Raw genomic sequence first — 72,089 nt, 5'->3', positions numbered from 1 at the left:
CTGTATGTCGTCTGTGGAAGAGACAATACGTGTTCACTTATCTGACTGATTACATGTAGCTGTCTTTTATTAAAACTGTTACATGTCATCATGGGGGCACGGGTGGCCCAGTCGTCTAAAGCTGTGCAGAGTTGTGTTCCTTGGGCACGCCAGAAATCTATGATTGTGGGTTCGAATCCCGGTTTACCACGATTATGTTTCTAGGTTTGTCAGCATCCTACCCATCCTCGTGGGTTTCACAAAAGTGGTAAACGTGTGAGACCTGCATCACCTTGGGCTTTCCTCCCACATTAAGGTGACATGTTGTGATATGACTGGAATACTGTTAAATGCGGGGTTAAACCCAACTCACGAACTCACGAACTCACTACATGTCATCATATTCCTCGTCATATTAGGTTGTTCCGATATTTTAAAACCTGCTTAATCAAGGAAGGAAATGGGCACCGATGTTTGAGATTTTGCTGACTCAAGTTCTGGGGTCAATGACTCCAGCATCCTTGGTTCACATACTGGCTCCCTTTTAAATGTTCGGTTGCAAACGTAGATCCTTTTCATATATTCGTTTCCGATTCGCCCTGAAGCTGTCGAGGATTCAAAGTGGTAAAACTATCTCTTCAGATATTAAAGACATATATATATTAAGACGTCCAATGGAGTTGGCTGTGATCATCACCTTTAACTAATGTATGTGTCCACCTCTTGATCTTAATTCTTACTGTTGTAAATAGTGATCTTCTAAAATACGTTTGGAAAGTTTGCTTATACATGTGACTTTTATGTATTTATGATATAAAGTGCCTATAGCTATTGAAACTTGTTCTTGTAGCTATATGGGTGAAATAATTCTGATGCGATGTTAAATTGTATCTCACTCATTGTCTATCTTAACCGACAGTTATACGTAACATGAACTTTGAGAAACCCTAAACAATATGCCGGATGTCATCTTTTGACGTAATTGCCGTTCCACTGCATGCGTATATTATAGAAACACTAAAATCGCACTCTTTTTGGTAATATCATGAATATAAATGGATATATGTTCCTTCAATTTCGTTTCTAAAACTATGTAAGTGACAATGTAGTTGTGACAATTCGAGGGTGCTTGACCTTCTAAAACTGAGGCTTAAAGGTTAACCAGTTCAATGTTCCCAATTTCATGCTTTTGTCGTAATAACTACTTAAACACATCAATTTTGGTCTTATTTATACTCCATGCAATGAAAGCTGTTTGAAGTTTTTTTGCGCTGTTCAGAGAGTTCATTTTGTTCTACCACAGTGCCACTTGCATTATTTTTTCGGAATAATGCTTTCATTGTGTGCACTATAAATAAGACCAAATGTCATATTCATGTCTATCAACTATTATTCAATTGATCGAGCATAAAATGTAACGCAATATGACCAATTGCTTGTTATTTTGTGTATTGGTACCAATATTTGTCTAAATGAAAATATTGTACTCAAGGCATGCGCAATTTCAAAAACATTTCGTGATTCATTTTACCTATGTATTGTTAGACATGATTAGCTACAATAAAAAACACACAACTGTTGCTGTCTTGTCGTAAAATTGCATCGTGATACGGAAATTGGATTAAGGAAGTCTGTTTTCAGAGAAGTTAATTCTGTCTAGTGTAGGTATTCTTATACTGCTGGTTAGTTGGTTTGTTGTTTAACGCCACACTCAGCAAGATTGAAGCTATATGACGGCGGTCTGTAAATAATCTATTCTGGACCAGACAATCCAGTTATTGATATCATGAGCATCGATCCGCGCAATTGCGATGATAACATGCTTCAAACAAGTCAGCAAGCCTGACCACCCGATCCCGTTTGTCGCCTCTTACAACAAGCATAGTCGCCTTTTATGGCAAGCATAGGTTGCTGAAGACCTGAAGAGTGTCTATGCTTATGTTGTGTTGGGCGCACTTGTAAAGTGTCACGGCAAACTCTGTTGACAATTTAAATAGAAGTATATTTGATAGCATTTAACTTTCAACCATAATTAAGCCACATATGGATACATCGTCGTTACTTTGATGTGCTAGTGTTTATTATTTTTAGCAAATGGATCAAATGTTCGCATTTACGGGTTTCACTTAATTTCAGTAAATATTGTTTACATGAATATTTTTGAGAAACATAAATATCAAGGACATTCACATTTCTGTGTGACTTTGTTGATCAGTTATGACATGCTTCATCAACAATATGCATCGCAAAATGTTCCGAGAACTATAATAAAAACATATATTGAGGCGTATCTTTTCAGTGTGGTCTTGATACACATTACATTATCTTCCATGCATGTGGTAATCCTTTGTATCTTTGTTGTCTTTTTAGTAATAAACAAAACCCTCGACATCTCGTCACAGAAGTTGCATAATCACCAATGGAACTAATCCTTCGACATCTCGTCAAGAAACGTAACAAGAAATACAACTTCTATCCATATGTAAATGATATACATTGTCACCTCGTCACAACAATGTACAACGGTAACCATTCGTGAAGGTCACATCAACAGTTTAAAATGATTTTGAACAAAACTATTGTTGTGATACACCGCATGAAATAGTGTATTTCCATATGTGCCCTCTTGTTGGGAATAAGGTGTGGAGTTGTTGGATTCTATGCACATAGGCGATATCACCTTCAAATACGCCTGCAGGCGAGACAAGCGTCACATGGCATTGTGAGGAAGAAACAAAAGCACGATATTCTAATTGACAAAGCTCGATACAGTTCGTTATTTTTATTGATTTAAAGACCCCAATCAGCCATAATTCCATTCTTATATCACTGGCTTCATCCTTTGTTTATGTCACTGACTTCACCGAGTGTCATCGCTACCCTTGTGTGTACATAACAGGCTTCTCTACTCCAGTATAACAGTATCTACCCTACTGAATAAACATTGCCTCCTACTTGTATATAAACTTGCCAACCACACTCTGTATATCACATGCGTGATAACGGTGTTAGAACCTACACTGAAACGTCGCTCTTAATTGTAATAAAGAAGTTGTTCATCCATAGATTCTTATCCTTACTTAGTACTCCAACTTCTAAATGCCTATCAAAGAAGTTAGAGTTGCATATGTTTGTATTCTTAAGTGTTTGTATTTTGTCTTAAAGGATTCATTAAGTTTGCACCTGAAACATTTAAATATGTACATACTGCTGAATATCCATATGCATATTGCTTTGTATATTTATTTAGAATATCCTAAATGTGAGAGGAATATTCTATTAATTGAATAGGCTTTTAGTGATTTTTATGAAAACGCCCTTAGTTGAACAAATCATCCACTATAGAAACTTGAATATATGAGCTTCTATGTGTATTATATCATACAAATATTCATGAATGTTTCATGCTGGAATGTGTATGCATGCATTATATACAGTAAATGTTCAGATTTATTGAGGAGGTAGTGTTAACAGGTAAAGTTAAGGGAAAGAGTTTTCCTTCTGAGAATTATAATATCAATGTTTGTCAAAATGAACCTATAATGTAAAGTACGCAGGTTTGAGTATGAGATAAGACGACAGTTGTGTATATCATGATCAAACAACAGATACCTGGTGTTCGTTTAGGGTAAGCATAATTTGAAAGTTTTTTTTCCATGATTTGATTATAGAATCTATTTACATATTATTTTTTCTATTTACTATTTAAAAAAAAGAAAATATACAATTTGGTGTTTCAAATACGAAATCAAAACATACATAAGTTTCATCTGTAGTGTAATAATAATAGTCTTGCCCTGAAATGTTACAGTCAAAGCACGAGGACGCTTGTCCGAGTGCTCTTACTCTACAATAGTTTAGGGCAAAACTATACTTTATTACAGTGGCTAGAATAATCTTGTTTTGGCTATCCTTGAAACAAGAGAGACGGTTGACATCACGTCGCGTTATTTCTTCCCAGAGAATATTGTTCAATTATACGACAAGTTTAAAGAAACTATTGCACGAATCGATTGATGTCCATCTTGCATCATTTTGATCAGTAACCATGATATATGGTAGATCACAGAGAAGGTAATTTGCGCAGCATCAGGACGTGAGCCTATTATGACGTGATGTTTAACTCGTTCTGATACATGCATTTATAAAACCAAGATGATTTAATATAAATTTCAACTTGAAAAAAAACCCACTGTTTGTGTTTATAATTTTGCGCTGGGTGAACTTTTTAAGTGCCGCGCCAAATTCATGCTTTTCTTGAAAGATTATGAGGAAGTCTCTCACTGTGTTAACAATTTTGTATTTATCGATTATTTTAAGTCAAGGACAACAACACTAGTTTCTAGTTTAAACAAAATCAGCAGATGTTCTATTATATCACTGAATCATCCGGTCCATTGTTCACTTGATTGTCCGGTTTGTCCCATAACATGAAATATAATCCATTGAACTGTGAACTTTCGATGTTTCGTCATAACACTTGCTTTATTATCCATGAATCAGTGAACCTTCGATGTTTCATCCCATAACATGGTTTATAATCTACGGAACAGTGAACCTGTGATGTCTCATCACATAACATGGTTTATAATCTACGGAACAGCGAACCTTTCTATGTCTCATCACATAACATGGTTTTATATCCATGGAATAGTGACCTTTCGATGTCTCATCACATAAGCTGCTTTATAATCAACGGGACAGTGAAACTTTCGTTATCTCATCACATAACAAGAAATATTACTTATGAACTGCGAACCTTTGATTTTTCATCATAACAACTGCTTTATTACCCATGGAACAGCGAACCTTTCAATGTTTCATCCCATAATGTTATTTATAATCTACGAAACAGTGAACATTCGATGTCTCATCACATAACATGGTTTATAATATACGGAACAGTGAACCTTCGATGTCTCATCACATAACATGGTTTATAATCTACGGAAGAGTGAACATTCGATGTTTCATCCCATAACATGGTTTATAATCTACGGAACAGTGAACATTCGATGTCTCATCACATAACATGGTTTATAATCTACGGAACAGTGAACATTCGATGTTTCATCCCATAACCTGATTTATATAATTAATGGAACAGTGAACATTCGATGTTTCATCCCATAACCTGATTTATATAATTAATGGAACAGTGAACATTCGATGTTTCATCCCATAACATGGTTTATAATCTACAGAACAGTGAACCTTTGATGTTTCATCACAACAGCTGCTTTATTACCCATGGAACAGCGAACCTTTCGATGTCTCATCACATAACATGGTTTATAATCCCTGGAATATTGACCTTTCGATGTCTCATCACATAACATGCTTTATAATGAAAGGGACAGTGAAACTTTCGATATCTCATCACATAACAAAAAATATTATTTTTTTAACTGTGAACCGTCGATTTTTTATGATAACACCTGCTTTATTATCCATAGAACATTGAACCTTCGAAGTTTCGTCACATAACATGGTGTATATAATACAAGGATGTCTTTTGATGTCTCATCACATAGCATGCTATATTACTCATGGAACAGTGAACCTTCCCAGTCTCATCTCATAACATGCTTTATAATCTATAGGACAGTGAAACTTTGACTTTTCAACAAAAATCTGCTTTATAATCCATGGAATACAGAACCCTCGACATCTCTTCACATAACATGCATGAGCAATGGAGCTCAGAGGCGTGATCCAATGGAGTTTTTACGTCGCGTTCAGGATTATTAAACTTATACTGCCACATACATGCACTTGTGTGTGTGGCAGCTTGTATCAGTCCGGAATTATGCTAGTTTTAGGGTGCTAAGCCAACTGAGATACCTTGGCGCTGTTGACAACTAAGACACAGTATACTCCCAAACGATCAATCGATGTTTATCCCCTTCACGCCGAACGCTATGCAAGGAGCTCATAATAGGGGTGGCCAAAAGTCTAGATCTAGGTGCAACAATTCTTTGTGCTAATTTCTTTATTTAGATGTGCCAGAGATATGTCATCAAGGGTTCGAATCCCAAATTCACCGTCTAGTTGCATTCACCAAAGAGGCATACTCCTAAGACCTGATTGAGTTTGGGGTTTCAATCTGACATGCCATGAAATGCCTAAACTGTTTTTCACCAAGCCATTAAACATCACTCACTCAGATCCCTCGTGCGATGCCTCGTCAAACGGCACAAGTTATTGTTTACCGATCATTGAAAACACTGGTTATTCTGTTGAGAGAATATTCATTGGCACACCAGAACCTAAGTATGATAACAACGCATGAGTAATAAGTGATTTTAGGACCTGGTATGTGTCATTAATTGTCACTGTTTGTACTAAAATGAAAGACCAGCATAAGATCTTGTAATGAAATTTGATGATGATAGTGTTTAGAAAGGCTGTCGGATTTGTAGCGTTATAACATTGTCTTAGGTACACCAAAACTTGCAAAGTTGCTTCACAGCTAATCTGCAAAGTAAGTTAAATACAATTACCACTATACCTTATCGTGGCCTCTTCAAGGCAGTGAATCAAACAAATGTAGATTAGAAATGGGCAGGAAAACAATTCATTCAAAGATGTCTTTTCTGGGATACTCACCTCTTACAACTGATTTCAATGAATTCATTTGTATCCTATTCAAAACTATTTATCTACTGAGATACATTCGTAATTTGAATGAGGCACTTCTCAGCCTACTAACATTGCATAATATGTATTTGGTTGGAAAGTAAAGATTCATAAAGTATGCAAATTAGACATTATACGGCATCTGAAATAATAAGACAAATGATTAGTAACTTTGTTACATCTAATCAATACCACTGATGTCATTTCTGTATACATGAATAATACTTTTTCAAATACTTTTTCTTACCTCATATCAGAGGCAAAGTTGTGACATCGTCGATACTGCATCACATAAGAGCGTGCTTTATGCAAGTCCAAGAAAAGAAAAAAAGCTTTGGAATCATGAACTTGATTTCGAACAAGGTTAGGTATGTAAAGTTTAAAAATGATGACACGATATTTTATAATGTGGTCTTCTGCCTCATTATATGACATTGTATACAACAAAGGGAAAGTGCTCAACAAGATGTCCATGTTTCAGAATACAACTAACAAATAGGGTCCTTATCTTTCGTCCCGGATAAGCTTGCTCGCCTTGTGAGCAGGATAAATGCGAGTACAGGTTTGGAATCATAGAACTTAACTCGAACAAGGTTATGTATGTGAAGTTTTCAAATAAAACAATACTTTAAGCATGGTCCTCTGTCGCATCACATGAATGACGACTATAAAGAAATGTATCGTATCAGTGTTCAGCGTATTCTTAAGTACTGGTACATGTTGATTGCAATAGTAGTGTATCATATTTGTAATTTCATAGATGCTGGAGCATATTCTATTTGTGTGTAAAACATGAGCGTACCATATATGCGCATCGGTTTGTAAAGCATGCACTAAACTGTATCGGTTCATGTTTGCTCATAAAAAAACTGTCAGAGGAATATTAAATATCATTTTAAGCATATCTGTATGTAAATCATGTTTTGGACAAATGTGTCAAACCAAAACTTGTAGAAAAGACTTAAAGGGACCACCTTTTATCCTCGTGCTGATTCAGGGAGTCTGACCACCCGATCCCATTACTCGCCGCTCAAGGCAAGCATAGTCACCTTTAACGGCAAGCATGGGTTGCTGAAGGCTTATTCTACACCGGATCTTCACAGGTCTTATTCTCAAGTAATTTATAGTAGTACAAGATGGAGCAAGGACTAAATATTCATTGCCATTGCAGACATATTATGGTTAAGTTGCTCGTTCCTGTTATTGTGTTATCTTTATACCATCTTAAATACGTTGACTAAAGTCTGTATGCATATGCATAAGTGAACTATATTTCCGTTTTTCTTATATATGCTGTTTTCTGTAATGACGTTTCACATGGTTAAGAGGAGTTAAAATCGCGTTCCTGATTATTAAAATAGCAACTAATAAACATTGCAGCAGTTAAATACGGATAGCTAGCTCTGACACAGTATACTGTTTCTGAGCTGACTGGAATGCTGATCGCAAGGCACCATCTTTTATGATTTTGTGGAATGACGTATCTGGTGTCGAACCATCGACCTTTCGCACTCCAAGCAGAAGCTCTCTCCATTTCAGCCTTGATTACCACCTGGACTCTTGAAATATAAAGAACCTAAGTTTTGATTTACGTAACTTATCACCTCTTATCCGTGTAGCAGGTAAAAATTAGTAGATAACAGTATGTGTTATTCACATTTTAGGGTGTCATGAAATTTCATTGGTAAAACCACAAGTAGATTTAAATAAAGCAACAAAACCCTTTCATATTCAGTGGAAATGTCTGCATAAAGCAGACTCAATTGTGCGATTCAGACTGTATCATTAGCACGTGCTTATGTATCACTATCAAACAGTAATGACATCACGTGTTCACGAAAAGGTCGGCGTGTCCTGCCCCACCGGTGGCACATGTTTATCTGCTCCTTAAATACAAAGGTCATCAGTACTATGTCAAGAAACGTATCAATATGCAGTGAAAACTCCATAACTCGTGAACTTTTCAATTGTCAGCCCTCCCTTTATATGGAGCAATATTTAAGCAGCGAAAGCCTTTGATGTCTACATGTAAAGAAGTACAATTGTCACATATTTTATCAATATTGTAATTCACCAGAAGTCCATTTCAAATTCATATATATTAGTGGTTTGGACGTAAATAGCATCTTCGGTGCCATGTGCGCTTGACGCATGCGCAGTTGATGTTACTCCATTCTGTTGAAAACATTAAATGTTTAACATCTCCACTAATGTTGTCTTTATTTGGCTTCAGGTGAGTTGTCAATGCACAAAATACACACCTTCCATCTCATAAGCATATAAACATTTAATTGTTAGCAATATCATGTTAATTAACACTATTAAATAGTTTGTATTTCATGATTATTGTCGGCCCAATGCATAGAAGATTTTCGTCTGCTCGAACGGCATGGTCAGAAAAGTTGTTATTGCATAAATAGCATAGAAATATTGAAGTTGTCCATTAGCTTATGGTAGAAATGTATGGAAATGAATATTTCTGTAGTTCAGATAAGTTTAGATAGGAATTAGTTTAATTTGATGAGAATTTATGTCATTTCGTCAAGTCAAATTTCTTAGCGGTATTGCCTGTATGTGTGAGAGAGTTATTTCCCTTTGCTGCTGAGCGGAAGTAAACAAATTTGTAGTGTGCAAATGTTTTCGTTCAAAGTTTGTTGTATCTTGAGACAAGTGTTGAGCAAGTCATGTGTTTGCAAAATAGAGTAAGTTTCCATATTATCCTTATGCTTTGTGATTGTCTCTCAAGAAAATATTGTTATTGAATTGTGTCAGTCTGAAGTTATCGTTCAATAGTGTCAGGACTCAGAAGTGGTTATGACGTATGATGTATTGAAAGGTTGATTTCCTTGAGTATGTTGTCAAAGTATTACTAGATCATGTAGATAGGTTTGTCAATTAGTTATCAGTTTAATCAGAAGTATGTGTAGATATTTCAAGGTTTGCTGTGATAGTTTCTTTGAAATAAGTTTTGTTTTATTAAAGGCTTGTTTGTCACATTTTGAATAAAATTCATTGTAAGTGTTTCATCATCCTTTTTCCAAATGTATCAATTAAATTCTTTTCATTATCATCGTCATATATATATATTTTTTAACTTAAATATTATCAATATTCTAAATATTTTGGAACTTTGTTTATAACATTGTTTTTCATCAATAATTCATAAATATCTTCATTAATATTTCATCAGGAGCTTTTAAGAATTGTTTATCTCTTTCTCTTCATTATTCTTTTCACTTGCAAACATGGTGAAGTTTTATGTACTAATTTCAAGTGATGTATATGTTGTTTATATTGTCAGTAGATTTGATGAATGTATGCCTTTGATATAAGCATCTGAATGTTTCCATGAAGGTGATTTAGTAATTCAAGGGAGATAATTTAGAATGAATGTCTTTGTTATCTTATCAATGGGTGATGTTTCAGATGACTGAGTCCAAGTTATATGCTACAAGTTTCAAGTGTTATTACTGTTTGGAATATTGTCAATGATAGAATGTACAGTATTTCTTTATCTAGTTTTATGGGTGTTGCCAGGACAACTTGAGAGTGTAAATTCATATCTCCAGTATATACTTTTAGTAAGTTGGATATAAATTCAGTCAATAGTTTCAAGGTTGTATTTCAAGTTATTTCCAGTTCATGTTCATATGTTTAATGAAAGTTTATCAATGTTTATGAAGTTGCATAATGGGTCAGAGCTCTGGTCAATATTTGAATGTTGGCAAGTGATAGTTGTTCAAGAAAATAAGCCTATACATGATATTCTTACTTTGTCTTAACACTGAAGAAGCTTGTGAAGGTCAAGTCTAAGTTAAGGGTTAAGCTTAAGTACTAAGAATGCAATGTTAAAGATACCCTTAAGTCAAGATGTAAGATTGAAGATATAAGAAGTATTCCAAGTTTTATTCCAAGTTTCATGTATCATATATGTATATATAAGATTTATGATTACAGATTGTATATGAAAGCACTGCTATTTCACTGTACAAGTGTGTAAGAAATGTTGCCATGTGCGCTTGATGCATGCGCAGTTGATGTTACTCCATTCTGTTAAAAACATTAAATGTTTTACATCTCCACTAATATTGTCTTTATTAGGCTTCAGGAAAAACTTTGGGTAAACATGACACCTCCTTGGGCTGGGGAGCATTATACCGACTACATACATTCCACAATTACGATGAAAATTATGTGCCATGAATTTGATAAGTTCAGGTTATTAAGTTTGCGCTAGTCTTCAGTATGAACGTCGGCGTTGTTCACACAGTTTTTGACCCTCACTCTATGAAGGTTCATACTCCAATCAAGTCAATTCTTAATTTTTTTCATCACAATTTCTTACCTCAAAGGATGTAGGCCAAGATCTAAACACAATTTTATTTAGTACATGTAACTTCATGTTAACAACGACAGCCATACAACAACCAGCTTTATCTCAGAATAAAATAGTTCCCAAAAACGAGAGGACAATAGCGTATGGATGCACAACTTGCTATTCAGAAACAACTTACACAACACATGTATTCAAATAATATCCCCATTAGATGACAAAGGTCCGTTAAGAACTACCCCAGTAAGTCAAGTCACAATGACAGTGTTTCGTAATACATTTACATTAAGTACAAGACATCACTCTGGCTGACACGATAAACGTGACGGGACAGATTTCGGGAGTTGCTAATGAACCCATGGCGATTACATGTTTTCGTCATCATTGATCAATTGGCCGATCATTGAAAGGTGTTTAAAGATGTGTCAAATAAACACTAAGGCAAAGTATGAATTGTGTCGTTCATACACTTAAGAACGTCCATCCATCCATCTATCTTGCATCAGGCAAAATTGTTTGACCTGTACAGAAAGACCCATAGAAAAAAAGTGCTAAATAACTATTTTAATTATGAACGTTCATCTTTTCGTGAATACCTAGTATCGTCGCTATTTGATAATAATTCATCAATAAATGTTGATGACATAGTCGGGATCGTACAATGGACTATGCTTTTAGCATCGATTTCTTATGATGAAAATGGTTATGTCTCTCTTATTTACATTATATTAACATACGCTGAAATCAACTTACAGTAAAAAGAAATACTGAAATAAAGCAAAATAATATATTCTGCGAAATAGTAAATATGTTAACGTCTACCTCACGTCAGCAGCATTTCAGGCATACAGTAACAATGACAGCTAAACGGATCATAAAACATGTAAAGGAAGGACATTTAAACACATGGATATCAACGTTGACCTTACGTCATTTGGACCCGCGGCCCAACGTTTGGCCAACGTTGGCTGAACATCGTTGGCGAAACGTTGGGTCAAAGTTTGGCCAACCTTTCTTTGCCAACGTTGGCCCAACGTTGGGACAACGTTGGGACAACAATGTTCAGTCAACGTTGGACCAACGTTGGGCCGCTGTTTAAAATGTATTTGGGCCAACGTTGATAGACAATGTAGACCCAACGTTGATGGCAAACATCAGATTACGGCTGTTTTATTCCACACTACCTCCAAGGCAGCCTTAAATGTTTGTACCCATCATGTTAAGACATCAGGTAACAGGCAATACGTTCTGCAAGCTATATTCTGAACACTATCCATGAAAGATCATGCCAATGAAATGTGCTCTCTTCTGGCAGGGTACCTCGGCATACATAGTTTGAAATATGGCCAAGAAAAAAACCAAAATGTTTTAAATTACATGTACAATTTAGTGATATAATATTTACTTTCCAAAATTATTTTCAAGACATTGTACAAATTGTTCACAAATGTTTCAACACTATATAAAGATATATGATTTTCACGTGAGTATCCTAATTATAAACCATCAGACAATAAGCCCGACTGAGACAAGCATCGGATGTCCTATTGTCCACATCCTTGATCCATCAAAAAATATGATACAGCAACAAAATGACAATAGAATTCTGGTTTCGGTGATCTTTTTTTATCTGAAAAATGGCAAGTCAGAACTAGGGCTGAGTGGTTGAGGAGCCTTTTCAATCATCAGATGTAGAGTCAGAAGAACTTATCACAGATGATCTTCAACTGTATCCATGGTCTCTCCTTGTGCCTGCTAACTGAATAAAACAATGCCGCGAATACAATAAAAATGACAAGGCAAGGGACATTTTTTACATAAAAAAATGGTTGCCTTCCCGCAAATAATAATTTGATGTCTGAAAAAAAGTATCAGCAGTGCTACCTCCACCCCTCCAAGTCATGAAACTGTTAAAAACTGCTACAACTGGGAAGGTAGCATGGACAGTAACACCATAATGCTCTGGGATCATAGATAGGCAGAAAGGTTATTGGCACTAAAATGGACAAGGGTAACGACTCTTTCATTTTTCAAAGTTCAAAACATGGAAACAGCATAATTATCAAAATCAAACTTGGCACTGCATTTCTCCTATTGTTATAGAAACTACTCCAAATTGGAAAAGAATCCATGTATTTGTTTTCAAGTTATAGGTTGCACAAATGTTGAAGAAAATTATTATGAGTTCAAAACATGTAAAAAAAAGCTATATTGTCTTAGAAAATACACTAGTCAAAACCAAACTTCGCACTGCACCTCTCCTATGGGTATAGAAACTGTACTCCTAATTGGAAAAGAATCCATGAAGTAGTGTTTAAATGATAGGTCGCACAAAGGTTGACATAAAAAGAAATATTCATAGTTAAAAACATTTAAAGAATCATGAAAAAAAAATGTCTTTGGAAGGAAGGACGGGTGGATAAACTTTATCAACCCGCCCTTTTAGATTGGGGCATAATAAAATAAGAATCATCTAAATTTTTATTATTGAAGATGTTTATATATATTATTGCATCATGCATACCTTTCTGGCTGTAAACTCCACCCGAAAGAAAAATAGAAACCTGAAAGTATCACATTCTCAAATAAAACAGTAGAGCTAAATCTCATTTACTAACAGTATGATGTCAGTGCTGTTAATTTAGCAAATAGTTTTATCAGCCAATAGAAATCAACTGTAATTATTCAAAAGCAGTAACGTTGCCTTTCCGCAATGCAAATGCAAAATAGCATATGTTGGCAACGTTTCTAAAATCTGATGTGAAAAATAAACAAATAAATGAAAAATATATATTGCCAAATCAAATAAATAGTTTCCATGTTACAAGCATGAATGTTGAATATGATTATGAATTGACCTTCCAAACAGTAATAGAAGTGTTAACACTTTGGGGTATTGAATTAAAATCGTGATTATAGATCCTATTTTTAATTTTTTTTAAATAACATAAATATTTTCCATATTAATATTAATATTTACGTATGTTCTAACATTTACAAAGCTAGTAACGTTGGGAAAATTAACAAAATGTGATATCTGAGACAATATCAGACAAAGTAAACATCTCTGTAAATATTAATTGTAATATATTATTCTCAATCGGAAATGATTTAATGACTATTTCGTACCCACTCTAATCCAATATGTTCCCTTAGTTTTAACCGTAACTCCCGGTGGTAGTTAATCATTTCTAAATATACACAAATAAATAAAAATCAATCCCTTTCAAAGAACAAGAAACACGATCCCAAGGTCACTGATTGGTGATCGAAAACTGAACTCGCGATGTTGCCGACAACAAGGAAAAGCTCCATACATGAATCAGCAGGTGTCTGCATGGTATTATTATATCATGTACACGGAATGCTTTGAGTTTTAAAAGCCTTATTCTCAGTTGTTCAGTTTAATTTTTAACGTAAAGTTAATTGTCACAAGAGAGAACAAACTTGACCTTTTCAGTTGAGTTTGCTTGTTATTTTTTACATACGCGGGGATAGAAACAACCAATATTCATTTACAAATACCATAGCCAGCAATCATGTGGTCGCTCGCTGTCTGGTTGGCCTCAAACTGTTAGCTGAGAACCAGCTCAGATCGACACTGCAACTTACGAGACATGGTGCACATTTCTTTGCACTAACTCGATCAGGACAAAATTTATAATACGAACAAGCTCGATTTTTTGGGAATGCTAGTAATAGCAGCGTCTGATTGCTTTTAGGGAATACTTAAAGACATACATATTTAAAGCTTAATATTAGATCTTCACAGAGATTCACTTGATCCTTTTGCTACGAGAGTATTCCTGTCTAATGTATCAGTCTATCTGTAGATATATATCTACCTAGTCAATTATTTGAAGAAAAAACTTTAAGTGGTTCAGCATTCATGTTCTAAAAATGAATATTTAGAAGCATTTTTAGAAGGAACCTTTAGTTTCACGTGGCACCTACTTGCTGTGGGACACTTTTTTTCTGTGAAATTATTGATATTCATTCGTGGGAACAAACTAAGAAAAAACACTACGTCGAAAACAGTAGGTATTTTCTTTTGAATTTGTGTAAAACGGAAAGTAGGAATGTGCAGAAAATTGAGTCAAATGACGTATTTCCTTCCCTCGGGCTTCAATAATCCGCTATTCTTCTAGAAATGTATTGGACTGCAGGAACATTCTTTCTTCCTGGGCCTGATGCCGTGGTAATTCCATCATCGCCCTATTCAAGAGATACTGTGGTTACAAGTGTTCTTGATTTAAGGCACATTCTTATTCAGATATTTCGAAATTAAAATTATTTGTTGGCCAGTCTTTGGGACGTTTTAGGTATTCGTGGTGCAGAGGGCGACATGTGTATAATTATCATGCTTGTAATTCTGGTTATTAAGAAGGCTTTGGAGTGTAAATAGATTTGTTTTTGAATATCAGGACAGATAACGCCCAAATGGCTTAATATCGTGAATGCAGTAATGCTCTTTCACTCTAATAAGTATGGAAAAGATTGAACCTGCACTCGATGGGCAATACCACTCTCTGCTGTTCCTTTATTGATATATCTCAAGATAGTCTTCTGCTTGTAACCAGTGCATCAGGGAATAAGACCCATGATAACAAAACAGCTTTATGTATTCCAATTATATCACGGAGTGTCAGCTGAATGTGGGAGGAAAGCCCGAAATGAAGCAAGTCTCAGACGTTTACCACTTCGGTGAAACCTACGAGCACGGGTACGATGCAGACAAACCTAGAAACATAAGCGGGTCGAACCGGGATTCGAACCAACAATCATAGGTTTCTGGTGTGCCCCATTGACGCAACTCTGCACAGCAAATCGCTGCACCTTAGACGACTGGACCACCGGTGCCCCACCTTACAGTTATTTGAAAGGGATTCACATTATGAAAGCATAAATGTGAATCTAAATGTAAATCTCTTTTCCCGTGTCAGCCGACATCTGTTATCAGCTCTTTGAAAAAAATTGGTCTGTGAAATACATTTAAAAATTGTACGTGACAAATTAAATGTGTTTTTTTTAAATTTGGTGTGATTCTATTATCATCTGACATTACTGAAGGCTCTGTCCAGGGGGTTAAGATCGTAAAATTATTGCCCCTTTGTTTGACAGGTAATCCTATCTTATTACTCACCTAGTGAAGATACAGGTACTAAATCAGTACGTCATACGTGTGTCGTACAAGGTTGACCTAGTTTTATTCGTTTTGATTGGATCACCGTGACCTCTGTCACAACGGGACTACTTTTTCATTCATAAAACAACTCGAGACGTCATTCATTTTGCAACTTCAAGGCAGAACTGAAGCATGAGAGCGAGAGATATTAACAAACACTTTATTAAACCAAACAAGATAGTCACACGCATCACATGCGGTTTGTTTCCTATATCAATTATGCATTGAGCTTCTACAGACATTATATAATCGAGCTATATCCATTTACAATGTAGGACTACTGTTCAATAGATCGAGGGTCCCAATGAGGGTCAAATTTTCTTATAGGTGTCCTGCATACTAACAATATGAATTCTCATAAGTTGAAGAAATTCTTCCAAAAGGATCTTGAACGTCGGTGTTGTTATGTTTGCAAACACAACTGCAGGCGCAAGTTGTTAATACGTATGCATAGAAATGTCAACAATGTCCATATTTTGGCATATATCAATATTCATGCACAGACAGATTTTGCAACCGGTTTCAGTTTGGTCTGTCAACGAACAAAAAATGTTATGTATTTTCACTTACATATATATTTAACGTGGGTAATAAATTCGCTCAGTCAGATATCATAGAAAGTCCACTCGTTTCGTACAAATGGTATCTAACGAGAATGAGTGTAGTATTCTAAATATAGTCGATGTAAATATCATCAACCAGTGTTTTTAAGCCAACTCAATTCCGAGTATTTTTATAAAATTGGATTGGGGGGCACTGATGGCCCAGTCGTCTAAGGCGCTGCGATACGCTGTGCGGAGTTGCGTCCGAAACCTATGATTGTGGGTTCGAATCCTGATTCACCATGATTATATTTCTAGGTTTGTCAGCACCATTCTCGTGTTTGTGGGTTTCACCGAAGTGTTAAACGTCTGAGTCCGGCATCACTTCGGGCTTTCCTCCCACAATAAGCTGACACGTCGTGATATAACTGGAATACTGTTATAAGCGGTGTTAAACCCAACTCACTCACTTACTAATATTGGCTTGCATTTCGCACTAACAGAAGTAGCTAAAATGATGATGTAAAATCCTGCTAGGTATCATGCAAGAAGCAGAGGTACTGTAAGTCCCCATGATTCCCACCGAGGAGGCCTAGTTTTGGTTACTGGTGACCTTTCGCCCGTGTTTTAAAACTGTAAACATCATATTGTTATGCTCAAATATGTTTCATAAATAGGTTTTAAATTAGTATGCTCAAATATGTTCCATAAATTGTTTTTTTTAAATATAACTCTGTATAAATGAACAAACTGTGTATGTATCAACTTAGTCTCGTCGCTTTATGGCTGAAATAATGCTGATGCGACGTTAAATTTAACTCACTCACCCTGATAATGCCTGTTAGTTTGATTGAAATTGCAATATAGATATTATTTTTTTCATATATACAGGTTAATGAGTACCGATTTCCTTTTATCTTATAACTAAAACTGAATATATTACTTGAACATAATGGATCATATGTATATTAAATATCATATACACACATTTGCAGAATGAATTAATTAGCTACTGTTCCTGGTCGCGTTATTGACCGAACATTGATGTCTTTCTACCAACTGGGTATCCAAATCACTTCTCTCGTTTTGTGAAATATTATAAAGTGTGTCAACCGTTTAGATATTATAATAACAGGATTTTAAACTGTTCACTTTATTTATTACTTGTTTTTGGAAATCAATAAAAACGTGGCATGTACCCCACTGGTCGAACATTTTATGATTATCTTGATAATTCCATACACAAGGAGGGTTTTCCACATCTTTTAGTGTATAAATCTAAGACGGGATGACAAGAGCCACCTACATAATAGTGAACAATTAAATGTCCAATATTAAATTGACATTTGCTTGTTTTTAGAAAAAAAAATAAAGCTAGTTTTAAATATGTATCTGTGATAAGTCTTGTTCTTTTACTGTCCTAAGTCGCAGGTTTAGTCACGATATACTGCCGATGTGATAATAAATCATAACACACTCACTCATTACCACCTCAAACTGGAACATTCTTGAAACTATAACACTAAAGCATTCTAAGTTCGTAGCGTGACGTCAAAGGGCTGTAAACATTTACAGTGGAATATTAAAACAGTCACAGCTGTTGATTTTAGGCAATATTTCATGTATATTGATTTTTTGACACCATACACTATATAGAAAAGTTATTTTTGTGCTTGCAGGAACATCCAGGTTCAGAAAAATGCTTCCTTACAGACGATGTGACTGTAGACTTCGAATAGTTTGCACTGCTTTAATAATGGTGGTCACGGCAACATTTGACCAAGAGAGGCAGCCAGTCGGACCGGAAATGTGCAAAGATCATTGTGGCCACTGCGATGATTGCACTATTTGCGTATTTCTGATAAAACGGTTGGCCTGCATAGCTACATGGTCCAAATATCCACTACAGACACATGGAGAGGAGGCAGTATATCTGAATATCAGCAAGGTACCAGGTTTTACTGAGTCTCTTAGGACAGATTTAGGCCTCTTAGTCGTATGTTTATCATGCGAAAATACACTTGAGGTTTAACAAGTTGAGAGTTCAAGGCTGCTTTGTAATTATATCCTTGCAATGACAGCTTTTTTATCAGTTTATTTTCTTTTTCGTCTGCTTGAAAATAATAATGTTTAAATCGTCGGAAAAACAAATGACTTTTACAAATCCTCAACATGAATCAAAATAGTTTCTCCTCTGCTACATGGAGTTATCATTTGGGTTTTGGCATTACACATTGGAAGATTTGCATCCCACTTTTATCTATTCAATCTAAACAGAAAAGGGGTTCATCGTGAAGATTCTCAGCATCCTTCGGAGAGTACTAATATCAGCACCATAGCCTTGAAGTGTAATAATGATTATGAAAACTGAATTAAGGTTACTTTGGAGGAGTGAGTGAGTTGTGTTTAACGCCGCATTTAACAGTATTCGAGTTATATCACGGCGTGTAACCTTAATGGGGAAAGCCCGAAGTGATGCAGGTCTCATACGTTTACCACTTCGGTGAAACCCACGAGTACGGGTATGGTGCTGACATACCTATAAACATAATTGGGGCGAACTGGGATTCGAACCCACAATCAGAGGTTTCGCGGCGCCTTACACGTCTGGGCCACCCATGCCCCCTACTATGGAGGACACACTTTCTCTTGTCAGTTAGACATTAAAATACCATTTAGCGAATAATCATGGTTATGATTTGTTTGTGATTCCGTCACAATATTCTAAGTATTTGTATAAATACATTTGTAAAATCGATGTGTCTGTCTTAGAAAACACTCGGATCCTATTCACAAAGAAAGGAGCTTTGCACAGAGAGACATTCTAGGATTGTCCTTTCCAGATCAAAAGGCTTTCGATGCATAAAACGTAAGTGTTCAATATTTGTTCTTTCACTTTTTTGAAGCAAATCTTACTGCAACGTGATAAATAATTTGTAATTATAATCAACTGTTGACTTCCCTTTGCAAAATAAACTTGGATAGTTTTCAAACATAATAACATGATATGGTTAATAACATACAGACATTTGGAAAGACATTTTAACACAGGTATTAATGGGAACACTCAGGGCATTCTGAAAAACCTAGCGCAATTACATTGCCTTTATGTTGGCCGCATCATGAAGCTCTTCTCTCACTCATTAAATCATACCCTCTCGGTGAGCTCGGAAATGATGTAATATATATGTTTATGTGGAAATGATAGAACTCAAAAGGCATATAAAGTGCCACATTAAGTATTACAAGGAATGTTAGCAACATGTTGCCAGTGTATCGTGTGTATGTGGAGTTGTAGTCACATTTTGAGGAGTCACGTTTTCTTCATAAGAAATACATTGTTTTTTAGATCTTAAGTTCAAACTAACCGCACATAACTCTTGCTATCCCCAAAATAACTTAAAAGAAACCCTGAACCACTTCTAATAAGAAAGGGTCATCCTCTTCTAAATTGTCATCGACACTGACATATGTGTCCTGGGGGATTAAACAAACGAAGCATTGCCAGACTTCTCTGTTATCAACTCTATTTTCCCCAGCATGTGGCATTTTCATTTTTTTTACCGGGAGCAGGTTGTCAGACCTTGGTTGATGCATGACACCGTACCCCTATTACGCGCGTCGCTGCACATGAAATCAGCCAGAGGATTCACTTGTACAGACTTGATTATTTAGAGACTGCCGTCATGTAGCTGGAATATTGCTGAATGGGGCGTTATAAAACAAAACAAAACAAAAACACCTGGTGAGCCAGTCACACAATTAGCATGAAAATGTTCGTTGCCTTCCGACAATAAAGTGATGGACCAGAAAATCCGATGACATGTGGTGATGTACTGATTTTGCTGGAACTAAAAGCTTCTTGCTGATGATGAATGGTTTGATGCCATATAGTCATGTTGACCAATACCCATTAGAATCTGATGTGCAGGTGCTTACAGGTTGCACACTTGTTTCTAAGATTCAAAGCCGGATCAACCGAAATTTATATCAACGGTCAATTCATTTATAAAACACAATTATATTCTTACAGGGAGAACAGATGAGAAGACACGTCTCTTGGTTGCACCCTATATGGAGGGGTCGAAGACGCCATTACGTGCGCTCCAACTTCCGGACGGCTCCATTACAACATATTATAATATAAATCAAGGATTAGTCCTTGCCCTGGCATATGTGCCAACACTCCAAAAGCTTTTGATGGCTACTTCAAGTCCAATGAAGATCAGGTCATTCTCATTGCATTCTAAAGGCAGTCTTACTGTAAGGTCGCACATCCGTGCCCTGTCAATAGCAGTGGACGATGCTCAGCAGCTCGTGTTCCTGAGTTCGAGGTTGCCACATTCCTGCTTATATAGGATGACACCTGATGGGAGACATTTCAAGAAGATCACATGCCGCATGGTACTTTGGGCTGTTTGCCTTGATACAAGGCGAGAACTAGTGTATGTTGCTACCAGAAGAGAAATCTACTCGTCTGGATATGATGGGCAGGGTTTGCTGAAGATAACATCATCAAATGAAGTACATGGTCTAGCTCTGAGTGATAATGGAGAAGCCATCTATTACAAAGACAAAACCAATCTCATGGAATTATGGTTGTTCAAAAACGGAAGGAGAAGAAAACTTACAAGATTACATTTTCTGGTCAAGAACATTGTAAGGAATAAAGGTGACTTGTTTATAAGTTCTCTGGGACACAAATTCATTCACCTATGGCATGAGTCAAAAATGTACCGTATAGGAGAAGCTAATCCTGCTAGTCCAACTAGACAGGTGATAGTTCTGATACCTTAACGTGCTTGACTTATGATTTCATTGCATAAAACAACTGTACTTATTTACTCTACATTCTTTTGGAAATATATCACACAGGGCGTACCAATGTCTGTATGACTGTATCTCGTCTGTGGAAGAGACAATACATGTTCACTTATCTGACTGATTACATGTAGCTGTCTTTTATTACAACTGTTACATATCATCATGGGGGCACGGATGGCCCAGTCGTCTAAAGCTGTGCAGTGTTGTGTTTGAGATTTTGCTGACTCAAGTTCTGGGGTCAATGACTCCAGCATCCTTGGTTCACATACGGGGCTCCCTTTCAATTATTCGTTTCGAAGCTGTCGAGGATTCAAAGTGGTAAAACTATCTCTTCAGATATCAAAGATATAAATATATTAAGACGTCAACTTGAGTTGGCTGTGGTCATCACCTTTAACTGATGTATGTGTCCACCTCTTGATCTTAATTCTTGCTGTTGTAAAAAGTGATCTTCTAAAATACGTGTGAAAGTTTGCTTATACATGTAACTTTATGTATTTATGATATAAAATGCCTATAGCTATTAAACATGTTCTCGTAGCTATATGGATGAAATAATGCCGATGCGATGTTAAATTGTATATCACTCACTTTCGATCTTAACCGACAGTAATACGTAACATGAACTTTGAGAAACCCTAAACAATATGTCGGATGCCCTCTTTTGACGTAATTGTCGTTCCACTGCATGCGCATATTATTGAAACACTAAAACTGCACTCTGTTTGTAAATATCATGAATGTAAATGGATATGGATATGTTCCTTCAATGTCCTTTCTAAAATTATGTAAGTGACATTGTTATTGTTGTGCAAAGAGAGGTGGGCAGTCACATTCTCTGCAGGAAAGCATTTGTTTTGTATCTGGATCTTGCTGCGGGGAAATGGCTAAAGTTCATTGACCGTCGTAGGAATATTGCCAACACCAAAAGGTGTTTGCATTACGTGTACAAAAAGACACAGCCTCATCCCGACCATTTCCCGAATACCATGTATTCGCATCACATCAAAACCATGAATTATGAACCATTTTGACTTAACCAAATCAGATGACAGCTATCTGACATCGACAATTTCTATGCAGCTTATATCTATCTTATGCTTAAGTTATAAGCATTTCCGCTTTCTGGAAGCACAAGCCCAAAGCAGTATAGATTTAAATGCAACTATTGCAACTCTAGTTACTTTAATAGAATATTTATAGGCACTTCCGGTTGAGTAACATTGATTTAATTTCATATGTTATGAACGTGGGGGCTATCTCTTGAAAATGTATCCTTCAAAAACGGCTTTGGTGCAATAACAAGGAGACAAAATTACATCAGGAGTGACAATTCCAGGATTCTTGACTTTCTATAATTGTGGCTAAAAGGTTAACCAGTTCAATGTTCCCTTCCCAATTTCATCCTTTTGTTTGTTTTGTTTCTTTGTTCCTTAAAGCAACATTCAGCAAAATTCCAGCCATGTTCCGGCGGTCTGTAAATAATCAAGTCTATCCGTGACAATCCTGTGATTGAATCATTATCATCTATACACCCAAATGGGACACGATGACACGCATCAACCAAGTTAGCGTATCCGGACATGCACTTTTGACGTCAAGCATAGCTGCCTTTGAGACAAGCATGGGTTGCTGAAGACCTATTCTAGTAACGGATCATTATGGGTAAAACAGGTGTTAAGTTGATCACAAGCATTATATCTTTTCATGTGCATGACCTTGTGAGTTTAATTTGTTCTTCAATATAAGTAAAATTTGTTTCAAGACAATCCCTAGGAAAATGTACATGTAGATAAAAGTGATATATATTATATAATAAAGTGTGTGATTTAATTATAATGAATTATTATTTTTTTATTATGATACGTTGACATTATTCAGATTGTATTGCCTGAGGTAGTCACGGTGACGTAGAGAGAAGCCACAGACCGTGATCCGTATTAGATCCGCATGAACCACGAAATAAGTCTGTTGAGAGAAACGTCAAATTGCGAAACCGCATGCCCGTGGGCAAACCGTCAAACAATCCCCTGTCAAACTTTTGACGTGCTTGACAACCATATCGACGGCTATCTGACGTTTAAGTCACACCACGATCCTTTGAATACATCTTCAACTGCGGTGCAGTTTTAGATGAGAACATACATTCTTGAAATCACAAGCACAGAACGTAAAAAAGCAGGATCGTCTGTCGACAAGCGATCTCAGTTCGGCAATCTGTTTGCTGTTGTCATGCCCACGGTCACGTGTCATCAGGGGCAGATAACTCTAAATAACAAACTGGAAAATGGCTGATTTAAAAACTGACTCTGAACAAAGACAAAGTTGCATCCAATAAATAAGGTTTACTTCCTCGTTCAACAACTTTTGTCGATAGAGCCATTCGGTAGCGTCCACTCTGCATTGCACCCACCACAGTAGTTTGACCTATAACAGAATAACACACACTGAAACATCAATAATCAGTTGGGTTTACATTTACATTAGAAATAGATCATCATATTCACTGAAAGGAGCCCTTTTAACACAATTTTTTTAGCGTAAGAAAACAATCCCCACGAAACTGTATGGCAAGATGGTTTACATTTCAACTATCCCTTATTTTCAAGCAAAATTTGGTGTTGATGTTTTTCGTTTTTAGAGGTACAATGGATCATGCACTTTCTATGGATTTCAAAGGACTCTTGTCTTAAAGTAGTTTGATCATGGTTACAGTATTAATGGCATCATTAGAACTTTCAACAGGTTTTATGGTAGACATGTGGATGGCATTTCCAAATTTAGCACATCAGAAACAACGATGATCCGATGTCCGATGCGATGGACTTGTTCCATGCGGTCCTGTATTTTCACAGGGGAACAGTCGACTTGCTTTGCATGTGTTTGTTTGTGACAAGATACGTTTAACGGCCACCTAGTATCCTCACTATTGTAACCAGCCTCGATTATCCGCGGAAAAATGGGCGCAAAAGGCAAAATAGCGATGAGGGTTACATGAGTATATATGTAACACATTCTGAGGATATAGTCGGAATCGTAGAGATTTCTTATGATTATAGAAAATGGTTTCCATCGCTTTTTAATAACAACACGTTAACAGTATTTTAGTTACATCGTGTTGTGTTTGCTTAATGTAGGAGACAACAATTACAAGGGATGCATGTTTAGTGTCACACACACACACACACACACACACACACACACACACACACACACACACTCACTGTAAATCCTAACAAATTAATATTGTCATATGTTATGAAATATTTCGGAATAAATGTATTTGGAGAGCCATCTTACATGCACTTGGCTTCTGGGTTGCTGCATGTGCTAACTTGGCATGGATCCACGAAACAGTAGACTATAGAGCTGCCATCTGGACACACGTTGACATTCCTGCCCTCAACTGAAGACACAAAAACACCTTGATGGAAATTGTACAACTGAGGCATTGAAGGGGAACAGTGTCATGTCTGGTGCAAATTTTCCTCTTGACTTGATATACATAACATTTTAGGATGCGGGCTAGAATTGGTCTTCAGCAGCCCATGCATGTCGTAAGAAGGTAAGAGGTCTTCAGCGACCCATGCATGTCATAAGAAGAGACTAACGGGATCTGGTTGTCAGGCACTGCTGTCTTGGCTGATGCGTGTCATCGTATCCCAGTTGCGTAGGTCGATGCTCGTGATCACTGGATTCTCTGGTCCAGACTTGTTCACATATAGACTACCGTCATACAGCTGGAATATTGCAGAGTGTGGCGTTGAAAAATACATAGCAATTTTACCAGCAGACAAATAAAATGATCAATGGGATGAACTTAATTTGTGACAAATTAACGGAAATGAAAGCATATAGTTGTGTTGGAACACATTTTGATTTAAGGCATGGGCATCTTCCCAAGGCAATTGAGTTAACTGACCATAAAAGTCCAATTTGCACCCATGCCGAACTGGCTGGAATGCCTGCGCTCGCACCTGAGGCTAGTGCGAGTTATGTCCCTCCTAAGTCCCTCCTATTGACCAATCAGATTCCACCTCTCATATCGCTTACACTTCAAATAAAATGGCGGCGCTCAGTCAAGACTATATGTTCGATAATCAAAATCTATATTGTAATAAAACAGGTCTTACTTCGCGAAGTGCATCAAATCGCGTGAGCACCTTGATCAGAACATGTAAAGATTTGAAAATATCTGTTGACGCTACGTTGTCAGTACACTTGCTTTGAAAATCCTGTAGCCGAAATCTGAACGGCAGTTAACGAACCGGATGTCGATTGCTTTAAGTGACTTTAATTGAACTATGCATAGACTCGTTAGTCCAGCCAAAATATAACTCCATAATTCCAGCCTAGTTCGACATGGGTTGAAACTAGACTTTTAGTCAGATCACTCCCTTGTCTCCGAGAGATGGGTACGGGGAATTAGTGGTCTTTACTTCTTCTTATGTCTTGCCGCTGTGCCATAAAAAAACAAGTTCGTTTGTTTGTTGTTTAACGCCGCACTCAGCTATATGACGGCAGTCTGTAAATATTCGAGTCTAGACCAGACAATCCAGTGATTGACACCATGAGCATCTATCCACCCAATTGGGAGACGATGACATGCATCAACCAAGTCAGCGAGCCTGAACACCCGATCCCGATAGTCGCGTCTTACGACAAGCATAGTTGCCTTTTACGGTAAGCATGGGTTGCTGAAGACCTATTCTACCCTGGATCTTCACGAGTTTTAAATATTATGTTAGTCATTACAATGTATAGGAACGTACTACTGCAACTATGAAGAAGTCTATATGTACCATGTCAAATACAATCTAAATCAACTGAAAAAAGATCATACAATGAATACTCATAATAATCATAAATGAAGCTCATGACGCCACATTATTGCCAAAATCAATGGATAAGTGTGCAACAGTGTCTCAGCTCACTGGGCAGTATAAGCTGCCTGTGAGGTGCTTAAGGTTACCAGACACAGTACCATCTTGTGCAATCAGTGGTGATCTACCTTCAGATGCTGGCGATCTATAGCCCACATTATACTGTTTCATGGAGTGATACCCTTTTTATGGCTATACGCTAGTTTTAAATATTAATCTGTGATATTCTAGTTATTTAAATGTCCATCGATGACAGTTTTTAAAAATTTAATTTAAATATAAACATGTAATTTAAATATAGATAGAAATAATGTATAATTTCTCGTCACGATATGGCTGAAATTTTGCCGATGTGACGTAAAGCATAAACTCACTCACTAATATTTCACCTCTGGGTGAACCGACGTATATTTTGAATAAGGTCAATTGCCTATAGAGAAACATGGCAGGACCAAAGCCCTATAAAACTCGTCAGTCTAGCATATTTTCACCTGATTTGTTACATGTGTGCTGTATAAAGGACCACATGCCACCAGAAATAGCGTTACCACATGCCAAAATTTACACACCTGAAGAATTCAAGTTTCACAATCACGAACATTACATCCCGACATGACATGGAAAGGAAAGTGACTAAGTCTACTAATTGATCCAACTACCTGCGATAAACAGCCCCAACACAACAGCAGCAAGAACGAGTGACTTCATGATTGTCCCGAATTGGAATCAGATCTGACGATTGTTGCCAGCGTACTGCAGCTGAGAAGGCAAGATAACTGCTGGTGTGTTCAGAGAAAACAACCAATCAGTTAGGAACAGTTTTCCACGGACTTTGGCTCAGGGACTTTTGTCCAATAATGTTTGGACTTGACTTGTCCTTACGTGTGTTTATCATGGATGAACAAGATACGCGCACCTGTTCGCGGACACCTGGTATCAACACTACTTAAACACATCACTTCTTTCAAACACTTGACTTGTCCTTACGTGTGTTTGTAATGGATGCCCCCCGTGAGAACAAGAAACGCGCACCTGTTCGCGGACACCTGGTATCAACACTACTTAAACACATCACTTCTGACAAACACATACTCATTGTTTAATCGGAATCTTACAGAGGATTCTGCTTTTATAAGAGATTTCTTATGTTTTTGTTTATCTAATAGATCGGCGTACCTCAATCAAGGCTGTAGTGATACGTTTTGAGGGTGTAATTGAACGTGCACTGGACTGAATGGGTGCAGCAGTTTTTTGTACGTTACCACATTGCTCAAAATTAGACCTGTTAACGTGTCATTTCAGAGACACACTTGAGGCATTAACAGTGATGAACAGGCCTCTCTAGTAACCCGATGCGAACCGAAACCATGATATCCAGTTCTTCTACATCAGACATGGAAAAGTATGCATCAGTTTCATTATTCATATAATGAGCTTTTTTCTGTCTCCCATTTACAGGCGGAAGTCATGTTACATGCTTCTTGTAAGATAAGGCGTCACGAAACACACTGACACCATCATTTGTATGTGGATTGCGGGAGTGTGGGAGTTGTTGGTGGAGCAGGGAATGCTTGCCCCCTTTTTGGGGTCCAGTCTCGGTACTGTTTGAGAGTAATTATAGTGTTATACAAATTTATGTTCCGTCACTAAACTAGCATATGATACTTTCGACTTGTTTGTTTCTGTCAGAATGTTCTTGTCAGTTGTTGAAACTATCACAGAAACACAGTCGTTATCTTATTGGAACAATCCCATCTCACCATATGGGCGGCAGATCAGTTATGTAGGACTGTGGTACGACATTCAGGCCACGTGCTGCAAGACTTCCTAAACCAAATTCATGACACATACCATAATAAACGTAAATAATACGCGATATTTTTATATTGATATGTTGCAAAGCTAATGGAGTTCAATTACTTGAACATGGTAGAGTAATAGGGGAAATAATGTCTTCGACATGGTCGCCGTCGTGGCCATGATTAAAGTTGGATCTGAATTCCATGAGCAAATTTTGAGACCATTGCTGGTTACGAAGAGAATTTATGAATGTCAACATCTTTGTCATGAGTGAGTGAGTGAGTTTTAGTTTTACGCCGCTTTTAGCAATATTCCATCAATATCACGGCGGGGGACACCAGATATTTGTCATGAGGAACACAACGTTTCGGAGCTTATGATCATTCCTTCGTCAGGTGAATAAATGCTATCGAGCAGAGAACATATATATGTACCTGTAACGAAAGTAATAAGATAACACGGGTGGAAACTTAACAAGGGTAGCCAACAGTTAATTGGCGGTGATAGGTGAAATGGAGAAATGGAAGCAAACGCTTAACAGTTAATTAGCGCTGAAAGCTGATTAGCAATAGACAAATGGAAGCCAACGCTTAACATTTAATTAGCGCTGATAGGTGTTAGCCAGGACTTGGACAAATGGAAGCCAGGACTTGAATTATCAACTGATTGGTAATAGGTAATGGTCAATGGACAAAAAGGTGATAGCGATGAACAAATGGAAGCCAACACTTAACAGTTAATTGACGACGCGTGCTATGAGGGTACTTCAAAATGTATTATATTGGACACTGTAATTATCCAAAGGAGGCAAATTAAACGTCTCCTCAGTTTCAATCTATCTCCCTTGTGAAATGTTATTGTGCAGATTGGAAATGTGTTATATATGTGAGAACCTAAAATTGAAGTGGTCGTGGTCGTGTCGGTCATGGACGACGTAGATATTTTAAAGAGGCAAAGAGACACGACTCACTCATACACATACACGCACTGAACCAGGATATTGACAGTCGCACTGATTACCATCTTGAGGTGCATGTTTTCCTGTAAGAGTAGCCTCCCTTACACGACACCTGCATCTTCCACAACTGCAAATGCTGCTTTCAAGATAAAATACAAGTTTTGTAAAGGAGAAGGAAAATTGCTGATGATGATCACATTCAAATATTCATTAATAAAATCATACGATCAACATGGCACTAACAGCTTGTGTTACTTATATGAATTACGCTTACACATTGATGTTGAGGTTGTTAATTGCAATACGTTTTTACAACATTTTTTGTTAGCCACCAGTTGTTTACAGCAACGTATAGAATAGGTCAAAGATAACGTTATCTGACTTCTATTTTAAATTTCTAGTTTCTACTTGCGTCACTCCTATCTGGAGACCCTTGGGTCATAAGATAAGGCAAAGACCAAAGCAATCATGGACGTTTTCAAAGTTTTCTTCTTTTGTCTTTTCTGCGATGTCCAAATTATTCCCTCTGCAACTACTAGTGCTGACAACAGTGACGTGATGAGTCATGTGACAGTGCTGCAGGACATGTTGTCAACTGTCCAGTCTCAGCTGCAGATAACCCAAGCTGACCAGAAGTCCACCTCAGATGAGTTAAGAACAGTTAAGTCAGAACTCAGGATAGCGGAGGACACAATTCATAGCATGACAATTCAGATCCAAGACATGCAAGCAGAACAGAATGCATCTTTGGCAGAACACGGATCTACCCTGGATGAACTTACTGCTGTGAAGGTAAAGCTGAATACAACCGAAGGCTATCTAAATACTGTACAAACACACGTGAAGGACCTGCAAGTGGAACTTAATAAAACAACCAACGACTGTGAGGCTCTGAAGTCTCAATTTGGGGCTAGCCACGACAGCCAGGTGAGGCTGGAGACTGAGATCAACCTTCTCCACACTGATCTCAAGAATGTAGAAGGCGATCTAGCCGTAACCAAATATTTGAGTTCACAACAAACCACACATATCGACAACATGAAGACAGACTTGCATAACCTTCAAACTGACATGGCTAATGTAAAGAGTTTCAATGTGGATCCCCTGTTGTCCCAAGTCAACACCACGCTACTGGATGCAATATCTGCCGATGTGAAGTCAACGAAGGATGAACTGAATATCTTTGAATCGAAACTTCACAAGGCTTCAAACGACGTGTTGTTAACAAATTCAGATCTTTTAAAATTGGCATTAAATGTGACAGATTTTAAAGCAAACATATCTTCAGAAGTAACAGGGATCAAGACTTCTCTTCTGCTGGGAGAGAGAAACTGCAAAACAATACAAAAGGACTTCAACCTGAAGTTCAACTCCACTTCGGGTGCTTTGGGAAACATGGAAGAGGCAGTTGAGGCCATGGAGATTGGGTTTTCGTCATCACGCTATGCTATCAATGACCTTAACCAAACACTGACGTCCTTCATGCACAGCGTATCAAACTTGACAAGTACGTATTTATGTCGCTGAAACCCTTACAGGTTATACGTAATACTCGACGTTATTCTCTTTTTACAGACCCGTGAAGATCCGGGTTAGAACAGGTCTCCAGCAACACATGCTTGCCTTAAAAGGCGATGGTGATTGTCGTAAGGGGCGACTAACAAAATCGTGTGGTCGGGCTCGCTGACTTGGTTCAAACATGTTATCGATCCCAATTGCATGTATCGATGCTCATGATATCAATAACTGGATTGTCTGGTCCAGATTCGATTATTTAGAGACCGTCGTCATATAGCTGGAATATTGCTGAGTGCAGCATAAGACAAACAAACAAACAAACAACCAACCAACCTCTTTTTACTACAATCTTGAAATATGGAGTCAGTATGTGTTTTGCTTGCAGCAAACTTTCAGACATATCATAAGCGACGAACACCACGAGTCGAACGGAGGTGATGAGTAAACGCTGTAACCCCCATTCAAATTGACAATTACATTTGACACAGACAGTGGCCTTACAGTGACTGATCATTTTTGCATCACAGAACAAATGACCATTTTTATGTCACATAAGTCAATATTTATACTTATATTTATCAAATTATTTTCCAATTAGCTTTGTTTATATTTAATACCCCAGTAAGCAATATTGCAACTATATCACAGCAGCGGGTAAACATTCGAGCATTGACCAGACAGACCAGTAAATATAATGAACTTCACTCCTGAGTTAAAACTTAGCACACACAGTGCAATGTTTGTTAATCCTACTGTGATAGGTCGTTGGCTCGAATCCTAGATTAGTCCCCATGTTACTGCCAACAGCATACCATTTGGGTTCTTCCTTTTTCATCTTTAAACTGTCAAACTGTGACGTTACTTGAGACCTGTTCAAGGCAAAGTTAACGCTTCACTCCATCACTCGCTCATACTGCTATGTTTGTTTATCGTCCAGGATCAGGTGCAAGAAACATTGCCTTTGAAGTCCGGCTGCAGGAGGAAGTCCATTCTGTACAAATGGGCGGAAAGCTGATTTTTGATACGTTACTGTACAACAATGGCGGTGGATTTGAAGCTGCCTCCGGTATATTTACAGCCCCAGTGTCTGGATCCTACATATTCTGGGCTCAGATTATGCTGGATCAAGTGGAATCATATCTGGAAATATTCCTAGTCCAGAATGGCCACACCAAAGGTAAAGGGTATGCGGAAACATCGAAAGAGACGGTATATGGTGTTGTTTCCATAACGACAGTCATGTATCTCAACACAGGGGATGAAGTATGGTTTGAAAAGTGGAAAGGATCACAGAACATTTATGGAAGTCTTTATTCCGGATTCGGAGCTGCTTTAATTTCCTCTTGAATTAATGTTAAATCAAATTAATAATAACTGACGATTCGATTTAAAGGTTTGTTGTTAATTATTGTGGCTTGGGCTAAAGTGTCATGCCTTTTCAAATAAAGACCAATGTCATATCTGTCTTGAAAACCTAAATGTTGGCTGGTCAGGCTTTCTTGATATAACTCATTGCTACATTATCCTTTTGTAATTATTTATAAACACCAAGAGGTTGTAAGACAAGACATTTCCCCAAGTGAATGGAGGCTCCATTGGGGATTTCTCACGTGACATTTGTTAATAGAAAAATATCCATCAGCATTAGGTTTTAAAATTAGAAATAATACAGGTTTTGAATAACTTTTGAAATTTCTAAATTGAAGACAGTGGTGTGGTAATAACGCAGTACCCAATTACATGACACAAGCTTGGTATCTTGCGATCTTTATACAGTAAAAATGTACCTGGAAAATAAGTTGTGTCTGAGGGGGGTCGAACTCATAAACAACATGATTGAAAATGTATGCTGTGTAATGGGAACTAGTACATAAGACACTGAGAGTTATGTCCCCTTCCCCCAACGGAAGTCATATGCATATGTGAGCACGTGTCTGGGAATAAGTGACGAAACTGGTGGCAAGTTGTGTTCATGACCTTAAATGCAACAGAATTATGTACTGACAAAATGAAGACAAGTGAGGTTCTCAAGAGGATGGATAATTGAAGGAGAATGTTATGGAAGACGGATGGTTTTCCTAATGAGTATGTATTGACACAGGCCGGCAGAGTCGATTGCTCTATAGGCCTAGTTCTATACTGATTTCAGATAAAATAATGTTCAATTTATGTCACCATTTACTTTTCGGGGGTGTATGGTATTTCGTGATTTTTAGGCGTGCAAATTATTTTATTTGATTTGAGGGTGAAAGATTACAGTATGTAAGGGGCTTTTGCACAATTTATCCCTTTTTGTCATAGCTTCTGGTTCTATACATCGTGTTCGGCTACGTTCAGGATGTCACACAGGCTATGTAGATCACCAACATACAACGCATCAGTTGTAGATTAATGTTAAAGTTGTGTGTCTGGTGTAACTTCAGAATGATCACACAAACTGGCTGACACTTGTGTGAGCGGTCAAGTATATGAATGTATTTTTTTTTGCCACTTCCAGGAATATGTATTAATATTGCAGCTGCCTGAATATCAAATCGTGGCAGATAAAATACCTTTCTTGCAATCCTTGTATATATACAAATGTCTGTGTGTCTGCACGCCCGTGTATAATCATATTGTTTGTTTGTTGATCATCCCAGGAGCAGCTGAATTTAGTCACAAGTTATACAGCTATGAACCTTAACTTAGGAGGCAGCTTCAGGTTTTCGATTTTGTAAATTAATAAATAATATATTTTCAGAAAATCATACAGTCCAACATACACACTGCCAACCTCTCAGCTGAGCACATTCCATTTCTAAATGAATCATTTTGGCATGCAGCTATGTTATACAGGCATTTACATAAATAGTTGAAAACATACATGTTAATGTTTAAATCTTGTCAGACCAAACTGCATACATATTACAAGTCTTATATTCTCCTCCTCACCTGAAGGGCAAAGCTCGACATTGTGTCACACATAAACTAGACATTAAAACACAATGTTATCAAGCAACTTATTTTATGTGATATGTCTAGTAGTGGTGCCAGAAGGTGCACATTATTTTGTTTCATGGCGTATGATTAAAGTATAGTACCAGTCATTGTTTATGCAGCTGTATAGGAATTCAATTAGGCCTGTTTTTGCACATTTTATCACTTTTTGTCATCAAATAAGTATATGCTCACATGAAGAAAGACATAAATAGTAACATACATTCATTATACATTCAGTAATTTTACTCAGAAGGGGGAATTGTTTTTAACGAATCATCCATGAAATTATGGCAATTTCTTCTGGTAAGTACATACCTTAGTAATTAGCCATATTGCATAGTTAATTATTTTGAGACTAAAAAGCTGTGAATAAGGTAATTGTTCACCTCAGTAATCACACTTTGATACTTTTCAAATGAAAACAATTCCATCTTTGGATTTCTGTCTATTTCATGAGTATTTCATGATCCAGTTGTCTTTTCATGTCATTTCATGTCATTTCATGTCATTTCACTTAATTTCACCTCATTTCATTTCATGTCATTTCATTTCATGATTGACTGCAATTAAAGCAAAAATACCATTACTCTAGATTGTAAATACAAATAAACTATATTTAAAAACATTTCTTTCTAAAAGAACATTGATTTTAGGACACATTAGGAAATCTATGGTAATTACAAAATGTTATTGACCAGAAGCAATGTGATTAATTCAAATACATAATATCACAATTATACATCAAAAGCTAAAGATATTAGTAAAAATGCTGTTGTATTTACCTAGTTGTTGACCACTTTTATCACCAAAGTTACATCATGTGGCTACCTAGCCAGCTGCGATGTAGCTCTGTGCATACCTTACATGCCATGATTACATGCATCTATAAATAGACTAGTGTACAGCACACCCTATTGGGCTTAAGAAAAATGAAAATAGTCTCCCTCTTTCCAACTGAAGCATCATCAAATGAAGACAGCTTTAAGTGTATGACCATTACAGTAAACACATTTCCAAATTTACAAACTGTGACAACCAGTGAGGTATGAGAAAATGTTAGTTTTGACCGTTGAATTGATAATATTATGGGAGGCAACAGTTTTCGGGGTAAGGATAACTATATGACGGAACATAGTAATTAGTGTAGTGTTTTCTTGGCTGTTTCTTGGGTGGTTTACTTAAACACACACACGGGGTCCAATCGTTTATTGCTGTGTTGATTCAGTTGACAGCAAAGTAAGGCAAAAGAGTGAATGAGAGATTCCCGAGATCTTACATGCTTAAGTTATTATTCAGCAAATTTTATAATGTTACAGTAGCAGCAGCAGCAGTACTCTATTTTAGCAAAGATAAGTATCAGTAAGAATTTTACCAAATAGGACTATAGGTGCAAAATATTTGATAATTTTGTGCATAGCACATCTTAATATCTGAAAATTGTTTCCTGAAATGACACAACTGCATTCAAAAAATTCCAGTTGTGTGAAGATGTGCAGGTGAGGCCAGGAAGCGAAATGCCGTTTGAAGCAGTGATGTAAGTTTATATACCGAATAAAACTGTTTGCTTATTCTATTTTATATTTCAACTCGCTGACTATAATTATTTGGATAATTTCATAATTATAATGATTGATTTTCTTTCTATGTATTTCTGGATGTTCTGTCATAAAATATAATTCATATTATTATATGGGTATTTTTTTTAAAGTTATTGACCCTGAAGGTAGATAAGTTGCTTACAGTTGGATGAACATGCTAAATATATGTCTTTTGAAAGTGTTTCGCTATATATTATGTTTTTACATCCTCATCATGTTACAATGACATCCTTATATTATGTCCTTACATTTGTACAATACATTTATGATATATACCAAGATCATTTAGTCTTGCGTGACCCTTTATACAAACAGATAATACAATACTACAATATTAAACAGATGATGAAGATATTGTAGTTAAAGGGATGGCACAGTTTATTGAAAATGTAGGCATATGTTCTGATCCATCTAACTCAAGTTTACATAAAGCATTTGACAACACCACAATATTTCACGGGGTGGCGTCTACCGCAGTCTACAGACGACAGGTTTATTCAAGGCTAATATGTACAGCAGTGCCAGTGTAGTCAAACAGGTTATAACTATTGGAGATAGGCTCATGTACCTAGCAGGACAATCTGTCTGCATTCGATATCACATGTGTGTTGCACATGCGGTAATGCTGTATTGCTCATCGTGATGTAGATGGGGATTCAGCTTAGCTGCAGCTTCACTCCTGGAGGCAGTGACACCAACAGAAAGAGCCTTTTGGGACAACGGTAAGACATTATAATCTGATGTCAATAGTTTCAAACAAGATTTTTTGTATATATTTCCAGAAGTATGAACTGCCCTTTCATCAGATATGGTTTTCCCTCCAACTTTTTACTTACAACCAGTTCAATACACATGAACAGGTTCAGTATGGGACTGATAAAATGAAGATATTCTGGTTTTACCTATTGATACAAGATCCATATGCGGTGAGAACAGGCAAATCATTTATAACGTTCTCAATATATATATATATATATATTCAGTGATACATATCAACTTGTCCAGACTACTGATATGCAGTATATGATTCTTTCATCATTGTCGCAGGAACAGGCATTGGATGTCTCAATATCCCAGGAGGGGATACCACGTTCAGCGTCAAAATTAAGTGGCCTCAACATGTATAAGCAGGAATAAACAGAAAAAGGAAAGTTTGCAAGGAAGACATAATCACACTGCAAAAGGAACAAGGGACAATTCCCTATTAAATAATTAAGATTCTAGAAGAAACTGATTACAGCAGGGCCAAGACATCACTGATTAGTTTGCAAAAAAACAATAAGAATTTGCAATACAACTTTTCAAAAATCTACTTCTACAGTAAAGATCAAACACCTATCTGTAGTTTTCACCATGTATTTACATGTAAATCCAAGAACCATTCTTCCTTAACCTTAGACATCCTAGTTTTCATTGATTAGGACTTCACCATTTTAACACAGTTTTGTTGTATGTGAAACATAGAGGCAAAGATCCCTGAAAAAGCATAAAAATCTCATGTATTATTAACTAACTATTGAGAACTAAATGAGGTCAAAGAAACATCTATATGTAATATTTTGCCCTAAATTTGTGTAACTGAAAGTAAGCCTTTTTTTCAACTTTACTTTTTCCTTTTTCCTTGATAAGCAGGTATCTTCCTGATCTTTCAGATCAATAACATTACATGTAACCTAATCTTGGCAACTGAACTCATGTTTGGTCTGGCCCAAAAACAATTTGATTACTTTATTGGAATAGATGTAATTTATGTCATGTAATTTGGATAACATTGATACGGGAAATAACCTTATTTCTATCAATGTTTACTCTTAATAAATGTTGAACTTGAAATACTTGAAATACTATTCTGGATTTATTAGCTCACTGGGTCCGAAGCACCAAGGTGACCTTGTGCAAAACCATGGCGTCCGGCGTCAGTACATCAACATTTTTTTCAAACAACTTGTTCTTCTGAACCACTAATTGGAAATTAATGAAATGTGACTGGAAGCATCCCTAGATAGTGGGGATTCAAAATTTACAAATGGTGGGGCTGACCCCCCAAGGGGCTGAGGGGCGGGGCCAAATAGGGGTAAATTGGCTATATTGCTTTAAGCGACTTCTTCTCTGGAACTAAGAGGTAGATAGCAACCATATTTGGTATGAAGCATTCTCCGGTGGTGAGGATTCAAAATTATCAAGGGGCTGAGGGGCGGGGCTAAAACGGGTAGTTTTGCAAAATTGGTTTAAACGACTTTTTCTCTGGAACTAAGAGATAGACATCAACCAAATTTGTATTTGGAAGTATTCTCGGGTGATGACAATTCAAAATTGTACAAATGGAGCGGCTGTAGTGTGGGGGTGGGGGGGGGGGGGGTGGGGGGTGGTCGGGAGGACGGGCCTGTAGTTTGTGTGTATGTTAGGGTGGTGGCTGTACTGTGCCTCTGTGGGTAGGGGGGGGGGGGGGGGGGGAGGGGGAGACAGCTGGGGCTACTCTGTGCCTCTATGTGTATGTGGGGGTAGGGAGTGGGGCAAGGGGGGGGCTTTATAATTGTGTGTGTGGTGGCCACCTTCACTGTATGCTGATTTTGGTAGGTGTGGTAGCCATCTTGACTGGATGCACATATTAGTGGTTGGGGTAGCAACCTTCACTGTATGCTGATGTTGGTGGGTGTGTCATCTCGACTGGATGAAGGTATCAGTGGCGGGTGGGTCAACTGTGGGATGAGGCACTCAGGTAATCTGGACCACAACACGGGACCCTGAGGGGCAGTTGTGTTTCTTGAGGATGCAGTGGCATATGGGGCGAGGCAGTAAGGACTACATCCAGCTGCATCAACTGATATGTAGTAATGCAAAGTTGAGTTTGTCTCTAGGCAAGAATCATACATGGTTGCTGGAACTTGAACTCGAATGGCAAGACTTAATGACAACCATAACACCAGTATCAGTTTTAAGAAAATTTGAAAGAAAGAAATTTTGGCTCTCGGCTGACAAATGTCGCCTTTTCTAGACTTGCTATGTTTTAAAGCGTATTTGGTGCAATACAATTTGAATGTTTAGTGGAGTTTTGTAGCTTGTAGAAACTTTGAAACAATCCATACTGGTCAGGTATTCTATGACAAGCACAGTAATCGGACCTCTCAACTTGACACATTCTGTCTCAAAATGACAAATATATGGCTCTCGACTGACAAATATCACCTTTTCCAGACTTACTGCATTTACATAGTATTTGGTGCAATAAACTTTTGACAGTTTATTTCAGTTTGTAGCTTTTAGAAACTTTGAAAAGAATCCATACTGGGCAGATATTCTATGACAAGCACAGTAACCGGCCTCTCAACTTGACATAACTGTCTAAAAATGACACAATTCTGGCTGTCAGCTGACAAATGTCGCCTTTTGTAGACTTGCTGTATTTCAAAGAGAAGTTGGTGCATAAGGTTTAGTGTGTTTATCACATGGAAAGGTATTATGACATATTCCCTGGAAATACACTGTAGGAGCGCCACACAAAGATAAGCTGTGTCTGTAGGTCACATATGGTACAGCTCAGGATGACGGTTTCCCAGGTGGTCGTGGTCTTTGTATTGCTGGGAACACGTAAGTTGTTACAGAACACAAGCTGTTGCAATTTTGCCATCACAAGGGATAACTATTTCAAATCATCATCTCTTAAGGATCTTTTTAATAGTATCAGTTGTAATTTAATTTTTGGATTTTTAAAAGAAATAGGACTTATTGATAAATTTTGATTGTGTAGATAGTTGATTTTTATAATATTGGTAGTGTTTAATGAGTAACTTAGTTGGTTAATGGCTGTATCCTCAAAGGGGGTTGTAGTATTGTAAAATTATTGTCCCCCTGAGAGGATATGTAAGACCACATCCTGAAAGTACGTTTATTCATACCACTGTTTTTAAACGGAGTATATTTGTTTTGTTTCAATTATGGCTTAATTGCGTACCATCGCCAGCAGCTGAAGGGATGGTGTAAATCCTGCTAGGGAGCCGTGCAGGTAGCAGACGTATTTGTAAGTCCCCACGGTCCCCAGTAAGGTGGCCTAACTTTGGTTGCTGGCGATCTGTAGCCCGTTTTTATAATGTATTGTTGAATAATAGGTTATTCTTTTAATTGTTCTAAACTAGTTTTACTTATAAACTGTGATATACTAGTTGTTATACTGTCCGTCGATGACATTTTTTTTTATACTTTAATATCAGTATTATAAATGTTCTCGTCACGATATGGCTGAAATATTGCCGATGTGACGTAAAGCTTTCACTCACTCACGTACAAGCTGTTGCAATGTACAGTCGTATTATATCAACTGTCGGGCCAAAGAAAAAATACACTTGTATGTTCACACTTCACTCTGCTCATTACTGTGTAAAGTTGCGACCCCTGTGTTCCTTGAGACGTCATGTGCACGTCACCTGTTGTGAGATACTCATTGGTATGATACACGTACTAATATAGCACCATCGAATAACCATATCTTGTTCGTTTCGTAAAGGGCGACTATACTTGTTATAATACAAACACTGTATAAACATTGATGTTAATAAGTATATATACCTATGTTGTTTAGCACTTTCCATCACATGCTTGATGAAGGTGTTAGGATCTACACCGAAACGTCGCACTAATTGTAATAAAGAAGTTGTTCATCCATAGAACTTGTCTTACTTCATCACACCAAATTTTAAATGCCACTTAAAGAAGTTGTTATAAGAGGCTTGTCGTAACGTGACGGGGTGATCAGGCTCACTGACTTAGTTGATGCATGTCATCGATCCCAATTGCGCGGATCGATGCTCATGATACTAATCACTAGATTGTCTGGTCCTGACTCGATTATTTACAGACCTCCGTCATATAGCTAGGATATTGCTGAGTGCGGCATTAAACAACAAACAAATCAAACATTTTTAGCAAAAATCAAACACTTTCTTTTACCCGGCAACATTATCTGCCTCAACAGTCACATTATATATGTTTAAGGCAACATTTCCATTTAATATGGCTAATTGGGATATTTTACAACGATTACAAAAAAGTGTGTCGATACCTATGCATGAAATAGTGACCATGGGCACTGGGTGCTATATATAATCGGTTAATGCGTATAAGACAATCACATATGAATTTCTCATATGTACATCAAGCAGTTTTAACTGTGATATGTAAATAATTAAGTAATATGTCAATACAAATATTAAAGCTTTAACAAAATGTTTATTAATATCAACGTCATTGCGTAAGAAAAATCATTTTTGACTATTCGTTGAAACTGATTCCATTTGGCGTGAAGGGCAAAATAGCTTTGAAAACTATGTGAAAGGGCCGCTGAAAATCAGCGATGACATCAGGTGTTCGCGAAAAGGGTAGTAAAGACATGTTTACATTTTTTAGGAATAAGTGTTTTATGTGATTCACGCCTTCATACTGCTGTCACCATGTTTTCGAATTTAGTGGTCTGCAGCATTCCCCATTCCCGAAGAGGGAGTTGTCTTCTCCTGTGTGGGGATTATGTGAACAGATCCTGTCCCTCTGGTTATGCGTGCAAGTCCAATGGTTGTGGCGCTGAGTGCATGAGGACCACGTACACCCAGCCAGCAGGTAGCCATTGCTTTTACACATTGATACAGTTGGACTTTAAATTTCTTATGATTGTGGAAAGAGTTTTGTTGCTTTATTCTTAATTCTCCAATATATAAGTCTGTAGTTCCTCTAACCATGTCACAGCCTCCATGGTCCAGTGGTAGAGCATCCGCCCGCAGAGCGGAAGTTCGATCCCCGGCCGCATCATAACAAAAGACGTTAAGATATCGTGTCAGAATACTGTGTCTGAGTAGGTTTTTTTATTAAATATCGGCGTGGTATCTCAGTGGGCGAGAACAATAAACTCAGCATCAGTCCGGGCCAGCAGTATACGCAACCACACACATACACCCGTGCATGCACGTCGCAATATAAGTGCAATATTCTTTGACGCGACATTAAACCCCACTTCCCCTCACCTCACCTTAACCACGTGACACTTAAATGTTAAACCACCTTGTTACAGATATTCTCAGCCTGACATGACTTAGATAAATTTCCAATCATTGATTCTTGCATGTGAGATGAGGTGAGGTAAAATGGAATTTAACGTCGATTTCAAGATTATTGAACGTGTGTGTTAGGGGGGTTCTTGTACAGGTCAGGCCTTACGCTGGTTTAATAGTCCACTGACTATTAATTGTCCACTGAGATACCACGCCACAGTTTAACATTTATACCGCACAGAATACTGACACCACGCCAACAAGTCCTGATTTTATCCCCTTAATTTCTTCAGACATGGTCTTTTGGTATGGGGGCGGCCGGGTAGCCTAGTGGTTAAAGCGTTCGCTCGTCACGCCGAAGACCCGGGTTCGATTCCCGACATGGATACAATGTGTGAAGCCCATTGCTGGAACATTGCTAAAAGCGGCGTAAAACCATATTCACTCACTCACTCACTCTTTTGGTATGACGCAGCCGGAGATCGAACCAGTGACATTCCACACTCCGAGCTGACGATGTTTGATCCATGCATCAAAAATCAAAAGAAGTTTCTTTTGTTTAACGCTACACTCAGCAATATTATATTCCATGTTTACAAATTCCATGAAAATAATTCTTGACGAGATAATCAAGTGAATAATATTGTGTGGTACGTTTACCACTTCGGTGAAACCCATGAGCACGGGTATGGTGCTGACAAACCTAGAAACACTGTCGGGGGAACCGGGATTCCAACCAACAATCATAGGTTTCTGGTGTGCCCAAGGGACGCAACTCTACACAGCGAATAGCGGCGCCTTAGACGAGTGGGCCACCTGTGCCCCACCCACCTCCCCAATGAATGAAGAATGGCAATCTCCAAGTGCTCGTTGGTGTAACGCCCCACTTTTTCCTCAAGGAGTGAGATCTGTATGAACGTGGAATAAGATACATATAGTTTTGTTTTCTAGAAACGACTTCAAATTATCTTCTGAATGATTCGTCAGTTATCTATCATGGCCCACTGTTAACAGAGCGTCCGGTATTCGTTCACTATTCACAGAGTGTCCAGTATTCGTTCACTTTTTACAGGATGTCCATTATATGTTTACTGTTTGTGGGGTGGCCAGTATTCGCTCACTGTTTACAGGGTGTCCAGCATTTGAATGTCAACTTCACTGTCCACTGGGGTACCTCAGAGATTCTAAGGGCTGTGAATCCTGCAAATGTGACTACTCCGCTTTGGCAATAGGTATGTCATAAAATACTTGATAAGTGTGAACAGATCGTCTAATTCTTTGCAGTTACTTCCATCATATACATAACTGTGTAATCACGTGTGCTTTTATACTGAACACAAAAATGTTTGTATCATGAGTATTTTGGGGATATTATTGAATACTCAGTTTCTTTAGATGTGTGCGGTATATAAAAATATTTCATGACCCCTACCCGTGAAGATCCGGGGTAGAAGGGGTCTTCAACAACCCATGCTTGCCGTAAAAGGCGACTTTGCTTGTCGTAAGAGTCGACTAACGGGACCCGGTGGCCAGGCTCACTTGCTTGTTTGGTACATGTCATCGTATCCCAATTGCGTGGATCGATGCTCATGATGTCAATCACTGGATTGTCTGGTCCAGACTCGAATATTTACAGACCGCCGTCATATAGCTGGAATATTGCTGAGTGCAGCGTCAAACAACAAACAAACAAAACAAAACTTATGTATATAATTCACAAATCGGTAATAAACACAATATATTTTGTCGATGCCTGATTTTGTCAACGCCAGTTGTAATTCCTGATTGATATAACAACCAACTGACATTGCGGCACCAAATACCAAAATATGGCACAATAAAAGGGGGGAGTGCATCAAAACACAGATCCAATTCAAGGGAATAGTTGGTTTATCAGATTATGCTAAATATATATGCTGTAATATCTGTTAATGATGTATTCTAGAAAATGGCTTTTTTTCACAGCGCCTGGCAAATGAACTGATTCAAAGGAAGGAACTATAATATTATTCACTTCACTCGTGTAATAATATACCCATAAAGAAGTACAGCACCTGTCCAAAATTGGATTTTAAATCATTTTTGTTGTTGTTTTTATAGTTGTTGTTATAATTATTATAATTGTTTAACGCGGCTCTCAGCAATATTCCAGCTATATGACGGTGATGTGTAAATAATATCGTCTGGACAAAACAATCCAGTGACTGACATTATGACCATTGATATACGTAATTGGGAAACGATGACATGCATCAACCACGTTAATGAGCCTGACAACCAAATCCCGTTGGAGGCCTCTCGGGGCAAGCATGGGTTGCTTAGGACCAATAACTCGGAAATTCACTGGGGACTTTTTGTGATGTTTGTGTTTATGAAATGATAATACGTGACCTCAATCAATGTTGCATCTTAGTAGTGTGGTACCAGCGGATTTCCGAGATAATCCGGTTACGTAATATTACGCAATGATTACGTCACCTCGAAAATTCGCTGGTTTGGCCCTGGCCATTGTGAATGGAGTCGGAAATAACAATAGATCAAAGGGGGGATTACGGAAAGGGGGTGACACCTCATGATGACGTCAGAAAATGGCGGCCATAACCTACGTTGTTGTGTTTCGGGGGTTGTCCCCATGGTGAAAGCCATTTTTCATGGGGTCGTGTGACGTCATAGTATCGCGGGAGAAACGTCGCGTGATCATTCCTTATAGGGGTAGGTGTTGTGTGTGACGTCATAGTATCATGGGTGTATCATCGCGTGGCCATACCCTAAGCATGTGCGCGCGCGCGTGTGTGTTTGTGACATCGTACAATGTATTCTACTCGTGACGTCACAACACGGCGATCATTAGCGTGTTTTCGTGTGTTTGTGACAAGCGGTTACGGCTAAAGGGACATAACTCTATATACCGGAAGCGGTTATGAATGTAAGCAGTGACAGTGATTGAGGTAATTCCAAAGTTTGGTGAGTATCGGTAAGCGATCGACTGTTTAGTACACGTTGCTAGTGTATCTGATTAGATTGTAAGCGTGTGTGTAAACGGAGTTCGGGGAGGGTAGTTTGTGTCAAGATCGCAAAATAACCCACAGAACCGTACAACGGTGTGTGTGTGGTCCGATCGTGTCTGCCATATTGTAACGTCACTGTTCAGCGAATCAATGAACTAGCGAGTGTTGTATTCTCGATTACCGTCAGTCTCGTTGTTACCTCATAAATAGGCAAACGTTATAGCATAACAAATTTTGAAGGTGGTCTGTAAATGTCGTGCTGTCTATGTAAAGCTCTCTCCGCAAGACAAATGTATCGGTGAAACCCACGAGAACGGTTATGGTGCTGACAAACCTAGAAACATAATCAGGGCGAACCCGAATTCGAACCCACAATCATAGGTTTCTGGCGTGCCCAAGGGACGCAACTCTGCACAGCGAATCGCGGCGCCTTCGACGACTGGGCCACCCGTGCCTCCCTACAATACAAGACCATAAGACAAATGTATTTAGACACTCAAAAGAAAAGGATCACATGTCCCGTCTATGTATAGCAGTGATGAAATGCACTTTTTTTTTAATGTCCAAAACTCTCAGAAATTAGAAACAAGTTTTTGCCTCAATACTACTGTATGTATCCTTCTGCCGTAAAATTCTCTCATTTGATGTCCATTACTTATAAGCCAACTCTATTAAAACTGGCAAGTTATATAAGATCATGTATGGAAATGTTCCACTGACAGGTTTTCTTCATTGTATCTTATTCCTGTGTCCAATTACATCTCTGTATCACTGCCGTGATTTACGAGAATAAACATCACTCAAAACATCATTCATTCTACAATACAAGACTGTAAGACAGTGATATTCTACCAAACAATATCTATAAAAAAAAATATCGCGTCGTGCTGCCTATGTAAAGCTCTCTACAATACTCGACTGCATGAAGGCGATATTCTAATATGGCTGAACCACCCCAAACATACCCCACGAGGTAAACAACGGCAACTCTTTAAATAAAAACAAAACAGAGGCATTAGATGTCACATTACAAAATATTTATTCACAAGCGTCCTCTTACATATACATCGTGAATAAACAGTACATAATTGAACATTAATACAGTCTCTATACTAAGAGCTTGCAAACTAACTCAAACACACAAAAAATTGGGGTACTAGCTATCACACCGTAGTGTACATTCTTCCCGCCCTCTTGACGACTTCATCATAGTCGAATCTACTAGGACAGGTAAGCGCAAACCTGTTGCGTTCAAAGTCAATGTCATCTTCAGCACACCACTTCCACAAGGGTGCAGGCTAAAACGGCACCTCAGCAAAACGTCACCCATTTCTCTGGCGAAAACGGCACCGCATTTGGCGAAAACGGCTACTATGAGTCGGGCGAAAACGGCACCTCTATTTTTAATAACCATAACAACGATTTTTGTAGTAATATATAGGGTTTATTTACATGGTATTTTATTAGGGATGTATTTACATTTCCTCTTTTCAGACATATAAGTAAATATAGGATCCACTGGTCACAGTTATCACATGATACAGCACGTTGATTTCTTCTGACATTCTTCTCGCATGCAACACATCGAAAGGCCATTGTGAATAATTGTGATCCGACAGCATCATGTTTGGCCTCTTAAATACAGTTTCAGCTTAAATTGAGTATTGGTACTTAAAACTTCAAAGCGTATAGTGTTTTCACAATAAGTTAACTACGCCTCCCAATCAGTTGAGTTGCGTATAAGCTAAGTTGGATTATAGTTGGAGTAGAGGCTAATATCTATTGTAAACTTGTTTTAACATCTCACAATTATTGGCGCTTGCAAGTTATAATGTAAGTTTAATATCATTTATTTGACCAAGGTAAAAAAATAAAATAAGGTGCCGTTTTCGCTCGAGTCGAGGTGCCGTTTACGCCAATCGGTGCCGTTTTCGCCCGGTGACGTTTTGCTGAGGTGCCGTTTTCGCTATAACCCCTTCCACAATCTCAGACCACACCAAGCACACACGACCTTGTCCGAATGTCCTGTATAATAAAATCCTCTCCTGGCCAGCTGTGTACCCTTCTGAATAGGTTGCTTGGGCCAATCCTTGAAAGTAGCCATCCTCTCGTGTCCGTATACCATACCTTCGTCGTAACATTTCTCGCTAAATGAATCAGCAACCTCCTATTTTTCCTCGGGGGTGTCAGCGAGTGTCCGCAGCAATCTAACCCTGACCCTCCCGTCTGGTGTCTCTTCATACTTTCACGGTAACCATCGTGAGATGACAGTTTCCATTGCGGCCCATAATCCGTAACAATATCGCTGGGAGTCTTGAAATTAAATTTCATGTCCACTGACACACTGTCCTCATTAGCAGAATCATAGTCTCATATCGTCGCTACTTATCTGGTGCCGGTATTATTTCAGGAAACAGTCTGTTTATTCCTTTCTCCAACCATCTGCGACTGACTAACATCGTATATTGGGTAGGACTTCGTAGCGGAGACTCTAAAATATACGACCTCACTCTCTGACTCTCAGGCGTAGAATGGCTAACACAGACCACCTTTCAGCGAGGGCGTGTCCTTAAAGGGGCGGGTCTGACTTCCTCGGATATGGTGAGCGAGGAAAGGGTGGCAGCAAAAGGCGAAAAGTCAACGCTAAACAGGTGTGATAACGCGTACTAATAGTCCCCGGGTACTTAAATCCGAACGCGTGTAAAGCACACACTAGATGGACAGCTGCTCGAACGTATATAAACAGAGCAGCCAAGGATAAAAATGAAATCATATCAATACAAGAAAATAGAAATCATATCAATGCAAAAACAGAAATTATGTGAACACCGAACTCACAATAGATATGTGAACCCTTCTCACACACAGGAGTCCCAAAGAGGGACAGGTCAGCCGAAATTGCCTAGGCAGAAGGCGACCTCTTAAACACCTAATGCAACAACAACAACAAAGCACACACTACCTCACACATCGAACCGCATTACAAACCACCCTCACTCTAAACAAGGCCCTCACTCTAGAAGAAATACTAAACCAACAAAATAAACTAGAAAACTTCAAGGCCTTAGGCGTATTCTTAATGAAAACGGAACTAATAAAACGCATCTAAAAACACAATAACTTACCAAATCAAAATCACATAAACAAAGAAACATCCACCATAACCAGCTCCCTTAGTTCTCCTCCCCAACCCCATCGGCATCTACTCCAAATCTCAAAATTCCCAAATTCTATATAAGCAGCCCCTAAAGCCCCCTCTTGGGTTGCACAGACCACTTTTGCCCCTTTCGGAAACACATTAAATGGCCTGACCGGGCCCATGTGCGAAATATGCATCAGTCGGAAAGCGCACGTTAAATCTCCAAAGTAAGTAAGTAAGTAACGCTCAAAAAACGCCAATAAAGCAGCTAAACTATCCCATAAAATCCCAGGAATAAGCTTAAACCTACCCATCTCCAAATCAGAAATTCAAAGTGTCAACAAACAATAATCACCAAAAAATGGCATAACCTATATCAAAACTCAAATAGCCAAATCATAAATGTTCCAAAAAAACAAACAACCAAATTCTACATCCGTCCAAAAAAATCGACTGAGTAATTACTAAACTCCAAACAGGACATACCAACCTAAATAACCACCTCAAAATAATAAGAAAACACGCAACAGGAACCTGCCCACATTGCAAACAATAAGAAACCTCAGAACACGCACTCATACACTGCATCCACTACCTAACACACCGAACTACACTACAAACCACCCTAAATCTAAATAAGGTTCTTACTCTAGAAGCAATCCTAAACCAACAAAATAAAATAGAAAAATTCAAAGCGTTAGGCGTATACTTAATCAAAACAGGACTAATAAATCGCATTTAAAACCCCAATAAACTACCAAAACCAAACCACATAATCAAACTAACAAACTTCCATACTCAGGTCCCTTAGTTCGTCCCCCAAAACCTCTTGGCATTTTTTAAAAATTTCAAAATTTCCATAATTCTATATTAGCAGCCACTAAAACACCCCTACTGGATTGCCAAACAACTTTTTCCCCTTTTCGGAAACACATTAAATGGCTTGGCCGGGCCCGTGTGCGAAATACGCTGCAGTCGGAAAGCGCACGTAAAATCTCCAATATAAGTAAGTAAGCAGTGGAATCGGTAAAAGTCTCGGTCTCTACCGGTATACAGACTCTTACGCGCCATTTAGAATTTTTCCAGTAAGCGTTTCACGCCATTTTCATACCACATCAAAACCATGGAATCATTTTTATCCGTACCATTTTTACTGTAATGTTTCACTATCTCGTCACTATCTTATGAATGCTGCGAGAACGGCAGCTACTGGAATAGAGACAATGACGACCGCAAGTTATCGACGCTAGACCTTGTACTCGCAATCTATCAGAGGAATATTTCAAAAAAACATATTTTGACACAAAATCGTGAAATTCGGGCGAAATTCGCGTGTAATCGATACCATACGAGTCGTGTATGTGCAATTTACCAGGCGCCTCTACGGTTTAGGCAAACCAGTGACTGCCGGGCTCACTTTTCTTGTCAGTGTTTTCCAAATAAACAGTAAAGGATATTTCAGCCCGTTCATCCCTCTGCGCGTAATGCGGTCTACTGTTTCACCATACACCTCTTCCAAAGTATCTCTACTACTTAGACCACCGTAGATATTTTTCAGAAATGGGTCGTTTTGCCCAAACCATCGCAAATCTCGCCAAAACAACATTTTAGAAGACCAGGTAGTAGGGCTGTCATCGCTATTAGTGTAAAGTAGCATTTCTAAAGTGGTCAAATACTATTACACTGTCCAGCTCTCTATAACACACCAGAGTCAGAGCTCGGGGTGTGGGATTCGAAAATTTCAGCTCGATACCGACCTTACCAGAACTCTTATGGTACACGTGTGACATGTCAGCGTCAAAATCTTGGGTTAAATCTAGTACAAAAAGGGTGTATTTGGGTTCGAAATTTACGGTATGACATCGTTGTTGTCGATGAGTCCGAGTACTATTCTTTTGGGAATATGACCCATTATCAAATGTTCAGAATTTTATCTCAAGCCCTGTGGAATGTCGTGTGCCGTGGTTTGCACTCGAGCTACAGGATATTTCACAGTGTTACCGCGCGTCAGACCTTAAATATGACCATCTCTAATGGCGGGTGCCACGTTAACTTGTCTGACATGAAATTCGGCGGAAAGTATGTCGTTGTAGCCTGTAACATGTGAAAATTATTTGGGCTGCGTATCAGTTCAATCTTTAAAGAAACCCGTCCATGAGATATCTCTGCTGGATGAACAAGTCAATATGTCGTTTTCCTACGAGTTCAACAGGCCTACTAGGAACACATATTTGGCGCCTTTTCTGGAATGCAGGGTTTGAATTTACCTCACCTAGAGAGAAATTATCAAAACAGCCGGCCTTATCTTTAATGAAACCCTGCACTGCCAGATTATTGTCTATTTGCCTGTTGTGTACACACAAGGGCAGTGATGATAATCATCGGTGAATTACCATGAACGAAGGATAATGAAGGATTATCATCACTGCCCCTGTGTGTACACAACAGGCTTCTCCACTCCAGTATAGGGGCGGTCGGGTAGCCTAGTGGTTAAAGCATTCGCTCGTCACGCCGAAGACCCGGGTTCGATTCCCGACATGGGTACAATGTGTGAAGCCCATTTCTGGTGTCCCCCGTCGTGATATTGCTGGAATATTGCTAAAAGCGGCGTAAAACCGTATTCATTCACTCACTCACTCTACTCCAGTATAACAATATCTAATATACTGTGTAAACATTGCCTCCTACTTGTATATATACTTGCTTACTGCACTCTGTAAATCACTTGCTTGATAACGGTGTTAGAACCTACACCGAAGCGTCGCTCTTAATTGAAATAAAGACGTTGTTCATCCATAAATTCTTATCCTTACTTAGTACTCCAACTTCTAAATGCCTATCAAAGAAGTCACTTCTTACTAGACCCGAGGACGTTTTAGCAATGCCTGTAAGTGGTGATGATAGCGATAGTTTTAGTAATTCAAACAGCAGTTCTTCCACCCTCTTTAATTCTTCCACTAGACTCCCAGAAGAAGTACCTCTCAGAGACACGTAGCATAAGATCAGGACGCACAAGAGAATGGTATGTAGTGGTACCTTCCTCATGCACGCCGCCCCTTGTCTGAAAAATTCCTTTCGACGTGACTTTCCGCTAGCCACTGGTCTAATTCTTTGGCCGGGTATCCCTTCCATCGAATTAACAGCTCTCTTTTACCAGTGGTATTATCGACCCTGCTCTTCAACACTTCTTCGTACACATCGGGCTCCAACACTACTTGTAACTCATCCCAGTAAAATGTCCCTTTTATACAATTTCCGTTCTCGTCGTGTATTTTGTAGACTGGCGGCCTTCTGTGTTTTAATTTCTTGGCCACGTAGAATATTTCCCTGGTCCAATTGGCCTCGTACCCTTTAATGAAATTCCCTTTTCTCGTGTACATTCTGACGGGTGTACCCGGCCATATGTATTCCTCCAGTTTCTTAGAATTTGTCGTTTTGCCACAGCGACCCTTTGCCATCTGTTGTCTCTGCAGTAGTGCCAGACCGCTATCTCATCGCGTATAGTTTTAACGTCTCTAGGTTTACCCCTGTCGAGGTGTGGTAAGCGTTATTGTAGGCTTTCATTATTTTACGTAACAACCCCACGTAGCGAGGTTGCGACACAGTAGTAAAATATCTCAATAAGCAGGTCTTTTGTGTCCTCTGGAATCGTTCTACGACGTCGGCATTTCACGTCGTCGTTTTGACTAGTATAATATGATTTCCCGAGAACGTTCTAATAGGATCTGTCCACTAACCGTTCCTGTCTGGGTATGCGATAGCCTGCCATATCGGTACCGATGGGAGTGGGGTCTCTACGCAGCTGGACTTTCTACGAGAAAGGCCTTACTATTAAGAATACTTGACTTTATCCAGGACGAAGTAGTCTTTGACAAAACCGTGCCCGACTATACCAAAACCACGTCCCCCTTTAGCAAAACCCTGACCGACTTTGACAAAATCTTGTACGAGTTTAACAAACGTGAGACAAACCACTTTAAAAGTATGTCAAAGTGTTCTAAAAACGTGAAAGATCGTGTCAAAAGCATGTCATTGGTCGTGTGTCTTCACAGCACATTTTACTTCTCAAAAAAATGGTTGAATGTATCACCCAATCAAGAGTATGACAGACCATTCCGAAAACGTGACAGATCTTTCTTAAATTATGACAGACTGTTTTAAAAGATTGATGGACCGTTTTAAAAGCATGATAGCTCGCTCTTAGAGTATGGTGACTGGATATTCTGAATTATGTCTCTCCTTTACCAAAAGTATGAAACACATTTATGAAAAGTATGTCCTGGCTTTAACTTAACCATGTCTGAATTGACTCACCATTACCAACCCGAGACCAAGACTTGTGGCATAGCGTGTTCGCTGCTGGATAAGAGAATAACAACCGGATAGTAGGATACATTTCAACGGATCACTCGATCTGTTCATTTATTTCATATGATGAACATTTGTAATGGCAAGAACATTCATCATTATCATTATAGCAATGTCACACTCACGAGGTTCGTAAACCCCATTTGTCCACAAAACGTTACTGGGTAAAACGTTCACACATGTTTGTCACTTCCCATTAACTCAGTCACGAGTCTCTGCAATTCAGCGTCCAGTTCGACCGTTCTTTCTTCTTCCTCTCGGTGTTTGCATACAGCCAACGTAGTAGATTTATTCTTCGCGTTATGCGCTGAGAGTAACCTGGGGTGCTCTTTTTTTATGACCCCCTAGCGCCTTTTTCTTATGTTTCTTGGCAGGAGGCGCATTCTTACCAATGGTGGATGATGGTGTTTCGAAGTCGTGATCACTGGATACGGCGTTTATTTTATTGCCGTTTTGGGAAGTTGCTGGTTTCTGTTTCCGATGCTGTGTTTGGTCGTTATGCTTGGTTTTACTGGTGGTAGGCTGATGCGCTTTGTTGTTGCTGCTGTTGGTTTGGTCGGTAGTTGTGGATGGAATACCCGTCTGGTGATGGTCGTGGTGTTGTTGGAGTGTCAGGGCGGGGTTCGAGGAGTTCAGGCTGTGTCGGAGAGCTACCATGACGTGTGACAGGGCGTTAGTCAGGGCGTAACTGACCTGGAACATGTTGTCCACGTTCTTACACATCCTGTTGTTTTACTGCTGAGACATAGTGGTAGGTACTCTACTGGCGCTGGGGGTAGACACCAACTGACTGAGCGTACTGGAGATGGGGTGTTTGTAAGAGTAAAATAGCGAGGGCGTCACGATGGGCTATACATCCGTCGTGAAAGAGGTCGTAGAACATACACTCATTCCCCAGTGGCTGTTCATCATAAATATGGCTATAGACCGCAGGCCAGGGTTGTGTTCGATTTTGGAAGTGTCCAGCCGAACTCCTTCCTTTCAAAATACTTCCTCAACAAAACGGACCTTGCTATCCTCCGTCGTACATTCGGGAGGATAGCCACTAGCTTCCTGCTTCAGTTTGTAAAAAATTGTCCACATAGCTGGCGAACAATCCTATCATGCCGAAGAAAGGAATTATGTCAATGCTAGTATCCAGCTCGTAGCACTCGAATCGGGAAAAGTGCCATGCTGAGAAAATATGTCTGACCCTATAGCCCAGTTCCCGAACTGCTTTGTGTACCTCTATTGTCGTGTACGTACCCACACACGATCTCTGATCATGGGTATGCTGACATTCTGAACTGGCATTTGACTCAGCACAAGTCCGGCAGAGAGGAAAGTAAAGCTTACTATTCGCGTGATATGGTAAGAGAGGATGATAGAGACGTCGAGGAGCGAGAATGTCGCATTTGACGAGACCCTCCAATTCGAACAAACTGTCTGAGGAGGGATTGTGTATAATACGAGGATGTGATACGGGAAAACGTCCTTTCTTAAACACGTACCGCATACGTCCGCGTACCGTATCTTTTCACCCTCCCCGCACTTTTTGCGTAATTGAATACCATTAGTGCTGCCCCCGTAAAAAGCGTCCCGAGCTTGGAGAGGTACCGTAGCCTCGTCAGGTAGTTTGTCCTCCTCCTTGCCTCTACTGGCCTTGTGCTGACACTCCCATATCGCGTGTATGGCCTTGACTTGCGAATGCTGGCGCAACAGACCTAAACGATACATAGTAGGGTCGTGTCTGTCAGCCAGAGTAGTGCCCAAACCATAGTGTATTTTGACATTCCACTTACGCGGGAAACACGTCGTACACGCATGCCAGAAACAACCTAGGAATTCGTACACAACTGTGTTGATAGCATCATAACCATCTACTTTGTAGGTATGCTGTCTCTGTACGATCGTCGGATCGTAGTCGGCGTGATTGCCACCGTCAACGCCGCAGCTGAAGGACACTACACGGTCCAGCCTGAGACCCCGGTTTGGTCCGAGAGACGCTAACCACTCGGCGCATATTTTTTATTGCTGGGCTGATTGTCCTCGTATCCACCGGGTGGTATCATTGCTATGGTATCGGGTTCCAAGTACTTTCATCTAAATGTCAACATGCATGCGTGGGGCAAATTCAGACACTCGGAAAAGGGGTTGACATAGTTCAGACACAGGAATGTGTCTATGAATTTCGCACAACCTCGTCTTAAGATGTCAACGCCTTGCCGACAATACTTTATGAGATCGACCTGCATATTGAAAGAGTTTTGCTCATTTTCCCTATACCACGACATAAAAATGTCGCGACCGTCTCGAGACATACTATCCGGATCGTAAAAGTGTGAGGGGGTAGACTATCTAGGATAGCTGACTGATTTGTGCCGACCTTATTGAAGAGAAGGGAAAATTACCCCTTTTCACCTCCGGCCAAACCAAATGTCTTACAGAAGTTCTTCACAGCGGTAGGGATATAGTTGTACGACACACTCTGCCATCGTCTTGTTTCAGACACTCGTGACCAGGATTTTTGTCAGTTTTCCAGAATCTCACCTGTCGGCAGATACCGTTGGCAATATGAGCCGCGTGACAGTCCCTCGTAGGGGACCATACGCGACACTCTCGACACAACGGTGACTGAACAGGTTCGATTCCTGACCAACGCGGTTGCCCAATGCCATGCTGTGGCCTTGTTGCCGGAAAGTGTAAATGCAGTTTATACCCTTTCGTCCACATTTTCCGCACGTATATACTTTTGTATAGGCATGTGTATCGTCGGACTATGACATAGCCTGCAATATTTGTTATCACCGTACACATCCGCTAGCAAATTGATACAGTCGTAGTGACCAGCTGGACCACCCCTGGGAGTATCTGCGGGCCACCAGAAAATATCAATGCAGGGGATGTGTTCGGCTATGCCTGGAGGGGTGTCCGGAGTGAACAGGATAGAAGGGCCATACGGGTATCGAGGTCGCTCTGCTCCAAGTATAGAGTAATTATGTCCGCCGGGTTGATATCTGCGGAAGACACGAAAATGAATAACGTGAATAAACTTTAATGTGATACGAACTGGGGTTGTTCTACAGACACCCTTGGATTTTGATAAGAGACACGTAGACAGCAATGTAATTTTAAGAAAAACCGGATAGGGAAATATGTTTGCTATAACTTCTAACTATTTGAAAATAACATGTAATATTTACTTACTTTCCAGATTACCCAGACAGGGGACAAGGGCGTCGAAACATCGTGTCAGGACAAGTTCGGGGTCTGCGCTGCCCTGTACATTATCCAGGAATTCCTGTAAGAATTTAAACTGGTACGTGATGTTCTACACACGATATCGCCGACTGTCCATACGTCGAGATTGTCGTAGGTAAAACACTCTGTCCAGCGAGTAGTCTGCTTGGGTATGGTGGACGTCGATAGTGTCGTCTAGCTGTTATGGTGCGTGATCGGCACCGTCATGCTGTATCTGATCTTCTTCTAACACGTCGTATTCCCGCCCGCGATTATTGAGAGGAGACGAGGGGCGTTCTCCTGCCCCAGATTGCAGGTTAGTTTGACAGGTAAGTAGATCGTAATCTTCGTCGTCGGATGACAAATAAAGCACACTATTGTCCTCTTCCTCGGGGTCTTGTAGGAGTGGTATGATCCTTTCCATGTTACTGAATAACTCATAATCAGCATTATGCTCGTCCACAATCACCAATAGATCGTCATCCGAATCGTCTATTTCGTGTAGTCTCAGGACGTTAGACATAATATATATTTCTTGACTCTCGGTGAGTGCCTGTAGATCTATCTTAACTCTTGTCAACGTGTTGGTCGGGATATGGCGCAGTATTGTTACCTATGCGCAATTGTACGGTACTATTATTATTATTATTGATAGTGCGAGAGGGCGTGGTTTATTGTACTATAACGATATCATCTATGGGAATAAGTTGCGTAAGTAAGTCAGCGATTCGAGGGCTTAATGGTACGTGTAAACAGACCAGAGGACGGTGGTCGTGATGAAGTAATTAAGGGTTAAACTAGTGGACAGCCCGACATTGTTGTAAAAAAAATCGGGTGATTGGTGTGTGGCGATATTGATTGTTCGCTGGGGTGTGCGAGAACCTCCCCTCTAGAATTGATTGGCCTATGTTATTATGTCAACAAGAACCTCCTCTCTAGGGACGGCTCTATATATGAACAGGTAGATCACCGCTGTTGAATTATTCTGCTTGCTGTTAGCGATTAGTACAGACACTACTCTCCTCTCACCATTGCCTGTCTTCCACTATCAACAACGAGGTTCCTACCTTTGCCACCGAGTTACAAGACAACACCGGACCTAAAAACCTGTATTGTTGGAAATGTCCGGGATCCGTGAACCACGTATTCATCAACTGCGGGAATAGGTGTGGCAATTCTGGACATTGGGGGAAACAGTGTCCAATGCCCTGTACCCGCTGTATCCGAAGGGGACACTATCTGACGACCTGTCCGGATCTTGGTCAAACACTTAATGTGAGCCACAGAGTTGCCGGTGTAGTCGACCCTGTCCCTGCTGTTCGCGGAGGAGGTGCTGCTGCTGCTAGTGCTCCTACCGCTGTTGAGGGGAGACCAACTGTTCCCGCGGACCTGGTTCCCGCATTCGGTAAATGCTTCACATGCGGTGGTTCCGGTCATTGGGCGTCTAATTGCCCCAGTGTCAAGTGTTACAGGTGTAACACTCATGGACATTACGCCAGGGACTGTTCAAAGACTATACGCGGTGTAAACGGCAACAGCGGTGCTGTTGCTTCGGTGGAAAAAAACCGTGACGGGGTGGACCTGTGGGAGGGTGAGATGGCGATACCTGTAGAGGTGTGCAAAGTGTTGCGCCAAAAAAAAGGTAGATGTCGGCACTCAAACTAAAGGTCGTGCGATCCTAGGCTCGCATTATAGAAAATAAAAGTGTCTTACGGGTCTAGGACGACGTTATAGAGTGAGTGAAGATTGGGAAGATAGAGCTGAAACCACAGGGGTGGTGGCTCCCATACCGCGACTACCCACCGGTGCCGATAGAGGCTGCCCTCCGGAGAGTGCTCAGCGGGTAGTGGCGGCTATGAGTCATCCTGCTTCAGAGGGTTTCTACCCTATGAGCCAGCTGCCATTTGATGACGCAAACTCACCTCTTTGAGGAGGAGAGCACTCCCTCTCCCTCTCCAGAGAATGCGCAGAGGGTGCCCTGGGGCGACCAGAGCACAACATTGCCATCCTCCCTCGTTACAGAACTGTTTGGCGCGTCTAGCCCAACTTATAGGGTGACTCCCCCTCCCCCAATGGAATCGACCGAAGCAAGCACCAGGAACACTCAAACCTTGGTTGCTGACGTACACCACCACGGTACACCCCTGAGACGTGTAAGACGGCCCCGCACTCTGCATAGGAGCGGGGTCGTTTGTATTTTGATGTATATGTGTATAATTATATGTAATAATTGTTTGACAGTGTGTGGTTATTTGTATATATTTTATTTCACGTGTTATAAAATGATTTTTTTGTTAAATGTATACACTTTTTTTGTATTCTTTAAGAGAACACACACACTTGTAATATCAGGACACGCATTAACAGAAATGTTTGTTATGGTTGACGAACCACGCACAACACGTCGATGACCGTTAGAATACAAAACCACGACCGCCATGTGCTGACGTCACGAGTAGGATTCGTTGTATGACGTCAAACACACACACACACACACGCAGGCACGCACGCAGGCACGCACGCATGCGCCTCTTGGGAATGATCATACGACCACCGACCGAAAATGGCGATCACCATAGGGACAACCCCCCAAGCACAACAACGTAGGTTATGGCCGCCATTTTGTGACCTCATAACGAGGTATCAGCCCCCTTCCGTAATCCCCCCTCTGATCTATTGTTATTTTCCGACTCGATTGTTCTCTTAACGATTTAGGTAAACACCCCAGGGCATTCATAGGGGCCAGGGAATTTCCGAGGTGACGTAATATTGCGTAATATTACATAACCGGATTATCACGGAAATCCGCTGGTACCACACTACTACCTTCCCCTATTTAAATGCATCTATAAACAGCTTCCTCAACCATATCCTAACACTAAACTACTTTCACATAGACTAAACTAATGCACCGACCAAATAAATTACAAGATTATCAAATATCCAGCTGGTATGTGAAGCTGACATTTAGACAGAACAGATCATCATTGACGTTTATACAGAACAGAGCATCTCTGACGTTTAGACAGAACAAAATATAACTGACGTTTAGACAGAACAAAATGATCACTGACGTTTAGACAGAACACAACATCAGTGACGTTTAGACAGAACAGAACATCATTGACATTTAGACAGAAGAAAAGATCGCTGACGTTTAGACAGAACAAAAGATCACTGACGTTCAGACAGAACAGAACATCATTGACGTTTAGACAGAACAAAAGATCACGGACGTTTAGACTGAACTAGCTGATCTTTTTCCGTTGGACATAACCTCCAGCGAATGTGTTATATAACGTCAGTTCGATGATGACATTGCTGTTTCTGGAGGAAATTGTCGTGACAAAATGTACAAGGCAAAAGAGTGTGGGACGTCCATTCAATTTTATTTGCAATAAAGCAGCTGAACTAAAAAGACAATGGAACAAATTTGGCAGTATTTGACAAATTGTTATTTCTGTCCCAGCCTGATGTCATCCACATGATCGAAGAACTTGGTATAAATAAAGCTACATATAAGGCCAGTATCTTACCTGAGGAAGAAATCGGTTAAACCAATAAATCAGTGACTTGACTCCTGACATGTCCATTCCTCTTTTGTACTGGATTTCAAAGCTCCATACAAATATATATATTGTTGCTTCGAAAAGTTAAGCAAATCCTTTGAGTTATTGAGAATAAAAAAGTACTCTCAAATACTTTCTGCGATATGAGGAAAGTCCTTCCATGATTGTGAGGATAACAAGTGGTACATTTGCTGGATATATATATATTGCTGCTTGACTTTTTGCAGTCTCAGAAAAGAACCAAGTGCCATTGTGTCAAATCGTTTGATTTTTCAACTTTGTACACCACTATCCCATCGGACATATTTGTTGTCACTGATGGGTCAAATTTGGAAATTTCCGCCACATGCATATGTCTACCATAAACGTTTTGAAAGCTTTACTGAGACCTTAAATTTTGTAACCTTGATCGAACAAATTCTTGGCAAGAGTCTGTGAGGGTGACGATAGGTGTGAAAAGATCGAAGTGGTGATGAAATTGGTCACTGTGTAAGCCAGGCAAGGTTTAGTTCTACACCACACGCCAAATCGGTTGTTTCAGTCAGAGGTCGTTATTATGATTTAATACTTCTGACTGACCGACCACAATCGGAGAATGTTTTAGTGGAATATGAGTTATAAAAAATCATAGTGATGTTCATGTTTTATATATTCCAAGGTCTTCAAACTAAAGAGGTTGTCATGGCAACTGATATTATGCTTAAATCATAGATTTCTTGGATTGTCTCCAAAAAGATTACAGATTACAAATTTTCGTTTTACCTGGAACATGTCATATCTTTTGAAATTCTCAAACGAAATAATTATCTTATAATGAGAGAATAAAATATTCGCTACAAACCATGTCCTGAAAATAAAATTAATAAAAATTATGTGTTTTAAAGCTGTGGCAGAAAGAACAAAAACACCAGTCTTCAAACACAATGATGAAGAGTGCTGTGATTTATTGCACAATTAATGAATCATTAAGAAGTCCATTGTGTTATATTGTACACCCAGTTTTACATATTGATTTTCATCTTACAAAACCATGCTTGCCGTGAAAGGCGACTATGCTTGTCGTAGGAGACGACTAATGGGATCGGGTAATCAGGCTCACTGACTTGGTTGATGCATGTTCCCCTGGTTGGTGCATGTCATCCTATCCTCTGGTCCAGACTCGATTATTTACAGACCTCCGTCATATAGCTGGAATACTTCTGAGTGCGGCGTTAAACAGCAAACAAACAAACATTCTTTCAGTGGCATTTAGAAGTTGGTGTGATGAAGAAAGACAAGTTCTATGGATAAACAACTTCTTTATTACAATTAGTGCGACGTTTCGGTGTAGATCCTAACACCTTTATCAAGCAAGTGATGGATAGTGCTGAACAACATATATACTTGTTAACATCAATGTTTATACAGCAAATTGATTGATGGACACATATAGCTAATTGGACAGGGTAAACAACCACGGAAGCTGATTAGGATGATTGGAAGCCAGTGAATTAGAAGCCAATGAATTGTCTAATAGACACAGAGTCAGCATGCAGACTCATAGAGATGATTTGAAGCCAGTGCATTGATTGGATGGACATAGGGATTAAACAAACAAACAAACTACAAAAAAACAATCGCCGTCATATAGCTGGAATATTGCTGAGTGCGGCCTTAAACAACAAACAAAAACAAAACAAAACATATGTATATACATGTAATTCACAAATCGGTGGGGCGGTCGGGTAGCCTAGTGGTAAAAGCGTTCGCTCGTCACGCCGAAGACCCGGGTTCGATTCCCGACATGGGTACAATGTGTGAAGCCCATTTCTGGTGTCCCCCGCCATGTTATTGCTGGAATATTGCTAAAAGCGGCGTAAAACCATACTCACTCACTTACTCACTCACAAATCGGTGAACAACAAACAAACAAACAAACAAACTACAAAAAGCATCGCATACATTTAACCTAGTGATTCAGGTTTCTACTACCATGTAGATACAGCTTTCATGAGGTTAGCTATAAACGTGTACGAAACCATGTCAAAAGTGTCAACCCCTAAAGCCCCTCTTGGGTTGCACAGACCACTTTCGCCCCTTTCGGAAACACATGAAATGGCCTGGCCGTGCCCGTGTGCGAAATACGCATCAGTAGGAAAGCGCACGTTAAATCTCCAAGTAAGTAAGCAAGCAAGCAAGCAAGCAAGCAAGCAAGTAATGTCAAAACTGTGGGATTGTTCATATTCGTATGTCTCTGAATACAGAATCCAAAGACAACGGAAGCTTTATGTCGATAACTGAACGCTCATTTCTGACATAAGAATGGTAGTATTTCATCGCATGATCTGTCATTCCAGAACAATCCAAACATTCCTTTGTGACCAACTTCAACACAGTTCTCCTTCAGTCCAACCTTACTTTTGAAGCTTGGTTGACCCAAAGCCCATTTCGTGAAGTTCAGAGGTAGTCCGTCAATCCAGAGATAATTGTCATTGTCATGACGATCCTTTAATCCTATCCAGTGTTGGCAATGTAATCCTGAAACAGAGATGGTATATATCACATTATCTACTCATATCCCCTATCCAATGTGGGTATTGTATATCGAGGGTACATGTATATCACATCTGCTGCTGTCTCCCTATCCAGTGTGGGTCATGTATATCTGATATAGAACTGATATATATCACATGATCCACACATTTCCCCCTATCATACAAGTCAAAACAAAGAAATGCATCGGACATCACTTTGGTCACTGATGGAAATTATTAAAGTACTCCACACGTCCACCCTCAAAACTTTCGAACACTTTACAAATGCATTGAATGCAGTAACCTTGATCAAACACTCGGGGCAAATTGACCTCGTCCCTTGTTGATAGTTTAATCACTCTGAATCTATACACATAGATGTAAATATGAGACACAAGAAGCAGCTTCACTGCTCTCCTTGGTTTCTGGTGGGTGGGTAAATCAGTGGAAGGGAAGGGAAGCTCACATGGTAAGGGTGTAGTGACTAGAAAACACACACACACACACACACAGAGAAACACACACACACACACACACAGAAAAAAACACACACACACAGAAACACACACACACACACAGAAACACACACACACACAGAAACACACACACACACACGCACACACAGAGAAACACACACACACACACACATAGAAACACGCACACACTCATAGAAACACACACACACACACACACACACAGAAACACACACACACACACACACACACACACAGAAACAAACACACATACACACACACACACACAGACAGACAGAAACACACACACACACAGAAACACACACACACACACACTCACCGAGTATTAAGTGGTCGGTCGGAAAAGCATAGGCTCATTTGTTGTAGTCTTGGTAACTTACGTAAAGGGTAGATGGCCTTTAGCTTGAAGAAATGCATCGGACATCACTTTGGTCACTGATGGAAATTATTTAAGTACTCCACACGTCCACCCTCAAAACTTTCGAACACTTTACAAATGCATTGAATGCAGTAACCTTGATCAAACACTCGGGGCAAATTGACCTCGTCCCTTGTTGATAGTTTTATCACTCTGAATCTATACACATAGATGTAAATATGAGACACAAGAAGCAGCTTCACTGCTCTCTTTGGTTTCTGGTGGGTGGGTAAATCAGTGGAAGGGAAGGGAAGCTCACATGGTAAGGGTGTAGTGACTAGAAAAAAAACACACACACACACACACAGAAACACACACACACACAGAGAGAAACACACACACACACAGAAAAACACACAGAGAAACACACACACACACACAGAAACACACACACACACAGAAACACACACACACACACAGAAACACGCACACACACACAGAAACACACACACACACACAGAAACACACACACAAACACACACACACACACACAGAAACACACACACACACACACATACTCACCGATCGCGAATACTGAGTATTAAGTGGTCGGTCGGAGAAGCATAGGCTCATTTGTTGTAGTCTTGGTAACTTACGTAAAGGGTAGATGGCCTTTAGCTTGTCATTTGTATCTGTCTTTATGAGATGCCCCCCGTCCGTCCTACACTGCTCCGATGCTTGGTCCCAAGTCTTACATATGTTGTACTGCTTTACATGGATCTTGTCCTTCCCAGCTTGTAGCTCCATGTAATCTAGCAAATCAAAAGTATTGATATTGATACCAGGGGCCGATTTTGTTTTCACATAAATATGTGTGTTACGTAATTGCATTACCAAATTCATGATACTGTGAAACTGTTCACAATGTGTAACAATTTTATTGGTATCCTTCCAAAATAACTACATGCCCAAATCACTACAGTTCAAAACAACACAGTGTTTCTTCCTCTCTGATTTAGAAAAGCATATATGAAATTCCGAATCTAGTGACCGGAAAATATCCTGGCTCTAACAAGCAAACAACAACCCCCCCCCCAAAAAAAAAAACACCAAAAACAACAACAACACACACATAAGACTATATGCTGTTTTTCATCATAGCATTATATCTTTCACGATAGTTACTATTTCGGATCACTACATACCAGTCATACACGTGCATATTACTAAAAGCTGTTCTGTTGATGCATACCTGTTGGTTTGGTCGTTGCTTCTTTTTCTGGAGTTTTCTTTGCGCTGCTGTCGGTGTTTTCACCCCCCTCTTCCATGCCTCCTCCCTTCCCTGTGATGCAGCGGGACACGTCGGGAAGCCTTTGTCTTGTACAGCTGTACTTTGTGTTGGATACAACTGTGTTGTATTGTCCCGGAGACCTGCCTTCAGGACGCCCACTCCCCTTCTTGGGGACTACCCTGCACTGTGCTGCAAACAGGATACATTGTCACTTTGGAGCGAGTGAGTGAGTTGGGTTTATTGCCGCTTTTAACAATATTCAAGTTATATCACGGAGTGTCAGCTTAATGTGGGAGGAAAGCCCGAAGTGATGCAGGTCTCAGACGTTTACCACTTCGGTGAAACCCACGAGCATTGGTATGGTGCTGACTAACCCAGAACCCAGAACCGGGATTCGAACCCACAATCATAGGTTTCTGGCGTGGCCAAGGGACGCTACTCTGCTCAGCAAATCGCGGCGCCTTAGACGACTGGGCCACCACTTTGGAAGGATGTCACATTGTCACTATATTCAGACAGTAAAGATATTTGATATCACAAACGTTCACTGTGTAAAAATGTTACATTGTCTCTATATTCATTCTGGAAAGATGTTCAATATCTCACACGTTCGCTTTCGAGGGATGTTACACTGTCACTATATTAACTCAGTAAAGATATTTGATATCACAAAAGTTCACTGTGTAAAAATGTTACATTGTCACTATAGTCATTCTTTAAAGATGTTCGATATCACAAACGTTCTCTCTGTGTAAAAATGTTACATTGTCACTATATTCATTCTTTAAATATGTTCGATATCCCAAACGTTAACTGTGTAAAAATGTTATATTGTCACCATATTCGTTCTGTGTAGATGCTACATTGCCCGTAAGGTCACCCTGTAAACATGTTACATTGTCCATATCTTCACCCTGTTAACTCTCGCAGCCGGTACCACCCTTTGCAACAGAGGCCTATCTTCGAGGACAAACCGACCACGTCTACAGCATCCACACCAGCCACGTTTGTCAGACGCCCAATCCTTTCCGCGGAGCATCAACGTCGACGTCTCAGGTGGCGCAGACAACACTTGTGGTGGACAGTCCTCCTCGTTGCCCAATCACATTTCCTTCTTCGCCGATCTGATGGCAGGACAAGTGTCTACAGACGCCGAGACGAACGTTGTATCACGCCATATGATTGCTTTGGTGATGGCGTTATGTCCTGAACTGGGATAACAGCCAGAGGAAGGACTTGATAAGGAATTTGAATGCACTGAGATACCGGGATGACCTTTTGCAGACGTCAGCTCCACCGTTTTGGCAGCAGAACGTCCCTGGAAATTGCAGCTAGATAACGCCAGATAACGTATTAGAGTTGCGCAGTGGTATATGTTCATGTGTTCGCCGGGCCTGCAAGATCTCCTAATCAGCCACCAATTATACATGTCTTGGGTGAAATGGAACTCCTGCTTTTGTATCAGTAAATTCGTAATGCCACTCCCCAGTTCCTTCAACGGTTAGTGTCCTCAATGAAGTGAGTGAGTGAGTGAGTATGGTTTTACGCCGCTTTTAGCAATATTCCAGCAATATCACGGCGGGGGACACCAGAAATGGGCTTCACACATTGTACCCATGTCGGGAATCGAACCCGGGTCTTCGGCGTGACGAGCTAACGCTTTAACCACTAGGCTACCCGACCGCCCCTCTCAATGAAGTGAAGGTATCAGGCCTGCATGGCGATGGACACATTCGTTTCTGGCTGTGTGAACTTCCCTCGACAGACATTGCTCCATTGCATACGGCTCTTCGTGTGCACTGTTCCTTACCCTACCTTCAGACAGTGTACTTTCCATTTGTCATAATTATTCCATCAACGCCACTAAATTTAAACCTATTCTCTTTATCGCAATAACATTTAACTATGAGTATATATTGCAGGAAAAATCAGTTTTAAGTACATAGTAGACGTCATTTTGGTGAAACATAAACACATAACTATAATTGATTATTTTACCAAACAATCACCGGATCCTGTACAATTAAGGGCTGCAACTGTCAACATGCATGAGGCTGCAGCGCCTTGAACCAGTGACCTCCAAATGCCGAAGTCTTAGATTCAGTATTGCCTGTTGGGTGTTTAAGTGATTTGCAACAAAGTCTACTTACCCAATACGCACCAAGGCTCCACATGATGGGTAGAGCTCATGCATGTTATTCCCGTCACCTGGGAAACGTTGCCGTGTTTCTGTCAACAGTAAATGTGCATTCATTGCAATAATTACCTTTACAATCCTGCAGTGAATAAATGTATATATATATATATATATATATATATATATATATATATATATATTGATTGATTGACTGTGTATTTTTTCGGTTCATTGAGGTTTTTTCGGTTCATTGTTGTTTGAACCGAAACTCCGATGTGCATACTGTATGCAGAGGATTCTTACAAAAGTTTGCACATCGATTTTTCGATTCATACCTCAATTAACCGAATAAAATACGCAATCAATGCTTATAATTAAATTCGACAACGAAAACATGTTTTATCTACATTAGTTTAAACAAAAACAGTTGTATATATCAAAGCAGACAAAAATGACGAGATTGATAAAAATTCCAGGTGTAGGAATACATATTTTGGCGTGACATGAATCAGGTGATTTTATAACTTGCACGTAACTTGACACGCCAACAAAGTCAGAAGCCAATTTACGGAGAGTAAGATCAAAACAATTCTCATAGGACCTGTCAATCAAGACAAGAGGCAAAAAGCAGTGTTACAATCAGACTGTCACGAGCCGGAACAAATATGTCCGGGAGAAGGTGGCTATTTCAAAAGATATGGTTCGCTCGTCACGACGAAGACCCGGGTTCGATTTCCGACATGGGTACAATGTGTGAAGCCCATTTCTGGTGACCCCCGCCGTGATATTGCAGGAATATTGCTAAAAGCGGCGTAAAACCATACTCACTCACTCACTCACTCAAATGATATGGTCAGCTACCGCCGGATTCAGACATTAGTTCCGTGAGAACGGGAAGACACAGTTGGAAACATGCTAGTTGGAAAAGAAACCGAAGACATAAAGTTGTGGAACCGAGGCGAGCGGGAAAACAACCTGTGAGGGAGCCTGTACGTTTGTTGTCTCATTCCTTCTCGGCCTTCGGTCTCAAAGGATTGTTTGGACAATGAATATGCATGTCTTTCGCTAAGTGTCCTGTGCATGACGATACACTTGAGCAGAAAGGGAATTCCCTCGGCTGTAATATTGGGATTCGCCGACATTCCGTAATAATAAAAGTAGTCCGATTCGGTGGGCGTGGCATATTTTTTTACATTCATTGGGAAATGAATGTCACAACATGTGACCAATTCAGCTAATCAGAATGCAGGAATTTCAATGAAGACAAGGAAAATTATATATGTGTTTGTTTGTTTAGCACTGCGCTCGGCGGCAGTTAAATAATCGAGTCTGGACCAGACAATCCGGTGTTTGACATCATGGGCATCGATCTACGCAACTGGGATACGATGACATGCATCTACCAAGTCACTGAGCCTGACCACCCAATCCCGTTAGTCGCCTGTACGAAAAGCATGGGTACTAGAAGATCAGTTCTACCCCGGATCTCCTTACTATGAATAATTACATATCATATCATATTGGTGATATCATATTTCGAGTAAGAGTAAAATGTTCATTGCCACATAAGATCAAATCAATATCAATACGTTGTTTTGTTTATGCATTTCTTCATCAATCGTTGCAAGAAATAGTTATATAGCTACCATGAAGTAATAATACAGTTTTCTACAAAGGCAGCTAGGATCTCTTCACAAGCCTCATCGGAACAAATTGTACTTCAATGTGATTTTGTTCTGTCTCACTTTCGTGTGTATTACATTATACTTACCCATATCTTTTTTTTGAATAATCATTAAATTTATGTTTTTTTGCTGGAACCTACCTCGTTGTTTTTGTCAGAAATTCCAGTTTCGCGTTTGGCCTCTGTGTTCAAATGGCAGACAAAGGTGATCATCTGCATAGACTGATCTAACATTCGTGTTCCGCATCCGTCTCTGCACAATCTGATACCAACAGAAGTCCTCCCCTCGATACCATACAGGCTACACGTCAACGGGAGCCACGCATACAACATACCCCACATCATGGGAGGATCCGTGTTTCTGGTATAGTAGTATGTACAGGTTACTGCGCAGTAGAAACGTGAAAGGTTAGAACATACTTAATAACAGTCGAAATCCGAGAAACAGTGTGAGCACTCAAACAATTATTAATACAGTCAAAGTAATTACTCACCCAAAGAAACCTGCAAACTTTCAAGACAAATGTCACCGGGCCATTAGCTTTTAACAGCTAATCATTTTGTCATGATTAATGACTAAGGAATATGTAGATTAAGAAGTATTGAAGGAAGCGGTTTTTTCACTGCTCTCAAATCGGCCCAGACTACGTTTTTCAAGGAGATGCTATCTGAACGACCACAGCATCCAGTTGATATGTCGAGTTTAGAAGATCAACAACCCTGCAGAGTCCTTCACTTGGATGGAGTCGACTGGCCTGAAAAGTGAAACAGAAGGCTTTCTGTTTGCTGCTCAGGCCCAGTCATTTTGCATCAAAATGTAAATATGAAATGTCGATTATGCAATGAATTTAAAGAGACTGTCCAACACATTGTCAGTGGATGCCCAGCTTTGGCACAAACACAGTATCTTAAGCGACATGACGGAGTGGCTCGTTACACAAAGATCTAAGAGCATCCCATTGTAGGTGAGGCTCGCGCAGTTGATGTATCATCTCAGCCGGACGGCATGGTTCGTTGCTAACATCAATTCCTGGATAGTCCGGTGCAGTCTCTATTATATACGTGTCGCCGTCATATAGCACAGGAGAATGCCCTGACATTTGTTAATAGAACAATAACCATCATTTATGCAGCATGTAAACATTATACAGTTTATTGAAGAGACTACTCTATAGTTGACAATATTTTTATATTGCAATCTATCATTCAGCAATATTTAGGTAAAAAGAGAAGTAGACTTCTCCAAGGCTTTCGATAGATCAAAATTGTGGCGCGTATTAAACGTACACTGAGTCTCGCTCAAGATGTATAAAAATATCCAATCTATTTATAAATATGTTATCTCCTGCGTTACATATGAAAACCAACTTTCAGATTTTTTTCCGTGTAATGTTGGAGTGCGTCAAGGCTGTATACTAAGCCCCTTTCTGTTTAATATGTTCATAATGACTTGGCTCAAGAAATTGAATCGGGGCTTTAATAAAAACAAAGAAATTAAACAGATCAATTTATTAGCATGCAAACAATCTTTAGGCGTTAAGTCTTCGACACCCGATCATGTCGTAAGAGGCGAGTGCGGTCGATATCCTTTGTACCTTTCAGCATATAAGCGTTGTATTATTTACTGGTGTAAGGTTATATCTATGCCTAATAGTTGTTACCCAAGAAAGAGCCATAATATGTTGTATAAAGGTAAAAATACCTTATATAAATTTGGTTTCGGCTATGTTTTGGAAAACCAATCAGTTTCTGGTCCATTACCATTCGTATTTGAATTTGTATCACGATCATATCATAATTGTTCCAAGAGACCAAAGACTTTGAAACCTCTTTAACAATGGTCTTATCGAAAACGAATACTTTCTGTTAATTTGTAAAACATATAACAATCTTAGAAACAAATATATTCCAGGAAAATATTATGTCCATCCTACATAACATAAATTTAACATATTGTTGTCATCATGCAATGCTGAAACCATGAAAAACCTCTCATTATATATATTCCATGCCATCAATATCAGAAGCTCGTTAATGTCCATTGTGGACTTGACGATCGAAACGTACAATTGGGCCCGATGGCCTACAGTGCGAAATGAATAAGGAAATATCAAATGAAGAGAAGCAGCGTGAAAGGCTTATCGATCTTGAAACCTTAACCCTTAAGTAGCAGAACTATTTGCCATTTATCTTGTCATGTATGGCACTAATAATTAATGATTTCAAAGCTGTTGACGTCTCAGATCAAACCACTTTCATCCACCACGAGCGAAAGAGCGACCAGGATAACCAAACCCAACGCCGGACTCACAGGAACACGAGAAATATGTACACACACAGGAACACGGGGGGTACGGGGGGCCCAGTCGTCTAAGGCGCCGCGATTCGCTATGATTGTGGATTCGGATCCCGGTTTGGCCCGATTATGTTTCTACGTTTGGCAGCACCATACCCGTGCTCGTGGGTTTCACCGAAGTGGTTAACGTCCGAGATCCGCATCACTTCGGACTCCCCCCCCCCCCCCCCCAACCCCAGTAGCTGGCAAGACTTACGAAAAAACTGTAAAAAACGATCACACCGTAGAAAACAAGAGGCCCACATTGTACATGTATATAATACTGCAAATATTTCGTATTTTGACTCAGCATTTAAAAAGGGTGGATGGCAAATCTGATAGCATGAACGTGTACTTCTCTAGATGCAAATGTACCATAAAGATCTGATTTCCATGTTATGATCCAGGGTCTAAGTTTCGAGAGGCAAGGCTGGTTCCCAGGGCGAATCCTATTTGCATAAATGTATTATTCTCTTCGTAAATGTATACAATGTATCTGTTTATTATAGGGTGGGGATACTATCTGTTTGCATGTTATGGTCAAGGTTGAACAGAAAGACCAGTCCTGGTAGGATGGATGTATTGTCTAATGAAGATGAGCATGGGTATATAGGATGGGGATTTTGACGATATTTTAAGTAATTATGACCCAAAGTCCCTTTCGAGCCAGATCCCTGGGATGGCAACAGACTCCAAAGCAAATTTTGGTAACATGAATGTGTTTGTGTTGTGATGTCAAATATAAGTATATAGATTCCACATCGACCCCGCTCCATCTATACAATTACGAGTATGAAATACGTTGGAAATCACGCCATCTGTGTGGGAAGACAACTTCTAAAATTTACGGACAACAAATTGTATTATTGTGAAATTTATGCGTAAGGCAGTTGCCTAAACTGCAGCTACGGCACAGGTATTTATCTCTTTATGCCTAGAAAGTGAAGAACTGGTTGTGGGGAGGGGATCCCGACCTTTCAAAGTTATGACCTGAAGCTAGGGACTGTTTTAGTAGGATGGGGCTGTATTCCTAGGGTCATCCTGGTAGCATATGTGTATGTCTTGGTATACTAAGCAATTACATGTACACACGTATATGGTAATAGGGTGGGGATCTCAACTGTTTCCAAGTTTTCGCCCAAGAACCTAAACCCTAGGGGTTTGTGGTTGGCGTTTCAGCCCCTACGTTTCTCCAATTTGAATCCCGGAGAATGCTTCCAATCAAATATGGTTGATATCTATCTCTTAGTTCCAGAGAAGAAGTCGCTTAAAGCATTGACGCGAAAAAACACCTACTTGGCCCCGCCCCTCAGCCCCTTGGGGGATCAGCTCCTCTATTTGTACAATACAGAATCCTCACCCCCGGAGAATGCTTCCAACCATATATGGTCGATATCTGTCCTTAGTTCCAGAGAAGAAGTTGTTTAAAGCAATACAGCCAAATTACCCTATTTTACCCCGGCCCTCAGTCCCTCGGGGTCAGCGCTACCATTTGTATAATTTTAATCCCCACCAGAAGAAGAAGTCGTTTAAAAAAAATTGTTTACGAACGGACGACAGACGACGGACGCCACAGTATGGCATAAAAAAATATAGAATATTGAAGCGACTAACGAGTGTTCAGGCTCGCTGATTTGGTTGATGCATGTCATCGATCCCAATTGCGTGGATCGGTGATTATGATATAAATCACTGGATTATCTGGTCCAGACTCGATTATTTACAGACCGCCGTCATATAGCTGCTGCGTTAAACAACCAGCCACCCAACCAATCTTGTCTTTTCTTGAGGAGTAACATTCTGTAGTAACATGTATTTTAGCACCAAATAGTGCTTCTAATATTTTTTACGGTAACACAATTATTAGTGACAAGGAGGCGCTCGTCGTCCAAGCCATGTATACCATTTAATTGTGACATGCTGTCTTCTCTTCCAAAAAAACCTGGTCACGCCAGATACAAACAACACACAATGTGGCCTTCCCATGTGGTACTCCTCGAGGTATTTGCTCTGCATTGATTTCTTTTTTTACAAAACCAGTCGCGTCTCTAGCATTGACGGATCATTTTCATTTCAGAACCACCCCAGTCACCGACACTGAATGTCTTACTGTAACTCGAGTTTGATATTGTTACTGTGGAGACTGTGGAGACCGTGGTGCTTGTTTTGTTACTATGGAGACAGTTGCGCATATTGTTTGTTACCATGGAGACGTTATCACCAATCAGGAGTCGTGCGACGTCCCAGTGGCTTCTCTGCTTAAGGCAGCCCCGACTGCAGCTGTAACGCAAGGAATACTCCAGTAGTTTAAAAGACTGAAATAATCGATTTAATAAAACTTGTTACATTGATGCCAAGCAGTGTTCCTCATTATCAGCAGTTCTTTCACAAATGATAAACTCGGTGAAGCACAAAGCATATTTCAAGGATCCACATGACAGGACCACTTCACCTCCAAGACTCCATAAATATTTCAGTGATCGGTTCGCGAACAGAGCCAATTAACATGTTTAATACGTAACCGAGCTTCTTGTCGATACTTTGTCATACCACCAATTACCACCTTGTTGTTATATTCCTTCTCCAGATGCCTGGAACTATTCCCAGAATCGAGAAGCATGAGAATGGCTGTGTGGGAATTTGTTCAGCTTGTTGTTACCGTTACCGTTACCTTTACCTACAGTTCAGGTTTTCAGTCATG

The 72,089-nt window shown here is 39.5% G+C and overlaps 2 protein-coding genes across 2 annotated transcripts; both read left to right on the top strand.

Moving 5' to 3' along the window:
* Positions 1–29,573: 29,573 nt before the first annotated feature.
* Positions 29,574–32,126, top strand: LOC124145391. Its single transcript, XM_046515137.2, has 2 exons — positions 29,574–30,650; positions 31,599–32,126. The coding sequence occupies exons 1-2, from the start codon at positions 29,612–29,614 to the stop codon at positions 32,006–32,008; spliced, it is 1,449 nt and encodes a 482-aa protein (XP_046371093.2). The 5' UTR covers positions 29,574–29,611; the 3' UTR covers positions 32,009–32,126.
* Positions 32,127–38,697: 6,571 nt separating this feature from the next.
* On the top strand, positions 38,698–43,349 carry LOC124145390 (antistasin-like). The gene is made up of 4 exons (XM_046515136.2): positions 38,698–38,826; positions 40,699–40,845; positions 42,404–42,505; positions 43,239–43,349. Exons 1-4 carry the CDS (start codon positions 38,766–38,768, stop codon positions 43,250–43,252), a joined length of 324 nt encoding a protein of 107 aa, XP_046371092.2. The 5' UTR covers positions 38,698–38,765; the 3' UTR covers positions 43,253–43,349.
* Positions 43,350–72,089: the final 28,740 nt, after the last annotated feature.

Source organism: Haliotis rufescens, unplaced genomic scaffold (assembly GCF_023055435.1).
Source record: "Haliotis rufescens isolate VD_foot unplaced genomic scaffold, xgHalRufe1.0.p SCAF_14, whole genome shotgun sequence".
In the NCBI taxonomy this organism is placed as follows: Eukaryota; Metazoa; Mollusca; class Gastropoda; order Lepetellida; family Haliotidae; genus Haliotis; species Haliotis rufescens.
Note: the sequence above shows the minus strand (reverse complement) of the source record. Positions and strands in the feature narration are given on the sequence as shown.

Bases quoted from the DNA above. Each gene is read 5' to 3' on its own strand.
- LOC124145391 (XM_046515137.2), top strand. From the start codon at position 29,612: ATGGACGTTTTCAAAGTTTTCTTCTTTTGTCTTTTCTGCGATGTCCAA. The intron at 30,651-31,598 runs GTACGTATTTAT...TTTATCGTCCAG, and splicing joins CAGCGTATCAAACTTGACAA to GATCAGGTGCAAGAAACATT.
- LOC124145390 (XM_046515136.2), top strand. From the start codon at position 38,766: ATGGTACAGCTCAGGATGACGGTTTCCCAGGTGGTCGTGGTCTTTGTA. The intron at 38,827-40,698 runs GTAAGTTGTTAC...TTTCGAATTTAG, and splicing joins CTTTGTATTGCTGGGAACAC to TGGTCTGCAGCATTCCCCAT. The intron at 40,846-42,403 runs GTAGCCATTGCT...CACTGTTTACAG, and splicing joins CACGTACACCCAGCCAGCAG to GGTGTCCAGCATTTGAATGT.